Raw genomic sequence first — 71,157 nt, forward strand, 5'->3', positions numbered from 1 at the left:
CCAATTTTCATGAATGTAGCGTTAATTAACACCTTTTGTAACACAAATCATTTTTAGCTGAGCTTGCAGGTGTAGCAAACCCTATTAGCATCAAGGGCCAGATCCTTAACTGGTGTAAATCAGTAGGCCCCATTGGTTAAAGAGGTGGCATGGCTCATTGGGGTAGGGGACTGGATTGGGACTCAGGAGACCCAGGCTGGCTGACCTTAGACAAGTCACTTTCTATCTCTCTTCCTTGGTTTGTCTTGTCTATTTCAACTGTGAACTGTCTGGGGCAGGGCTTGTCTTTTACTATGTACAGTGCCTAGCACAATGGGACCACTAGGTACTACAGTCCTGCAAATAATAATAATATTGGCCTTAGTGGAGCTCTGCCCATTGGCACCCGCTGAGGATCTGGCCCCAGCTGTCTTTTCCTAATAGAAGTTCTTTGCCCATCAAATTATCGCCATGAATTAATGTTGAAAGGAGTGTGGGTGTGCGGGGGGGAGACTTCAGGTTTTAGACTCGCCAGTTGCTGCTACAGGTCTCCCGCTCGCCTTTCAGGTTTCTTCAGGAAGATGCTGACCCCACTGGAAGGTGCTGTTGGCACCATCGTGGAAATCTTCCACAAATATTCGTACAGCGAGCCTCATCATGACAGGCTCTCCAAGGGGAACTGAAATGCCTGATTCAGAAAGAACTTGGGAACTGGCTGCAGGTGAGTCAGCCCAAGATGGGTTAGCTTGTCCTGTCCAGGGAGGAATGGATGAACATTTCAGGGGGCAGGTTCTGGGTCAATGGGCCGGATTCTGCTCTAATTACACTGGTGTGGCCCACTTGAAGGCAACTTCGTTCAGAGTCCATAGCTTCAGTGCAGCTAGACTCTATTCCCAGACATTCTTAAGTTAAAAGCAACTCTATTTTATTATTTCGCCTCTGTCTGCTGCCTCCCATCTTTATTGCATTAAAATCCTGACACAGGATGAGATGCTGAACTCCCTGTGAGTCTGGAATAACCCCACTGATGTCAGCAATGCAGCTGAGACCAGAGTTTGGCCCCCGGTCCTCGGGCAGTCTTGGGAAAAGGGTGCTCCAGTAAAGATTGCTGGGTCCTGTCTCAGTGTTTGCACCTCTTTTAATTTTAGGATGCTATTGGTCCTGATTCTGCTGTCAGGTACACCGGTGCAAATTAGGAGTAGCTTCAGTAAAGTCAATGGAGTTACAAGAGTGTAAGATTGGAACCAGCCATGCAACAGCTGGTGTCTTTGGGACAGTAACAGTCCCATGGCTTTTACTTGTAGACATCAGCATCAGCCCAAGAGGATTTGGGGGAAATCTTCAGGTTTAGGAGCTTGTTGCATTATTTTCATTTCCAGAGCCGGTCAAAATTTTCCATATGAAACATTTTTTTAACCGAAAAAGGCCTTTTAAAAAAACAAAAACAAATTTTTCTTTTCAAAAATGGTTAATGATGCACAAACTTTACATATTTTGCAAACAAGTGATGCTTTTTTAAAAAAATGGAAAACGTGATAACGATGCTCTTGACAATTTTAGTTGATGGCAAAATTAAAGACCAAACTGACACGCAAACCTCCAAATGTCACTATGTTTCACGGGGCTAGTTTTGCATTTTTCAGTCTGGGCTAATCAGCCCTCTTCCTAGAAAGAGTCTGCTGCAATTAGTGCCATTTTCCCCCTTCCCACACTTTCTCAACAGAATCCAAATGACCCATATCAACTCCAAGGCATATTTGATGACTTGGACATAAATAAGGATCAGGAGGTTAACTTTAAGGAGTGTATGATACTGATAACCACATTGATCATTTGTTCCCATGAGAAATTCCACGACAAATAGAAGCACCATCCCCATCCTCCAATGTAACAAGGGAAAGATCTTATAATTTGTAAAGAAGATGAATTGACTAGCACAGATTTCTGTCCACTGTGTTACAGTGAGATGTGAATTATCTGCTTATATGACACATGTAATGACATGGGATAATCATATGAGATAATAAGGCTTCATTAAAGCTCTCAGTTTGTTGTTATTATTTGCACTGCAGTAATGCCTAGAGACGCCAATCAGGATCACGGCTTGGGCATGTCACAGTAATTGACGGTCCTTGTTCCCCTGACTCTGCGAGCTGATTTTCATGATTAGACCCTGTGACGTTATTGACATAAGTTGGGACCGTATCGATCATTGTTGCGACCAAGGTCCTGAAGTGGCACCAAATCTTGTGTAAAGAGGGTCAGATAAGGTGTCTAAGACAAGGTTATGCTTTGCTGGTTATGATTATGCTGTCTGTCTGTGTGTATCATTTTTGTAGTTGAAGTTATGAATATTGGCTCTATACTGTCTGTATTTCAAACTCGTGCTATGCTTCTGGGTGACACCCCAGACATGTTCGTGTCAGCTCTGTCTGGCCTGTTTGATGGCCCATTAAGGACCCTCAGTGATACAACTGACCCACTGAGAGAAGGCAGACAGGCCTGGGGACTCAGCCAGGTGTGCAGGGACCTGCCTAGGGACAGAACTCTGAGGTGTTTCCAGGCCACGGGATGGGCAGCTTGTCCTTGGAACAAAGAAAGCAGAGACCACATGGCAAGAGACTATAAAAAGCTGCGGCAGCTCCTCCATCTTGTCTTCAGTCCTGCTTCTGACCTCCGGAGGGACTTGGCTACAAACGGAAGCTCTGCACAAAGGACTGAATGGCCCCTCCCAGCTGGGGATGTTCTCCAGAGACTTGATTAGAACCTGCAGTTTATTCCATCACTGCTGCAAGCCTGAACCAAGAACGTTGCCATCACTGTGTGTCATTGATTCCACTGAACCCATTCTAGCTCTCGTCTCTATCTTTTCCCTTTTATGAATAAACCTTTAGATTTTAGATTCTAAAGGATTGGCAACAGCGTGATTTGTGGGTAAGATCTGATTTGTATATTGACCTGGGTCTGGGGCTTGGTCCTTTGGGATCGAGAGAACCTTTTTTCTTTTACTGGGGTGTTGGTTTTCATCACCATTTGTCCCCATAACGAGTGGCACTGGTGGGGATACTGGGAAACTGGAGTGTCTGAGGGAATTGCTTGTGTGACTTGAGGTTAGCCAGTGGGGTAAAAGCAAAGTCCTCTCTGTCTGGCTGGGTTGGTTTGCCTTGGTGTGCACAGAAACCCCAGCCTTGGGCTGTAACTGCCCTGCTTTGAGCAATGTGTCCTGAACTGGGACTCTCGGTTGTGTCTCACCAGAACCAGCATCTTAACAGACCCGTAGCAACACGCAGAGTCCTGGGGAAATCAGTGGGGTGCAGGGGCTGCCCGTGCAGATCAGCTTGCAGAGAAGCTGAATTTGAGACAAGGAATACACGGTTTCCTTGCACTGCATTTCATAGATTCGTGGATGTTGAGGCCAAAAGGGACTAAATAAAGGCCAGTGATTTTGGTGCCTAAATGGGAGTTGAGCTTCTTTGAAAAAAAATCTACCCCAGAGTGAACTGGTCCCAATTCACCCAGTATTCAACAACTCCTGAATCCCAGTCTAGTGTCTTGACTGCAAGACACTCTTTCCTCATCAATATATAGCGATACACACGGAGAGCGTATTCAGTGCTTGGAGGAAAGTCTCTCTATGAATATATCTTTGTGCTGTGTATGGCTGATGGTGTGCAAACATGCCTGGTTAGACCGGTCGCAAACAGAAAGGCAGAAAAATTCCAGTGAGGAGTGGGAGAGAGCAATTGGAACCGTCCCCTTTCAAACCAGAACATGGCCAGCTACGGCCAGTTGAGGCTTGCTAAGAATGCTGCCCCTCCAGTAAATCTGCGGCTTCCCCACCTTCAGAACACAAAGTGACAAGCGCAATTTCCTGAGCACAGCCAGAAATGCTGCAGCTGGTAGCTAGCTGACAAACCTGTTGAGAACTGGGCCCCCTGCCAGCTGTTGCAGGCGTCCCATTTGTTTCGGTTGTGAAATTAGCTAGCATTCTTTGGATTCAGAAGACCATTTTGCACTTCTCCAGAGCCTTGGAGCTCAATGCCCCTTACAAACAGTAATAAATTCAGCCTTATGGACTCCCCTCTATGCAGTGTTTGGCGTAGCTGTGTTGGTCCCAGGATATTAGAGAGCCAAGATTGGGGAGGAGATCTCTTTTATTGGACCAGCTTTTGTTGGGGAGAGAGACGTGAAGAAGAGCTCTGTGTAAGCTCAGAAGCGTGTCTCTCTCTCCCCAGCAGAAGCTGGTCCAGTAAAAGATCTGGCATCCCCCACTGTGTCTCTCTAAACTCCCTTCTGACATTTGGGCAATTGAATTCAAGGACGAAAGCTCCACTTGGGTTGCCTATTCTATAACCGTTTTCTGCAGGGGTTCTTGGACCTTCTGCTACAGCAACGGGTGCTGGCCTCCGTCAGAGACAGGCTCCTGGGTGGGAAGGACCCACTGGGCCAATCCAGTCTGGCTATTCCTATGGTCCTCCATAAGGAAGCCTTATTGTCCCTATTTTACCAGTCCAAGGCCCAGAGAGATGCAAAGTGTTGGTTGCCCCCCGAGAGATGCCGATCTCTCTCAATTCCCAGTGCCCCAGTGGGAACTGAGCGGGCTTGGCATTTTTTGCAGGATCATGCCATAAAAAAGCCTGGTTTTATGAAGGGGTGGGCACCCACAACTGCAGCTTGAACCCCTGGGAGTCAGCCTCTCTCAAGCCAGTGTTTCCAAAAGTGGCTTCTGGTTTTGCATGCCTTGGGTTTTGGACATTCCACTTGAGACCCCTTCAGCGTGATTTATGGGAGTGCCAGTTGAAGTCAAGGGGAGCTCCAGGTGCTCTGAAAATCAGGCCCTAGGAGCTAGATTTTCAAAAGAGCTCGGGGCTGAGATTAGCTAATGGTCAGCACCCACAATCAGGGCCAGCTAGGAGCCCCCGGCACAGATCAGGACTCCATCGCGCTAGGAGCTGTACAAACAGAACAAGAGGCCAAAAACAGAATCACCCATCATTAGAGGCCTCTTAAATATTTTGGCCTGAGTGACTTGCTTAAGGCAGCAGAGTTCGGAATAGAACCCAAGTCTGCTGACTTAACTACAAGTCAACCCTTCCTCCTCCCCTACTGAGAGGGAGAATCATACGTGGGATCAAGCCCCCTTAACGAGATCTTGTGAAACAAACAGCACTGGGCTGGGTGCATGTACCGCCGCCCTCCGGATGTGTTGAGGGGACCGTTTCCTTTCCGGCACAGAGATCAGAATTAAACCTCGTGGACAGGATGTGGCAATAAATCAGAAAAACCAGCCAGTCATTGCCGGCTTGCAGCAAATGAACGAGAATGCACTAATGTTACGCCTGAGGGTGAAAAGAAATAGGGTGGTTATATGGTGTAACAGGGAGCAAATGCCACCATTTATTGTAATGACACTTTACTAACACAGATAATTTGTGGATGGCATTTACGAGGTCAAACGCTCTGAAAACGGAATAATCAGGCAGCAAACAGCCTTATAGCTACAGAATGGAAATCCGGGAAACTGCAGCGAAGGAATATATAGCATTAGTGCAAACCACGGCATGGTGATCCTGGACAATGTAGGGCCAGATTCACAGCTGATGTAAACCAGCATAACGACGCTGATTTACATCCACTGAGCATGAATCTGTGAAGAAGGCTGGTCTTATGGATGAGGCACCTGGCTGCCAGCTCAGGGGTCGTGGGGTCTTTTCCTGGCTCTGCTGCAGACTCTCTATGACCGTGGGCATGTCTCTTTCTCTCATCTGTAAAAAAGGGGACACTGCCCCTTCCACCCTTTGGACTGCGAGCACTTTGAGGCAGGGGCTGTCGCACTCTGGATCTGCGCCCAGCATAATGGGGCCCCAAACTCAGGCTAGGTGCTGCCAGGTGATGACATTCAAAATCACAATCTTTATTCGAGTCCTCAGCAAAGGGGCGTTGAGAGTCACTCCAGCTGCGATCCATCGCAGTCCCTCTTCTTTCTTAGAGCTGCTTTGTGCTTCTCCACCGCTGCAGTGTGGCCTTAGCGACCGTCTACTGGCCCTGGGAGGCTCACCGTCCTACAGGGAGATCCCTGATGGTGTCAGACCACCATAGCAGCTCAGACATCCTCAGGCTGCTCAGGAATGGCTTGGCTCAGACCCAGCCCAGGAGGCAGGAGAGGGCTTGCAGACATTATTTCTTTTTGCATGCCGTGATTGACAGCAGCTATGATCATGAAGCTGATTTTACAGAAATGGAAAAGTAAACTCAATGCACAGAATAGGGCAACAACTCTCTGACTTAGCAGCCCAGGAAAGGATCACCTGCCAGGAGGTCCATGACTTACGGTGACACTGGTCACTTTCCATCACTGCAGAGAGGGGATGATGGCTGGGAAGTTAGCAAATTGCACTTACCCCAGATACTAATGCAATTAAAGGTGTTACAGTGAAACAAGCCGAGGTGCAGCTCCGTTTAGTGGTCAACATACTGCATAGCTCCATTTAGCAGAGCCCTTGCAATTATCATTCCAAGGCGGGTGAAAATAAAAACACTTGTGAAAGCCAAGTTAATCCACAGTGAAAACATTTTGAAATAAGGCCACCAGAAAATCTTGCTTTGCTTTTGACCTGAGATCCCTCCAGGGTAGTGTCACGGTCTCGTCTCTGCATACAGTGGAGTGTTGACAGCTTGAAAAATCACACTGAGCAAGGAAACTCCTTTTGGAAAGTAAAAGTAAACTTTTCAACTCCTCCTGGCTGCTGAGGATTGGAAATGCAGTTCGGGTCAGGGAGAAATCACCGGTAAATTAGAATTATTATTGGCTGTTGTAAATCAGCAACGCTCCATTGAAGTCAATGGGGCTAGGCCAATTTGAAAAAGGCTAAGAATAATATGGGCCAATCACCATTTGGGCATCGGGCCCATGTTATTATTTATATACAGTAAAATCTAGGGGCCGCAACTGACACCTTGCGAGGTGCTGCCATGCACATAAGAGAATCCCTGCCCCAAAGAGCTTATAAACTAAACAGACAAATCCACCCAACTGTGGAAGAAAGGCCGAATGGTTATCCTCATGTCCCAGATGGGGAAACTGAGCCACAGAGAGAGCAAAGGACTTACCCAGAGCTGGAACTGGGCCCTGGACCTTCTGGATATTACCCCAGTGTCTTAATGACAAGACCGTCCATCCTGGATGGACAGCAGCCCACACACCAACAAAGGGGGCTAAATCTAGAGGGGATGTGTAAGTTGCTGCCAGTTCGATCCCTTGCTCTTACTTAGGGCCTGGTACAAAGCCAACTGAAGTCAATGGAAAGACCCACCTCAATGGATCTGACCTTCGGGCTCCTTTGGACTGAATCTTTCAGGTGTAAGGGAGTCACAGTGTGTGACCCCTCCATGTCAGGTCCCCTCAGAAGAGGATGCAAGTTGCTGCAGTTTGAACTTCTTTGCATCAGGGCCCTCTGAACCCCTTAAGCAACGTGAGGGGATATACAGAGAACTGACCAGAATCAGTGCAGCAGGAAACATTTAATCATCAGGCAGTGCAGAGCACGTACAGAAATCCTCCCAGCCCAAGGGCTCCTGACGCCTCTTGGATTGTTTTAGGCTTGCTGTTTTTTTTCGGTGGGTCAGGTAAATCTAGTTTTAATAAGTTTGGTCTCAACTTTTAATCTCTCACAGAAGAAACCTAGAGGCTAAGAAATAAATCGGCTGCCGAGCGAAGGTATTTACAGCCCCAGTAACTAGCACACAGGCAATGGGTGCCCATTATTCATTTCAAGATGCTGAGTACCCAGCAGGTGTGAATGACTTCCGTGCAAGCTGTAGGATACACAGCAGAGCAAACCCCACAACTCTTACTGGCAGACAAGCACACCTGCATAATGGTATGTCTTCAACTCCAGGCTGCCCTGCGGGCTTTAACTCGAGCTGCTAACCTGAGGTATAAGCTGAGTTGCTGAGTCTTCACTGCCATTTTAACTCAAGTTACGCACACACTTTGTGTGTGTGTGCAGGGTAGACGTACCCTAAGACGACTGGGCAAAGGCTCCATCGCGGGGTGGGATGGAGGAATTTGCTGCATCATGGTCATTTCTTTTCCTAGTCAGAGATTTCTGTTACCTCCTTCCCCAACAGAAATGAAATGCTATCTCCAAAGACCGGGACAGCAACAAAGACCAACAGCTCTGCTCCAATGAGTTTATGGTCATGATCGCTAGAGTGACTGTGGCTAGCCATGAAGGCATCCTCCAGGAAGAAAACCTCTGAGCCCCGAGAACTCCCCAAACCCCAGGAGCGGTTTCCTTTTGCTGCCTTAGAACGACAGAGCATGGTGTGAGGAGCGAAGCGGAATGGGACGAGAAAACATAGGTGTGGGTGATGTGAGCTGCGGGGGGAGATAATAAGCAGCCCCTTGACAATTCTCTCAGCCTCTTCATGGCAATTTCTACTAGGGCAACTCCGTCCACCTTCCAGTTCTTCTGAAATTTCTAGATTTCCCCATGTTATAACCACAGAATACGAGACATTTGCCTTTATCCTCCCTGTGCTTTCCCTGCTGCTCTGTCTCTGGGGCCGGGGTCCGTATATGAGAGGAGACTCAAGGAGCTTGCTTGCTCAGCCTAGGGGCACAGAGGGTGGTGGTGGGGATCTGATTGCTCTCTGTAAATATAGAAACACCAGGGAGGCAGAAGAGCTAGTTAAGCCTAAGGCAGTTCAGGATAAACCTGCCATGAAAAATGCAGGCTTGCGCATTGCTGTGGCCTACATCCCTGGAACCACATTGGCTTATAAACATGGTCCAGCCTGATGGCTGATGCTCAGTGCAGCGAAGGATGGGGTGGGGGGGCTCTGAGCCAGCTCTCCACCTCCCAGCTCCTGGGACCATCAAGGGCTGAAGCAGCTCCCGATGTAACTATAGCCATCCCAGGGACGTCCGTGCCCACTAAGGACTGGGCAGAACGCCATGCCCACCTTTGTCCCCCTCCAACTTGCCCCTGTATAGAAGGGAGGGGCAGGTGATGCACACTGGCCACGAGGGTATTGCACAGCATCCAAAGGCCCACCTAGATCAGAAGATGCCCCTTTAGAGCAGCTTTCTCTCTTCTTTGTTGGATCTTAAGCAGCGTTTCAAGATGACCGGTTCTTCCTTCTCTCCGTTCCTCCCTCCTTCCATCCACCCAGTCGCCCCTCCATCTGTCTATCCCACGGTTGCGTTTTTGACTCACCCTTTACCACTATATCTAAGCACCATGAAGACACTTTTGAACCCAGGTGCCTCTCATCCCTGGGCCCTCCACTTTCTATGCGGCCTCACGGCTCCGCTTGGCTGGGAGGTGATGAAAACCGACTTCCTGGAGGTGCAGGGGGATGCACAGTCTGTTCCAAAAACCCTGGTGGGTCCGGGAAGGAACCCAGGGAATGAGCGAAGGGAGGCTGAGGGAAGGCTGCAGGACAATGCATTTTAATGGAGACAGAAGAGACACTGAAGCCACTTGACAATTCCCCGGCTTGATCACACCACGCTGGGCACATCCAGCCTGGCTAGAAAATGCTCCCTGGACAGTGCCGACGCTGGCCTCAGCCCCAGTCAGTGAGGGAGTTGGGGGGAGCTAGAGCTTCCCAAGGGCTGATATCGTGGGGATGATGGCTGCTGTAGGACACCCTAAGACAGGCCAACCCAGCCGTGTCATTAGCAAGAATAAATGCACACCTGGAGCCCAGACGAGGAGCCACAGACTGTCCCACCCTTCTCCAGTCGCTCCAGATACTCTGGGCATCTTCCTCCCCAGCCTAGAGACAGAGACAAGATTCCCCAGTGATGGGGGTCAGCCTGGTCCAGTGGGAGGGGCAGTAAAGTAAGACTCAGGGGAACTGAGTCCTGTTCCAAACTCTGCCAGTGACCTGGCGGGCCACCTTGGGCAGTCACGTCCCCTCAGTTTGCCCTCTCCCCCCCTTTGTCTAGCTAGACTGTTAGCTCTTTAGAGCAGGGTCTGTCTCTCGCTGTGCGTCTGTGCAGCGTCTGGCACCATGGGGCCCTGAGCTCTGCTGGGCATCTAAGTGTTACTGAAATCTAAAGAACGAACACTTGCAGGTGAAGACCCAGGCATGCACCTCTCTGTATTCACAAGCGTTTCCACTAACACCCCATGCTGTTTTGAAAACTGAATAATATGGTTCCAAGAAATTGCAGGGGCCCAAACTCGACCCATTACTTAGACCTGCTCTCACCATCCAACAGCCCCCCAGCCATCTAAGGGTGCTCTTTGATGCCTTCTGAAAGAGAGAGAACACAGGCCGCATCAATTGTTGCAACATTTAGTCACAAGCAGGAAGTGGTGGCGGCAGAAGGGGTGGGGGACACAGCTCTGGATTCTCTGAACAACAACACTGCCCGGTGTGCCAAGCCCAAAGCATCTGAAGTTGCGGGAAAAGCCACAGGAATTCCATTTAAGGAACTGCACGAAACCCTTAGGCAACGCCTGGGTGCGTAACGGCGCTGTACTGCAATCAGGTGAGATAGAAGGATTTCGCAAGCGGGGGATGGAGCACAGTGCTGGACAGACTATAAAAGGGGACGCCCTCCTGCCCCTCCTCATTCCACCTTCTTTCTTGCTCTTGGTTCTTTCTTGCTCTTCGCTTGCACAAAATGAGCCAGGTGAGTCCAAGTGTAACAGGTTCCCTGAATTTCGTGTCTCACGTTAATGTTCTCTTTGGAAGTGTGCAGCTTAAGGGGAATGACGAGGACTTTTCCTACGTATAGGCTGAGTCTTAGCAGCCCATTTCTTCCTGCCTTATCTGTGAGTATGACTCCTAAATGCAGCTAACCGGTGCAATCTCTGGAAGCACTTTCAGACCTCGCTTGGCTGCTCCATGTCCTGTTGATGAAGGCCTGGCTCACTGGTAACGCTGTCTTGCCGGTTGAGTTTGCATGCATCTAATTTTGGATGCATCTTGGCAACGAGCTATTTCGGGAGCCTCAGTTTTTGACCGCCCAGCGGGAGGCATTTTAAGAGCAGGGCGGCTGCTCAAGCACTGCCTGAAAATCAGGTCCATTAAGGTTTCTTCCAGTTGGGCTTCTCTAAAATTCAGCCCAATCGTTTCCCTTTCAGGTTAGCCAGACGCTGATCAAGGGGGAATTTTCTGAGCTGGAAAAAGCAATTGAGACAATCATCAACATTTTCCACCAATATTCGGTACGCGTCGGGCACTGGGACACCCTGACCAAGAAAGAGCTGAGGCAGCTGATTGACAGGCACTTGGTGAACTTCCTGAAGGTGAGTGAAGTCAGTGCAGCTTAACTTGTACTCTGCAGGCAGTAGAATCATGGGCCAGATCTTCCACTGAGGATCTGGCCCATGTTCTGCAAAGCTGAATGTGCCCAGAGACTGAATTTAACTAGATCAGGGTGGGGACAATTTTCCAGCACTTCTTGGTCTGTAGAAATGGAATGGGGCTCAGATCCTTTCACCTCCTCTCTCTATTCACCCCAAATTCCAGGCCTTTTACTTTCATTCATTGACTGCAGTTTTGCAAAGGAATCTGGCGAGATCCGGGACATGTGCCATAGGGTCTAAAGCTGTTGAATTTAGGAACGTCAAAAGCAGAGTGTTTTGCTCTGGTTTATGTTTTTACAGCAGCTGTCTCACAACAGGAAAATGGGTGCAGGTTTGCTGCAGAGAGTCTCTCTCGGCTTGTAAAGCCCTCCTCACTGCGGTTTCTGAACATCTTGGAAGGGCTTTTTGGGAACTATAGCGCGCCAGTAAACATTTGATGCCAGCCTGGCAGTAGATAATCACTCTTGTGCTCTGTACTGTGTTTACTTCTGCTGTCTCCTTCCCCTCCCGCAGTGTATTCCAAACTCCTTTTCTACACACCGATCTCGAAAGTCCTGTTCAGGATGATGACACTGATCACGTGCTCTATGTTGGAGCAGCCCTCCTGGCCCATGACCCTTGGCCAGCTGCCATTTCCTCCCTCTCTGCAATATAGCCTAGTGGGCAGGGCACTGGACAGGGTTCAGGTGACCTCGGTTCGCCTCCTAGCTCTGCTGGTGACCTTGGGCAACTCCCTGCTTGCTCTGTGCCTCAGTTTCCCCCGAGGAAAATGACACTGGCCTCCTTTGTAAAGCACTCCAAAATCTAAAGATAATAAGAGTGAGGCTATTATTTGATTTTTCTCCCCTGAGAACCAAGCAGGGCCATTCTAGTCTGTAATCAGGAGTGAGCCCATCAGGGGAAGGGCAAGAGGCACTCAGTGTTTAAGGACCCAGTTAGCTGGTGGGGTGGGAGATGAAAAGTGGGCGCTACAAACCTGAATGCTGAATACAAACGCCCAGCTCTGCTGCCATGGTTTGAAGCTGTAGACCGCAGTGTACTTTACCTAAAGGGTAGGGAGCATTATCCCCGAGGGGGGACCGAAGGGGTGAGCAGGCAGGAATAGGCTCCCACTCCTGTAACCTAGTAACCGGGCTGCATGGTCACCGAAGGAAGTCTGGCCCTCAGAGCAGGCGCATGGCCAGCCTGGCCTAGCCCAGCGGGCCCTCTCATTCATGCCCCGGTCTCTGAGGCGAGTGCAGGCGGGTGCTGGTGGGGCTGTCGGGTGGAGAGCTTCCTGCCTCGTCCTCGCGCCTCATGCGGCGAGGAGCCAGAGGCAACTAACGCCACTTCCCTCCTCCCCCGTTTCCCTGCAGACACGGAAGGACCATTCGGCCATCGACAGCCTGTTCAGTGAGCTGGACAGAAACAAAGACCAGCAGCTCAGCTTTGGGGAGTTCATGGTCCTGATCACCCGGGTGACCATCGCCACCCATGAGCACATCCACCAGGAAGAGGGGGGCCAGCAGCAACAACAGCATCAGCACTAAGCTCAGGCTGCTGAAGCCTGAGGCCGGGGCCACGCGCATCGAGACAGGAGCTGAGCGCGGCTGAGACTCCCCCCGGGTGGGGTCTGACGATCCGGCCATGAGACAATAAAGATTTGCTGTAAAGTTCTCAGAGTTTGTTTGCCTTTGATTTGTGTTTGCCCGGGAGGCTGGCACCATGTGCCAGTTGGTGCCCCCTGGCAGGGCTCTCAGAGTTATTCTGTTTTTCTAAAATACTCTGGTCCAGCATGTTGGGTCTTCTGCTTTCTGGGGTGGGGGAGGGAGTTTCTGCTTTCAAAATCCCGGAAGCAGAGGAAACCGAGAGACATTTGGGGGCGGGGGTGGGGGGGGAGTGCATCTATCTGTCTGTAGAAGACAGAGTGCGTGAAGAAAGAGGTGCATTTCAACAAAAGACGTAAGATAATGAAACATATTCAGATGGATCCCGTTTTCATCCTACATCTCATGCAAGGTGGTCACTCAGATATCCACCACCAGGGGTCCATGGGCAGAACATCTCCTGTATTGATGGCAAAATATGTAATAATCAAAACATATAATATATCCATGACAAGGTGTAGCAATGGAAAAAACGTGTGTCTATGCAAAGGAATATAATGGGCAAAACATATAAGGGCAGATCCCAGCTGCTGTAAAATGTCCTAGCTTCATTGATTTCAGCTGGGGATCTGTCCTATGTACATCTATGAAAAGGAATATCGTGGGCAAAACATACACAGCATGTCCATGATGGGGAATAACACGTGGAAACCATCGCACATGTCCACTGCAAGGTATAAGAATGGACAAGGTGTGTAATGTATCCAAACCAAGAATCTAATGGCATACAGTGAAATTCTGGCCCCACTGAACTCCATTGACTTCAAGGGGCGAGGATCCACACAGAGTATACCCACAATGAGAAATGTAATAAGCAAAATATCTCCAGGCTAAGGTGTAATAATGGGGAAACCTTGCACCCATGAAAAGGAATCTCCCTGGGCAAACCTCAGCTATTTAGGTCTTAATCCCTGCTGAATGGCTGGGAATCCACTCCGCTCTGCCAGCAGTCCCTCTCCCCGCCATACCGAGCCTGTGCAGTAGCCCTTTGTCTGGCGGAAGGGGTCATGATCGTTAAGGTTTATACTCAGTGTGGATTTCTTGGGACACGCTCGCCCTGCGGACCGCAGCAAACAGAAAGGGCAGCTCTGGGGTCTCCCTCTGTTGCCTGGATGTGGGGTGCTTGCCCACTCCCCCGGTCCCACGGCAGACCAAAATTACATTGTGGCTACTGGCAATACGTGTTACACAGGTTTAATGACTCCAGAGAGTCACACATATCCCAGAAAGCCCAAGTGTCATAGTCAATGGCCAGTGTGTAGTTACTGCCTGTCTAAAAAGTCCCCTGCACTTTTGCTGGGGTACATTATTCGCCTTTGCTTCCTGTCCTAATCCTGCGGGTAACATTTCTGCGGCGGGTGCGTTTGACCTCGGGGGTGGCTGCACGGCAGGGGTAGGCGGAGTGATTCCTGGCTATTGTCCATGGAGACAGAAGGGGAACTGGAGATGGAAGAGGCTCGGCGGCCTCTTTATAATTCACTGTGAGTGAAATTCACCCCGAGGGGTAAGAGGGTGCACAGCCCTCGTGTTTGCTCTCTGCATAGGAGTGAATTTCACGCAGGCTTCCCCAAACACCCCATGCTGGAGGCCGTTGCATTCACACAGAGCATTAGGCTCCAGCAGCTGCTTCGTAATACCAGCAACAGCCCCAGAAACTCAGGACTCATTCTCCTCTCAGCCACACTGGTGCTGCCTAAGAAACGGCAACTCCCCAGCCATGTCACTAACAAACGGTGACAGCCCCAGCTCAAATCTGCGCCTGGTTTGCTCTGAATATGTGATTGATCAACAGCCATTTCATCTGCCTGGAGAGCAACGCTGCTGACTTACGGGGCTGCCCACGCTTCCCTTGGTAGCAGCACACAAATTCATTAGACAAGTGCTTTAATTACATGATTACTGTTTATTATGCTAGCGCCTAAGGCTCAGAAATCAGGAGCCTAAATACCTTTCTGGATCTGGCCCTAAACGCTCTAGCTACAATTCATGCTGCTGGGCACTCACTCTATTGACCTGTAGTACGAGACAGTCCCTGCCCCAGAGAACTCACGCTCTAATAACACAAGACAGATAAAGGATGGACTATTATCTCCTTTGTCCTCATGGGGAACTGAGGCACAGAGAGGTCAATTGACTTGCCCGAGGTCCCACTTGGAGTCTGCGGTGGAGCTAGGATTGAACTCAGATCTCCTGACCCTCAGCCCAGTGCCTTCCGTCCAAGAACTGCCTCCAGTCCCAAAAGCGAACAGAATGTTAGGAACTAATAGGAAAGGGATAAATAATAAAACAGAAAATATCATAATGCCACTATCTGAATCCATGGGACGCCCAGACCGTGAATACTGCCTGCAGTTCTGGTCGCCCCCTCTCAAAAAAGCTATGTTAGAATTGGAAAAGGTACAGAGAAGGGCAACAAAAATGACCAGGGGTATGGAAGGAGCTTCCATACGAAGGGAGGTGAGAAAGACTGGGACTGTTCACCTTAGAAAAGAGATGACTAAGGGGGCATATGAGAGAGGATTATGATATCATGACTGGGGTGGAGAACATGAGTAAGGAAGTGTTATTCACCCCTTCACAAATTAGGGGTCACCCAATGAAATTAATAGGCAGCAGGTTTAAAGCAAACAAAAAGAAGCATTTCTTCACACAACCCACAGTCAATCATAGAATCACAGAATATCAGGTTTGGAAGGGACCTCAGGAGGCATCTAGCCCAACCCCCTGCTCAAAGCAGGACCAATCCCCAACTAAATCATCCCAGCCAGGGCTTTGTCAAGCCTGACCTTAAAAACCTCTAACGAAGGAGATTCCACCACCTCCCTAGGTAACGCATTCCAGTGTTTCACCACCCTCCTAGTGAAAAAGTTTTTCCTAATATCCAACCTAAATCTCCCCCACTGTAACTTGAGATCATTACTATGGACCTGTCAACCTGTGGAACTCATTGCCAGGGGATGTTGTAAAGGCCAAAAAGTATAACAAGGTTCAAAAGAGAAGTAGATAAGTTCATGGAAGATAGATCCATCAACGGTTATTAGCCAAGATGGTCAGGGACGCAACCCTAAGCACCAGGTGTCCCTAAACCTCTGAGTGTCAGAAGCTGGAACTTGACAACAAAGGACGGATCAATCAAAATTGCCCTGTTCTATTCATTCCTTCTGAAGCATCTGGAACTAGCCACTGACAGCAGACAGGATACTGGGCCAGCTGGACAACTGATCTGACCCAGTCTGACCATTCTGATGTTCTTCATTTTAATGTAATAAAACGCTAAAGGGAAACTATTAAAAAAAGAAACAGGTGAAAAAAGTTTTGTGGGAACACATAACTCCATAGTGGCAAGTCCTGCTGTCTTTATAAGGATTAAAGACTATTAATTACTATGATTGTTATTTGCATTATTGAATCATCAAACCATAGAAATGTAGCGCTGGAAGGGACCTCAAGAAGTCACCTAGTCCATCCTCCCATGCCAAGGCAGGATTCAATATACCCTAGACCATCCCTGACAGGTGTTTAGCTAACTTGTTCTTAAAAACTTCCAGGGATGGGGATTTCACTACCTCCCGAGGTTCCCTGTTCCGGTGCTTAGCTAACCTTACTGTTGAAAAGTTTTTCCTAACATCTAACCTGCATTACTCTTGCTGAAAATTAAGCTGATTTCTTCTTGTCCTACCCTCACTGGCCTCTTGAAAACAACCATTTATATACTGGAAGAGTGTTATCATGACCACCTCAAGCTCCTCTTCTCTAGTCTAAGCGTGCCCCGTTCTTTTGGCCTTTCCTCATAGGTCATGTTTTCTAGACCTCTGACACAGTTTCGTTGCTCACGTCTGGACTTTCCAGTTTGTTCATGTCTTTCTTCAACTGTGGTGCCCCAGACTAGACACAGCACCAGCTGAGGCCTCACCAGTGGTGAGCAAAGCACAACAATTACCTCCTGGGTCTTATGACACTCTTGTTAATACAGCCCAGCGTGGCATTTGTCTTTTTTGCAATAGCACCATTCTGTTGACTCATATCCAATTTGTGATTCACCATAATCCCCCAGATCCTTTTCTGCAGTACTGCTGCCTAGACGGTTCTCCCCCATTTGGAATCGGTGCATTTGATTTTTCCTTCCTAAGTGAAGTACTTCACACTTATTTTTATTCACGTCAGACCAATTCTCCAATTTAGCAGGATTGTTTTGAATTCTAACCCTGTCCCCCAAAGTGCTTGCAACGCCTCCCAGCTTCATGTCATCTACAGATTTATAAGTATACTCTCCACACCATCATCCAAGTCATTAATGAGGATATTGACAAGGGACCTCCCTTGATATGTCCTCCTCATTTTACAATGAACCATTCTGGAAGTACCAAATCAAGATCCAGGCCTCATTGAGAATTTCACAAATAGGTACAGAAACATTCTCCCTTCCCCAAAGAACTTATGTATATCGACATAGTCCTTCATCCTAACTCTAGTGACACCTGTGTAGCAGCACTGATTTACACTGGCTGAGGATCTGGCCCATGCTCTTTACAGCGCAGCCCGGGGATAGAAGAATGTTGCAGTTGTCTTAAGCATTCACCTGTGGAACTAACAAAAATATTGTTCCCTTAGTAGAGGCTAGTCTTTAAAACACGATGAAAACAGAAGGAGAAATCACAGGCACGCTGTTAAAGTGAGTTGTCTATTAGAGGTAAAGGTCTTTAGGTTTCATTGATCCATGTCCCATCATCTGGTATTAAGCAAAACTCCCCATTCAAATACACACATATTAGTCTGTACCACAGTGTGTGCATTCCATGGATATAGCACTCACAGCCCTCCAAAGGGTGGAAAATTCCCTTATCACAGTGGTCACTGTTGGGGGAATTCCAAAAAGGATTGGACTGTTATCTGGATAATGAGAATATTCAGTGTTATAACAGTAAGGGATAAAAAGTAATCAAGAGCATTGAAAGGGAAACACACCCTCATGCTTCAGAGCATAAACCAACTTCTAAATAATGGGGTCAGGAAGAAAACCTCCCTAGGGGTAGGTTAACCCATTACTGCAACATTTCTTGCACCTTTCCCTGAAGCAACTGGTGCTGGCCACTGACAAAGACAGGATATTGGGCTAGATGGACCCACTGGTCCGGCATTTTCTAGATTCTGCTGATTTTGGGTGCATCCAGTTTTCGGATCCCAAAGCGAGACATTAGGCCTGGGACTGCGTTCCTCCAGTTATAACTGAAGTCAGCGGGAGCTACAGGTGCTCAGCCCCCTAAAAATCAGGTCCTAGAGAATAGGCATCCCAAATCACTTGCTGGTTTTTAAAATACCTGGCTGGAAATGCCTAGGTGCTACAGGTGTAGCTATGTATCCATGAAAGGACCTCTCTCGGTTAGCTCTCCCCTTTAGAAATATATTCTGGCCACGACCATGCAAATCTTTGGCATTTAAAAAGCTCAGAACAGTTACAATTTCCCAAGGCTGAGCGAGATGCTGCAACTGACCAGCTTTCTGACAATTCCTGTTAAGAAACTTGCCAGAAATGTAGCAGAAGCAACAACTCTGAAGCAAAGTCTCAGATTGCCATACAACGGCCACTCGCTAACCTCACTCTTGTGAAACAGGTTGCTCCAGCTTTCTGCAGAGTGGGTTTTGACATTCGAGGTAGGCTGGATGTGATTATCCCTACCGAGAGCTGGATGTGATTGCTTGTAGCCTTTGAGGAAAATTCCAGCATGGTCGGGATTTGAAAGAATCCTGTAACATTCTGGGGCTTTTGTTCTCAGCTTCCATTGCTTTCTAAAACCACATCTGAAGAACAATAAGGCCAGCTCTTTATTTCACTTTGGAAAGATTTGAATGGCTTTACCCCACTCAGGACCCTGCTTCACCTGCTTTGAGTGTCTGCATGATTTCAGAATAAAAATAAGCTTAGGGTTAATTTAATTAATAGCATATGATATAAACTCAGCAGCTCACCTGCAAGGCAGGGACTGAGATCCTGCAAAGGTTTAGACACATGTGCAGGCCCACTGAACTCAATAGATCTACTCACCTGCTTTGAGTTAAGCATCTGCATAAATTAAGTCTTTGCAGAATAGGGGGTCTAAGTCATTCTGACTGGGATTTTCAAAGAAGCCTAACAGAATTAATGGGGTTTGGACACCTAAATCCCACAGGTTCCTGTGCAACTTCCACCCAGGTGGTGCAATGTCCCCTGTGCAGATAACATGTGCACCATGTAAGTACCGGTGAGGTGCATAAGTCTTGTAACTGGCTCTCTGCACCCTAAGAGCCAAACTCTGGTCAGGTAACTTGCCTGTGAGTTAGGAGTCCCTGCAGAAACCAGGCTGTAAAGCCACCCTCATCCCCACATGCCATCGAGTGGGAGCAGAGCTCTTGCTGCAGCATAGGGCAGTAATCCAGGCTCTGGGCCAGATTCTCAGCTGATGCACATGGATGGAGGCCCATTGACTTCAGTGGAATTTCGTGGTTTGCGGTAGCTGAGGATCTGGCCTTGCTTGTTTCAACCCTCATTTCCCTCGCCCATCTCCGCCGACAAGTCACTCGTTCAGAGAACTCGAGAAGGGCTCCCACGATTTTTTAATTCCTGTTCTAAGAACAGTTGCACTCGTACTGCACACCCTCAAAACGCCCCTGCGTGGCAGCCTCCCATGGTCAGGAAAAAAAGTTTTGACAAAATGCATTGCCCTCCTGCGGCGTAATTCTGTCGGTACGTCGAAAGGTCGTCGCTTATTTTAAGGGCACCAAGATGAAAGGGACAGGAACAAGGACAAATTCTCCACATCTCTGTTCCCCCTCCACAGCAATGTCATGGACGGTGCTTTGGGGCAGCAGAAGACTGAAGTGCAAGATAAAACCCTCACTAGAGGCAGGAATCCTGTTGCTAACGGGACCCACGGCATGTCCATTTCTTTGGCAATAGCCAGAATGCTGCAGACTTCTCATTCAGGCCCGAACTCTGAATGTGAGCTCTGGCCGTGCTTACCATGCAATGTGTATGTTTAGCTATGTAATGTGATGTGCTTTTATTTCCTAGGGCCTGCGCCTTTAAATCTTGGAGGGCTCCTCAGAGACAGACAGCACCTGGGGTTCAGTTCAGCGCAGCCTCCTGCAGACTCACCCATTTCATGCTCTTGCATGGAGATGTTACCTTTGCTCTTTATCTCTTCCTTGTGCCCTTAATCTAACCTGAAAGGTTGGCTGGGTGGAAAGTTTGTGCCTTTTCTTTTAATGTGGAAAATCCCAGCCCTGGTAGAAAGCATTTGCTATGAGCAGCCTATATCGTGAGTGTGTTTAGGTTGTATACGATGGACCTAGCTTCACCTTGAGTAGGAGAGATTACTCCAAATCAAGCACACCACAAAGAATGCCAACAGGGCAAAATATCTCCACCTCCATCCGTCAGCCTGGGGTAAATGCCATCTCCTCCTAACCACAGCCGGCTGCAGCCCTGGCTGCAGGCACAGACGTGTGTGCTGCTCTCCGTGAGCTTGGGGTTAGCTTCACTCCTGAGTTTAGGTGGTGCCCGACTCTCATGCTTGGAAATCACTGTCACCCTTTCATCTGCCGGCTGTTTGTGCTTGTGGCTGGCCAGTGCTCTTTTCGTCTGCAGGTCTAGAGAGTAAAAAACCAACCTTCTTTGATCTTTTATTCTGGGAATAATCAAACCTGAACTAGACTCCCCTAAGAATCTCTGCTTTGCAGCAAAAGAGAAAAAGCCACTGCAGCTCAGTGGTTAATGAGATAACAGCTGCTTTCCAGCTCCTGGCAGTGCAATGGCTTAGCCTGCTTCGGAGAAGAGCTACCTAAATACCCTTCTCGGTAATGTGAATTGCCTGGCTTTTATTAATCCCAGTCAAAACCTTAAATACCACAAGCCCAGTTGCATACCCTGCAGGGATGGGATGGAAAAAGCCGCTCTCAGCAAAGCCCTGGTAAAGCAAAGCCACTCCCCTGTTTAGGAAGCAAACAGCTGAGAGCTGAGTTTTTATCCTGCCCTGCTGCATGGCTCTTAAGAAGATCCACCTGCTGCCAGCCAAGCAGCATGTACTGGTCTTTGACACATCAGCTCAAGTGGGCAGTTCCATAGCACTTGGGGGATGGCCAGGTGGCTTCCCTGCTTTGGATTGATGCGGGGGGGAAGAGGTTTCCTATCATGTCCCTGAGTGTTTTCGGCTCTGGCTTCGCAGTGGGGTTAGCTGCGGCCTGCTCCCCCTGCCGGGTCGGCCAGCTCAGGTTCAAGGCGCTGGAGTGAAGCCATGTTGGGGTGTGGATGGGAGTCAGGTGAGGGGCGACACTCAAGTGAACACTGCGAAGAGAAGCCCACTGGGGGGTCAGGGTTTCCAAAGAGCTCAGCCCCCATGGTGATGAACCCTTTGGCAAATCCTGGCCCTGGCGTGAGGCATTTCTGCCCCTCACGCGGGGCAGAGAGGGCAGCGTGAGGCCTATACACCACCGAGGCCCTGCAGTTGGGGCGTCCAGCGCCTTCTCCTGCCCTGGCCCGACGAGGCTCTTCCCCCACGGTGTGGACTGGGGAGCAACCAGAAAGGAGAAGTTTCTGGAGGCTGATGCAATCGGACGTTTGCTGATGGAACTAGACGGTTGCATCCCTGGGGACGCCCGGCGATGGAGCTGCGTTGTGTCGTCCCGAGCTGTTAGACCGACATGCTAAGGAAAGAGACAATCACGCCGCCTCCTGGCCCACCAGAGGCAGGAGGGGCCCCGCTGAATCAGAGCTGCTCCTGGGGCTAGATCAGCGGTTCTCCATCCCGGATCCCGCTCCCAACCCAGGAAAGGCAAGGTGGGGATAGACTGACCCCAGTGCAGTTCAAGGCCAGCTGGGCACCAGGGGCATTCACCTCCTGGGCTGGACAGTCTTTCCGCCCCGTCTCATTTGGGGGGGTTGGGAGTGGGCAGCATTTGTGTCTGCGGGGGTGGGAGGGCAGAGGAGCTGTGCCAAGGGGAGGAGGGGAGATGCCATGGGAGGGGCTCGGTCCTGCACCCTTTGCTCAGTGTAACTCGCTCTGAGGTTTGCAGGTTGGCCGTTTTCTCCCGGGCTGGGCCAGAGAGGTGTTCCCAGCGCTGCTGGGGCACTGGGCAGTGTGTACAGGGATTATGTCTCCTGCTCTGTTCCCCCTGGGGGCTGTCCAAACAAGAGGTCTCATTAAAACCCTAGCATCCACGTTCTGGTGGCGCAGCATTCCTCAGTGGGGCCCAGGACCCAGGAGAGGCAAGGAGGGGCCTGCCGAATCTAGAAGGGTGAGGAACGCTGCATGACTGGTTTGAAATAACTGCCTCCCGAATTAGACGTGGGTTGTGCAAAGGTGAATCTTTCCAGGACTGCAGGCCAGCTTCGTTTAATTGCTTATGGAGCTCCACCTGCCTCAGACTAGCTGCGCCCTCACAGTCCTTAATGAACCTAGCCTCACAACCTCCCCAGGGGGCTGGGAAGCATTAGCTCCATTTCACAGGAAACTGAGGCACAGCGAGATTGAGTGATTTGCCTGTGGCAGGTCTGGGAATAGAACCCGGTGTCCATAGTCCCAGGCCAACACCTTACCCACAAGACCACCCCCCGCCTTTAGCCTGGGCTTTGGCAGGCATGCCAGTGCCTTTATGTTGTCAAGTCTGAAGCGCAGGGTCGATGTGCAGCAAAATCCACTCACACTAGCGTAAGGATAGCTAAGCGCTGGAGTACGTGACCAAGGGGCCGAATGCCCATCACTGGAGGTTTTTCAGGATGGGTTGGACAATCCCCTGTCAGGGCTGGTGTAGGTTTACTTGGCCCTGCCTCAGTGCCAGGGGCCAGACTAGCAAACCTCTCGCGGTCCCTCCCAGCCCCACATGGCGACGATTCTGTAACGGCAGACAGCCGACTTTGCCACCTTGAAAACAACAAGACAATGGAGCTACCAGTCCGCGTGACCGTGTATGGCGGGGTAGAGGTCACGCGACGCCGACCCGCACCAGTCTGCAAAGGCGGACGATTACTCCTCAGGGTGGTGGGGACCCAGAACTCCTCCAGGCTAGACGGCTTGTAGGGAGCGCCTCTAAAGCTTTGGGCCTGGATTTCATAGGTGCTGGGCACCCACTGCTCCGACTGCCGGGTGCTGAGCGCCTCTGAAAAGTCAGGCCTCTACAGATTAGGTTCAGAGAAGCAACAAAATGCTCCATGCTTTGGAACCTTTCCCTTCCCCACCCCAGCCATGTGCCCTCCCTTACAGCTCTGCTTCGCTTCAGCAGGCCCGGGGGGGTTAATTCTTTGGGCAGGAGCAGAGACGCATAGCATAGCGGCCTGTTACCTTCACCTCCTCTGGGGCTAGAATCCCCCTTTTGGATGGTGGCCATGGGGTCATCTCCGATGCTTGGTTGGCCCCTGGAAGAAGATACCTCAGTACTGGAGGGTGGGGGAAGACAACGCAGCAGATAAGGTAGGTAGGGGTATGTGTGTGTGTTGGGGGGGAGGAAAAGGGAGAAGGGGGAGGGGCATCAGGGTCATATTGGGGCCCTCCCCAGAGGATGCACACACCGTCAGATGTACATGCACCCTCTCGTTCAAATACAAATGATCAAGCTCCGTGTCAGAATCCCTGGGTCAGTCCTGTGGCTTCTCTTCTGCAGGAGGTTGGAACGGATAGTTCCACCAGGCTGGGAGTCGAGGGGGCCTGATCCTCAGCTGGTATAAATAGATGTAGCCCCACGGATGTCTCTGGAGCTCTGCTGGTAGGGGGTTAGACTCGATGACCCTTGTGGTCCCTTCTAGCCCTGTGATTCTATGATTTCCCCCCTGGCCTTAAGAATCCATCAAAACACACCTGCCCAGAGGGCCCAACCTTGCAGTGATCAGGCTGGCTTATCCAAGCTCCTGGAAGCGAGAGAGCGAGAGAGCGAGCGTGTTCTGGGACGCATGAGTGTTGCAATGGGGAGTGGCAAATACCGTGCTAGAAACAGAAGGAGCCTTCCAGGGAAGCATATCGTGGACTGTGCTGGCACTTAGGAGCATTATTAAACAAGGGTATTAAACAATCCGCTTGTGAGCCTCTCGGGGCTCAAAGGGTGCCAAGGAGCAGGCAGCGCGGATTTCTCAGGAACAAATCATCCCGCGCCAACCCACGTTTGCTCCTTTGACAGGGCGACGGGCCTAGTGGACGGGGGGAAACTGTAGACGTGGATTTCTGTCAGGCTTTTGACACTGTCCGACATGGCATAAGATGAATAAACTTCACGGGAGTCAAAGGAGGTGCACAGGTGTCAGAGGAGCACCTGGCCCTGCGGGGACACCTGGAGCCCAGGGGCTGACGAGTCCCAGGGGAAAGGCCGGCCAGCTGCATGCATCCATCTCCTGAGGTAACATTCAGATTTCAGCCCATCCCAAACTCCTCTTCATGTAGCCTCCACCCCATCACCATCACTGGTCTGGCCACTTCGGGGCTTCCGATCTGAGGTGCATAGCGCTCCAGGGACCCAAATCTGCTACCTGGTTCCAGCCACTGGGGGCGGGGGGGATTAGCTTTGGCCCAAGGCACTGCTTGGCTCCTGGGGTCAGTTAGAGCAGCCTCAAGGCGGTTCTAATTTGTGCTCTGGTTCTCACAGGCCCCTATGAGCCGTGGAAACAGGGAGTAACCGTAGTGCAGCGCTCTCCGGCCACAGCCCTGATCCCATCCCCACGCCAGCGGCAGTGAGCAGGGTTGGCTGCTGAGGCCCCCTGCACAAGGGAGCTTCCAGCCACTTTGAGGCTCCTTTTTCCTGCCGCAGTGACTTACAGGGGGTGTAACTGAGAATCAGGCCCTAGTAATGTCTTGTCACTGTTCTTGCTTCCTTCGGTGCAGAGTAGAAAAGGGCTCAGGGCCCCACCCGGCCTAAGTGGCAACAGAGCAACACACGTCCCTTAGCGAGAAGCTGATGAAATTAGCAGATGACAAAAATAGACACCAGGAGATGAGTCTTTTACACACTGCGCAATTATCCTGTGAAGTTCATTGCCACAGGGGACTGTCGAGGAATGTTGCCTTGCCCCATTCGGAAATGGATCCAATGTTCACCAGAATCAGGAGACCAGCATCTGCTAGAATAAAAAAATATGGGTCACCAGCCCTCATGCTTCAGGGCATGAACAGAGATCCAGGTAGGGTCAGGAAGGCGCTCCCCTCCTTCACTCCATGCTATGGGACTGCACAGCTGTGGAGGGAAGGGCGGTTCTTTGGTTAAGGTCACAGATCTGGGCCTCAGAATGTCTGGTTTCTACAGCTGGCTCTGGTTTTCTGTGCTGCTGCTGAGCAAGTCGCTTTAATGGCTCCCTGCCTCAGTTTCCCCACCTATAAAATGGGGCTAATAACGGTGCCCTGGCTTGCATGGGTGTCATAAAGCCTCGGTTGTCAGTCAGGGGCTGCGGAGCTTGGATGCAAACATGGATTCAGATTTTTCCCAACCTTCAGTGGTGTTTGGATCAGGTCAATAAATTGCAGAGATCCCAGGCCCACTTCACCACTGCCTGATAAGGTTTCACTCCCGCTTTCCATGGGTGCAAATGACTGCACGAGGTGCTGGGCTACAGAGAGTCAGACCCGCCATCACCTCACCCTGCCTAGGGCAACGGAGGGCCCAATCCTGCAGGGTGCTGAGTGCCTTCAAGTCCCGCAGTGTGCTCAGCCCTGGGCAGAACTGGGCCGGAAGCTCCTCGTGTGGTTCTGTGCGGTCCCTTCAAGGGGTGAAATGGGGTAGAAAAGGGTGCAAAGCATGGCCTTTCACAGCTTGAGTCTCATCTCACTTACACGGGTGCAAATCAGGCCTGCTACATCCCCAGTGCAGGCAAAGGGCCAAATTCTACTCTCATTTACATCATTGTAAATCCAGAATAACCCCACTGACTTAAGCAGAGTGACTCTGGAGTGACACCAGTGTCACTGGGTGCAGGTGCTGGCCCCGGATCTATCTATCCCCAGACACCCCCTCTATCTATCTATCTGTCTGTCTGTCCTCTCTCTTTCTCCCCATTCTGCCTTTATTATTACTGTGTGAAGTGCTGCTTTTAATGCATTATCCAGTTGCCACTGAAAAGAACATGAATGCAAGTGGGGAAAACATGACTGGAAACACAGCTGCTGTTTCAGGCTAGGCCCCAGCCCTGACTCAGAGTCCAGGCTCATTTCCCAGTACTGTAGCATGAACGGGACGTGACTGACACAGGACAGACCCGTGGTGGGTGGTGGCAGCCTGTAGCAAAAGGCACCTTTCTGTAAGTTTCTGCTGCCGCCTGGTGGTAAGATACAGGGTGGCGGTGCTTGTCAGAGGGCCTCTGTCAATAGCTTTGACACGGGGCCTGATGTGCTCAGCGCAGTGTGACTTATAAGGGAAACGCTAAAGCTCCTCTCTTGTGTCGGTCCTTTGATCAGGGCCCAGAGGTCTTCTCCTGAGCCCTTTTGGCCTCCCTTACACAAGAGCCCAATGTACGGTGACCAGAGAGCAAGCGTGAAAAATTGGGACGGGGGAGGGGGAAACAGGGTCCTATGTAAGACAAACCCCCTAATATTGGGATGGTCCCTATCATATCGGGATGTCTGGTCACCCTAGCCCAGTGGAGCCCTCTCTGTTCTTGAGCAGGAAGGACCAGGTCCAGCCAATGGAGGAGTTGTCCTGCATCCAGGAACCCTCGGGTGCTAACACTCACGGTGTCACCTATGTTAAGCCCTTCCTAGCTGCCGGTGTTGAGGAAAGGGGTGTGTGGCCAGGGCACCCCTGCACCTCAGCGATCTCTGGCTGCGTTAGTGGGCAGTGAGTGCAGTTTAGAGCAGCCCTCAGACTGCTGTGTTCTGTACCAAGGGACTGGCCTGGGGCTGAGCGGGTGGGATCAGGGGGCGGCTTAAAGCTTCCTCCCTCTCCTGCCTTGTCTGGGCCACCCGTCTCAACCCAGCTCAGAGCTAGAGCTAGATTTGTGACCGTATTCCTGCAAACCTGTAAAATGGGGATTCCCCGGAAGGGGGAAGCGATGGGAACCTTAATTAATGAAGGTCCGAGCCCCCACTCGGCGGCGTTACCTTGACCGAAATGGATGAATCGTGCCGAAGCATCTGAAATCTTTGAAAGTGCAATTGGGTAAAAGTGACTGTATCTGGGAGTGTTTCTAAAGATCCATTGCACTAAAAGGCCGATGAAGATTCATAGACCATTATAATTTCTTTGTTTCCTGATGCCTACTGAATCTCCTGGTATTTTGTTACACCCCTCATTAATGCCTTTAACAAGCAGGCAAAATAACAGACATTTTTTTCCTCTTTTTGAAGGAGGAATTTTTCTCATATAAGCTGATTAAATCCTTCCCAAATACCCCCTGTTTTTTCAAGGATAAATATAGCTCCTTGCACTGAATGGCATTTAATTGTTTCTGTTCCAGCCAGAAAACCCCCGTCTGAGCTCCGTTCCATGACATCATGGTCCACGCCCACGCCAAAGCCGGTGTTTCCAGCCGTGTGCACGTCCCGGCTCTCACCCTCCTCTCTTGAATCACAACGCACCATTTCCTGGCCAAGGGACTTTTTCCTTCCAGTGCTGTTTCAACATCTCTTTTCTCCCTCATGTCCACAGCCAATAAAAAGAGACACATCCCTCTGTGCCTGCAGAATGAAGACTCGGGGAGTTCGAGCCAGACCCAGGTAAACACTAGATGCTTTTTCGCTGTTCCCTTGCTCTTTGTTTTGCTTTGGCATTTCCACCCCACCCTTTCTGTCCTGGCTCAAGCAGGCCTCAGGGTTGCTGTCACAAGGGATAGAGCCGTTCAGGCTGCACCAGTGAAGGACTCGTGTGGTATATCCGTGTAATAACCCACGCCAGAGGGAGGGCTCTGTCCCCTCTAGTGGCCGGTTCATGTAAGAGCCAGCAGTTGCTATCCCTTTCGCCAAAGCTGCAGTGTCTCATGCTTTGAACTCTGTAGGTCACTAGGGCTCATTCCCTGCTGTCCGCCTAAGTACAGCTGGTTACATTTGCACCAGTTACTGAGTCCTCTGTCTACCTTGCTGAGAGTCAGAAAGTGGTTGAAGAACATGGAGGAGGCCCAACTTTTCTGGGGACTTGAGCCCGTAGGAGTCAGGGTCATCTCCCCTCTGCAGACTCCTCTGGCTGCCTATTTACTCTGGGATGCAGGATTTTATCTGGGGTGTTGCAAACGCCCCAGAATACAGGCTCACGCCCTGTAAGCGTCCGACTGCTGGCCGGGTCTCGAGGTGAGAACTCTGCTCTGGAGGACTGGACCTGGTGTTTGAACCAAGGGGTAGAACTGGGCCAGAATTTTTCAACAACCTTTTTTGGGGGTCACAAAATGCCGTTTGGTCGACACGGAAGCTGTTTCCAATCAGGGGCTGTTTCCCTGGATCTCCCGACCAGAAAAAGGGTTGAAAAGAAAAGTGTCAAAGTTGCTGAGATGTTTTGTTCTGGCATTTTCAAAATGAAAATTTCCACTTTGCTGATTCAAAATGACTTTTTGTTTCAAAATTGGCACTCATTCCAGGGCCCGGCCCTCCAGGTCTGATCCATGGAGGACAGGCCTCTCTTACAGCCCTAGCACCTAGGGAACCTTAGCTCCTGCCTTTAGTTCTGGAGCTCACCGGTTCAATCCCTGTGGAGCTGGTGTGGCGCTGACTGGCTAGGAAGGAGGGTGCAATGGTTAGAGGGGAAGCCTAGGACTCAGGAGACCCTAGTCCGGCTCCCTGCTCTGGCACAGATTTCCTGCCTGACCCGGGGCAAGTCACTTAGTCTTTCTGGGCCTCACTTCTTCTTCTGGGCAATGGGGCTGACAGCCCGGCCCCGCCTCGCAACAGGGTGGGGAGGATAAACGCATTACAAATAGCAGGGTGCTGCCATGCCATGTAACGATGGCCCAATAAGGGCCTAGAGTGGGTGGGGAGCGCCTGAGTCACCAGCAAGAAGGAATGAACTAAGGCAGGGATGGGAGGATGAGCCAGAGAATCGGGAAGTTGGGTCTGTGGGGTTAGGCGCTGCCCTGATTCCAAACATGCAGCTCAACCTGATACTTATAGAGAGAGAGAGAGAGAGAAAACTTGAAGTCAGATTAGAGAATCCGCCCTTTCCCCTCCACAGGTACTAGAGAAATTGTGCATTTGTTTCAACAGTGTAATTCCATATCGAGATCCCCATCGGAGAGGACAGCCATCAGCTCTGGTGTCTGTCCTCTCCAAAAACTGGCCCTCTAAACTTTGCAGAACTCCTGGTCACATTCACGAGAGCTGATTGCACAGGCTCCTTGCCAAGGGTTTATTTCTATGGCTGTGATTGGAGCTGTTTTCAAGCTGTCGACACTATTGAAAGTTTCTCTTTTGTTGTGAACATTTTCACAAGTCAGAATTGCTTTAGGAATGTTTATTGATCACAAGCCAGGTTTTGGGTACATTTCAGTAACGATTTGCTTCAAAGTGCCATGAAAAATGTTGCCCCAAAAATAGAAAATAAATCTACTCCGAACCCTGCTGAACACAAACAACGTTGACGTTTTGCAAATGTTCCCCAAATTGTTTTTCTAATGTTTTTGACTGGCTGTTGAAAGCGAGGCAGAGGCTCCGAAATCAGGGAGGTGTCGCAACATGGAGCTGAGAACCCCTAAATACCTTTATAAAGCAGGGCCCAAGGGCAGGGACTGGGTTTTCCTATGACCAGCTCCTAGTACAGCAGGTTCCTGATGACAGCTGGAGCCTTTGGGTGCTACCATAATACCATTAATAACTAGCATTCCAAACTATGTCCTGGTGCATTCTCAGCATCCTGCCAAACCAGACTGAAACACACGAGGGGGGAAATCCCACCCTGATGGAGGTGGGCATGTGGGCTGGTTGTTTAACCACAGGAAGGCTGTTGGGTTGATAGAGTTGTTTTCTTCTCTAGCCCTAGGAATATACCTAGGTGCTGTTGCCATTAATGTTTGTCATGTCTTATGTCTTTGGATGCCCATAGGTACCTCTGGTCCATACAGCAAATCACAAACATCAGCATTATTATCACTAGCTATAATCTCACTTGCATCGGCTTGGGAACTCGGGGGTGGGGGGAATTCTCCCACTGGGCAGATGGTCCATGCATCACTCAAGCTCTGTTTTGAGGGTGGAAGTGAAGCCTGGGCCTTGAGCTGGCTGTCCGTGCACACCCGAATTCTAGGTTACAATCAGGGGCGAAACACAAGAGGGGGAAAATCCATCCCTGGTGTAACTTCACTGATGTCCATCCAGCCACGCCACCAACAATGTCGCTCTGTATTTTGGACTTCATCGTTTGTCAGTTTCTTTCACTGCATTAATGTTGCTTCTTGAAGCCCTAGAAATTTTTTTCTCCTGGTGTAAAGTGCAGATTTGTTTCCAGGTCACTGTTATGCTTCTTGCTTGGAGATTTTAACTGACGGCCTCACAGGATGTTCAGGCTGGCTGCGTTCCTCTGTGCTCTGTGCGCTGTCTCGTGGGGTGAGTCTGGGGTTTATCTTACTCACAATGCTTTCCGTTACTTGGCATGGGCAGGCAGAGCGTTGGGGTTGGAGCCAGCAGAAGTGGGTTCTGTTCTTGTCTCTACCAGTTTCTCGGTGTTTGACCGAGACCAAGTCACTTCAGTGCCCTCAGTTTCTCCTCACCTAAAGCAGGAATAGTAATGTAGCAATGCAGCTCTGTTCAGCCTGGTACGTGGCACAGAGTTATACAAAGGAGAAGCCGCCCAGAATGTAGCAATTAGGAAGGATAGTAGGGGTGTCTTAAACACTTTGGAAGTGACAGTCACTGAAATGTCAGTTACTGACAGCGGGGTTTTATGTCAGGGAACTGGAGGGAGCAAAGGTGCATGGGGACATCCGAGACGTTCAGAGAGCACTGCGGGCACAGAGGCTGATGGCGGCTGCATCCCTTTGGTTCATCTTTCTCTCTCTCCCCCCAGGGTTCTTCTGCCTTCACATTGTCACCCCAGGCAAGTGGGGCGGCCGACCCGCCAACTGCTCATCGCCTCTCAAGTCAGTGCAGCCTGGGTACGTCATTGTGCTCCACACGGCCGGCGGCAGCTGCAAAACGCGTGCGGAATGCAACCAGCAGATGACGAATATCCAGGATTACCACATGAACAACAAGGGCTGGTGCAACATTGCCTACAAGTAAGAGGCAAAGGCACATTCTTTGGCCTGATCCAGCAGAAACGCGGGCGTGCGCACTCGCATCAAGCCGTTACTCACGTGCATGAAGGCATGCACATACGTCAAACCTTTGCAGGGTCAGGGTCTAAGATAGCACCGATTAGCACATGCTCAGGCTTGGAGCTAATGCACATAACCAGCTTTATGCAGTAGCTTTTGCTTTTCACTCAAGCTGATTCTGGTCAAGAGATGAGGAAAAAGCATGAGAAATCTGGATAATGTAGGCCAATGTTTTCAAATGTGGAACCCTAGAATTAGGCACCAAAATCCATGTTTAGGCAGATACATAAGCTACTGTGGGCTCCCAACTTTGGAAATGTTGGTCGTATTTTTTTTAACTAATCAGCATGAATCTATAACAAATGATTCGACTCATTTAATGTTTTTGTTATTTAAAAAAAGCATTGGATCTACCCTCAAGAATAAAGATCCCCCACCAGCACCCAGAAAACACTCGCAAAGAAAATGAATGTTTCACCTGCAGAGCTGGTGAATGCAAACAAACAAACAAATTAGTGGGAATTTTCCAAAAAAACGTATTTTTATTGACATTTCAGAATTTTAAAATAATATCAAAATACATCAATCGACAACAAAATTCCAAGCAACTCTAGGGTGGGTAGAAAATCCCCACGCATTTCTATGAAAATATTTTGGTGACGTTACAAAAAAAAATTATGTTTCTCTTCATAGAATGTTCAGAAACTTGTTCAGAAACTTTCGCCCAGTTCTGCTTTTCAGATCCTAACCTGCAAATCTGCCTTTGCTGTGGCTTTAAGCTGCGATCCTCCAAAGCTGCTTTTGCTCTTTGGATACTAATGATAGCAGGGTGATGGGTGGAGGTATAAAGGTAGAATTCTGGTTAAAATGAATGGCAATTAGATGTCTGGATCTCTAGGCAGCCTTAAGGTGAAAACCTCAGCCGTGTATGGATGGCAAATTTTGGATTAGAAACATTTCCTTTCCCATCCCTGCAGCTTCCTGATTGGTGAGGATGGGAAGGTGTATGAAGGCAGAGGCTGGCATACAGAAGGTGCTCACACTTACGGTTTCAACGATATCTCTCTAGGCATTGCCTTTATAGGCGACTTTACAGGTAAGCGCCTTTCTTGGCTACCGTTTTCCCAGGGCTCAGAGATTCGGAAATAGGGTCACTCCAGAAGTTGGATGCTCCCGGTGGCTGTGGAGATTTTGTTCAATTAATCTGGGCATTTTACGGCCATATTCAATCGGAATTGATACAGGGCGTAGAGCTTTTGATCTGAGATTTCCGAGCCATAGGTCAAGTTCAGCCCCATGCTGGGAGACAGCATCAGGCCTAACGCAGGAGAAGTGGCCTCCACCCATGGTGCTAGGTGCTGTACAAACACAAAGCGCTAAAGCCCAGCTCATGTGCAGCCACAAGCCAAAAGGGACAGGACATCGCCGGGGTGGGGGCAGCTTTCTTAAAGGCTCCCAGGATGTCTGCTTACTTGGTCCTTTCCATTAGCCTGGCACCTGTCCTGCGTTCCAGACCTCCTCCCCACGACCCATGCATAGCCCTCTGAATCGCTTGTGGGGGGTGGGATGGACGAGCTGGCTGGGTGATTACACTCCTTATGAACCCAAGGGGACGCGCTGCAGCCTCGCCCAGGCCTCCACAGTCCGTCCTCCCCATCTCTCTCCTGAGCACCTGCTCCGAAAAAGTTACATTGATTCATGGGGCCTGTCCCATGTCAGCCCCCAGGAGGTGAAGCCGGGCAGGTTCTCTGAGCCAAATCCCTTCCTGGTCTCTTTCAGGAAGGTCTCCCAACGCTGCGGCCTGGAAAGCTTTGAAGCACCTGCTCCACTTCGCCGTTGAGAATGGCTACTTGTCTTCTAACTACCTCCTCATGGCCCACGGGGACGTCAGCAACACCCTTTCTCCCGGGCAGCCCATCCGCAAAACCCTCAAGAAGTGGCCGCATTATAAACACTGAGCGCCACCAGCCTGGTGAATGACGCGCGCAGCTCTTGAAAGCCGAGGATGCTGGCCGAGGGATCCGGCTCTGCTCATGTGCTTAGTATATAGAGAGATATATTTTGACTCTTAAATGTTGCGGGTTGGATTCTCAGCCCTAGTTCTGTCTGCTGGGCAATGCACGGGGGAAGCAATCTGGCTGCATCTAGCCAGTTGAGGGTTCCCCCGTTGAAATTCTGAGCTGGTCTCAGACCAACAGAGCAAATTCTTGTGCCGATTGCCCAAACACCTACAACCCATGATTTCAATGGGTTTTAGGCACCTTGTTGCTTTTGAAAATTCTCCTAGCTACCTAAATACTTTAAAAAATCTGGCCCTTAGAGACCATAGTGAGCTGTGGTTAATTAGAGCAGCCCCTAGACTGCTCTAATTTATGTCAAGGCTGGGTCTGGGGCAGCATGAGAATTCAAGGGAGAACTGGCTCCTGACTGTCCTCTCCACCTTGCGCCAGGCATATCTTGCTGCAGGGGAGAATGTGGCCCATAGCAATAATATTTTTTATCATATTTGGGTGAAATTCAGTCCTGGGCAGAGGGTTTATGACTCATTTAAGGCTCACTTAAACCCTGTGGCCCGAAGACCAGTGGTGAGGCAGGATCAGGCACTGAGTGTTTCCAGCTTCCCTCGTCTGTTTAATTACAAAGCTGAGAAATCAGCAAAACAAACTTGGCGTAATTAAGGACGCGGTCTAGCCAGGAAAAACCATGTGACAGACAAGCTCCTCTTGCTTTACACCTCAGCTGATGAGCTCACAGAAATTTGTGAACGGTTAATTAATCCTACACTCTTGCTGGGGTGTAGGTCTACTTTACAGAGGAGTAAACTCAGGGTCACTGACTTTCTTAAGATTACACAGCAAACAAATGAAAGAGGCAAGAATAGAACCAGGGAGTCCTAACTCCCCGTCAGTTCTCTAACCCCTACTCTGCACTTTCCTCCCAGAGCTAGGACTAGAACCCAGGAGTCCTGACTATCAGCCCCGCCCCCTCCTCTAATCTCTAGATTCCACTGAAATTCAGCGCTGTGCATTTTCTTATCAGATCCACTGGGCTAGAAGTGTGGACTCAGGGATGGAAGCATTGCTGAGCTGAGGTCATTGTGTGCTCTGTCTGGGATGGGGCAGGTACAATATACTTGCAGCCCACAAAAGGGAGCCCAGAGCCAAGCCTATAAAGACTTGTAAATAAAGGGACAGAGTCTGTGTTCGAACCACGTGCTCAGCTTGTGTAGCTCCGATTTTCTGCTCCGGCAGCGCCTGCTTTAGCCTCACTCCCCTGCAAAGGTTTCACAGGAGAACGAACCTCGGAGTTAGGAACTGACTAGTCAACCACACACCTCAGTTGGAACCGGAAGGACGCAATCAGGCAGCAGCAGAGACAGAAGAAAAAAAAAAAAAAGCAAATACAGGACAGGGCTGAGTTAAACGTAAACTACTAAAAAAGTAAGGGAAAGCAGCATTTTAAAAGCATCTTCTGCATCGTAAAGTTTCAAAGCTGTTTTAAGTCAATGTTCAGTTGCAAACTTTGGAAAGAGCAGCCAGAAGGTTTTGTTCAGAGTGACGAACAAGCTCCATGCCTGAGGTGTTCAGAACTCTGAGGTTCTCCCGTATTTGGGTCTGAAGTTAATCCGTGTCTCCTCGTTCTGCTGGCCCCCAACGCTGCTGCTGAAGTCAGCAGCCTCTTGTCATCACCGGCCTCCAGAAGTCCATCCCCGTCAATGCCTGATCACGTCTCTGCTCCCTGGACGAATTCTTCAGCTCCAATGAAATGCGCCTGAATTCTGGCGGGGCGGCGAGGAGAGAGGGAGGAGGGGGTGGAATCCAAACCTGGATCTGAAGTTTGCAAAAAGCCTGCCTGTGTCCACAGTAAACCAACTGCCCAGACAGAAACACCTGCAAGATCTGGAGTAGTCCCCTCCCTCCCGGCCAACATTTTCTCACCTATTCAGTTCCCTCCCATTTCAGGGGTTTTGGGCATTGCAGGAACCGTGGTCTCTCCTGTTCTCTGCCTGTGGGGCCCACAGTTTAGTTTCCTGGGGACTGAAATTATAGCAATGCAGGGCTGGATGGAACCTTGCAAAGTCATCAAATCCAGCCCCTGCACCGAGGCAGGGCCAAGTCAACCTAGACCATCCCTGACAGGGGTTTGTCCAACCTGGTCTTAAAAACCTCCAGTGGTGTGTTGAGCCACCTGAAATTTGGGCGTAATAGTGGGTATCTGGGTGAAATAGAACGGTCTGTGATATACAGGAGGGCAAGACTTAGGGTGACCAGATAGCAACTGTGAAAAAACAGGACGGGGGATGAGGGGTAATAGGTGCCTATAAAAGAAAAGGTCCCAAAAAACGGGACTGTCCCTATAAAAACGGGACATCCGGTCACCCTAAGATAATCTGGCCTTAAATTCCATGAAACTATGAACAAATATAACAATAATAAGAAAAAATAAAATTAAAAATGAAGCCACCAGCCACATTGGATTAGTCGGTCAACAAACCAAAAATCCCATGATTCACCCAGCTGCAGGTTCGACGGCTCAGTAAGTTTAACTTTGGTGTGATAGCGGCACTAAAAGCTCGTGCCCACAAGCAAAGAGCAGAGGGAGGCAAATCGGCGCGGATCTGCCTGCACAGGTGACCAGCACTGCCAACCCCCCTGTGGTCAAAAATCATGAGTCGGGCTCTAAAAAAATCTCAAGATTGGCTTAATAAATCGCGAGATTTAAGAACGACTAATAAAACCTTGGGTGATTTATAGTCATTTTCCGGTTCTTGAGCCATAGGTTCCATTTGTGCTCTGCAGCCGTGACGACGGGAAGCTTACTTTTTAAACAAATTAAAAGCTGAGATTCTTTTGTCATTACTTGACTCCAGGATGTGGGTGTGACCGTTCTGTGCCTCTGAGTCACTTTGTTACCCCTGCTCCAGCAAGAGGGAGTTTTTCCTGTGGTGACTGAGTGTCAGCTCCAGCCCTCTCCTGTGGCTCGGCCAGCCCGCACTTCACCTTGGAGGTTAACAAAAGCTGCATCCCAGTCCCCGCGTCCCTTGAGTCCTTCCCCTGCGATATCCAGCCCCTGACTCTGGCTACTCACAGAAATTCCAACTTCTCTGCCCCAAACTGTCTCCCAGTTTGCCAGTTTTTACCTTAAACCCCTGCTCCATAAAACACACAGCCCTTGTGAGCACTTCTAATAAACCAAGAGGAGGTTTATTAAAGTCAGAATAAGGCTATAACCAGAACTAAGAGAGAGTGGCAGACACACATGGTTACAGTACGAAAGAAAACATAAAGATGCACACCCGCCTGCCTCCATGTTTATCAGCAGTTGCCTTTCCCAGCTACCAAAGAAGATTTCCTCCCGAAAGTTCAGTCTTTTGTGGCTGATTTCAGAAAAGCCAGGGTCCACGCGTACACGAACCACCCTCTGCTCCTCCAGGGGGTTTGCCAGTGAGTGGATGCAGCCCTGGCAGGGCCCTTCCCAACACCTATTACACTGAAAACAACCGTTTGTCTCTGATCACGGAGAGGTCGAACCCCTGTCTTCTTGTCAAGTTTCTTTTTCACCTTTAAGTGCTTTCAGCTGTTTGTGGATGTCTCTGATTGTCTCCCATTCAAAGGGTCAGTCTTGCGCAAGGCTAAACAATTCTGTCTTACAGTGCATCACCAGGCAGACAGGACGAGGCGACAAGCCCGCCTTGCCCGGATGGGCCAGGTGATTAATCATTTCTTTTTTCCTCCAAGTCCAGAAAGCGCACTACCAATGTAGTTGCATTCTGCCTTCAATATTACCCGTGCCGACATCTCGGAATGATTATGAACAAGTTACGCACTTTTTGGAAACACCTCACTGTTACTCGCTAGGGAAAAATATCCTGCAAGGCGTGTGTTTGGTGGAACGTGTGTGCCAGGTCTGAGGCGAGGGGGGTCCCTTTGCCAGAGGGTTTCTGTGTCACAGTGGGACTGTAGGTAAAACCCCAAAGAGCTTGGAATAAGCCTGCAAGGGTTGGTGACGCTGCCTGCCCACAAGTGTGCCTGCTGTTGCTCGTTCTGTGGTTAATGTAGAAGCACATTGTGAGCTTCAGATGGAAGTCTGAACATATGCTGGATTTCGGTCTCTTAGGGCAGTGGTTCTCAACCAGGGGTCCAGGGCCCCCTGAGGGGCTGTGAGCAGGTTTTAATGTGGCTGGCATTAGACTTGCTAGGGCCCAGGGGAGAAAGCCATGGGACTGCAGCCCGGGGCCCCGAGCCCCACCGCCTGGGACTGAAGCTAAGCCCCGAGCAGCTTAGCTTTGTGGTACCTGCTATGGCAGTGGTGGGCAAGCTGCGGCCCGCGCCGACAGGGTAATCCCCTGGCGGGCCGCCAGTTTGTTCACATTTGCACGGCGAACGGCGGTCATTGGAAGCTGCAGGCGGCCGTGCAAATGTAAACAAACTGTCTGGCGGCCCGCCAGCGGATTACCCTGATGGGCCACATGTGGGCCGCAGGTTGCCCACCACTGCCCTATGGTGTGGGGTCCTGGGCAATTACCCTGCTTACTACCCCTTAACACCGGCCCTGGCTTTTAGATGCAGAAAAACAGTCGTGGGACAACTGGGCCGTGGAGTTTTTATAGCGTGTATGGGGGGGGGGGTGAGAGGGGAGGGGGGGCGCTCATCAAGAAAAAGGTTGAGGACCCCTGGCTTAGGGAACCAACGGGCAAAAGAACACCCCAGTTCAAAGAAGACATCATTCGCCCTTGTGCTGAGGGCCAGAACAATGTCAAAGCACCACTGAAGTCCCTATGGGATTAAGGGGTATTTAAATTATGCATCAGAACGGTGTGTATGTACTAGGAGGAATTTCACCCTTTGAGCCCAAGGGCTTTTCTACAGAAGGAAGCTAAGCTGGAATAAGGGAGGATGTCAATTTAAAGCACAATAGCTTTTCTGGAACAGCTCCCCACCTCAACACTTTCAGTGCAGAATAAAGTGCCTTTTTCTGGTTTAGCTTAATCCACAAAACATCTCAAATCACTAGCTTCTCTCCCGCTACACACCGTCCTTAACCCCTTTGCCCCACGCGCTATCTGAAACACCTTGCCCCACGTCTAATCAGGAGGGAGGGGGCCGTCGCGAAGTGTAGCAATTCAGAGAGATGCAGCTGGAGAGCAGGTTTGGCCAGGAGAAAAAATCACCTTCCTCCTACTCGGGAAGGGAAGCTGCACTGTGTTTGCACAGACGGAGCTGCTGTCGCCGTCCCTGTCTGCTGCTCTTGGCTGGTGTGTACTGGTGCCCTGGGTAAGTCTCTCTGGGCTTCTCTCTCTTGAAACGAGCTTCTAATTCCTGGTGTAACTCACAGCTGCTTCTTTCCAGCAGAGGGGACAGCCAGGTCGAGTGCACAGAGCCTAGGGCTACTTGGCAGGACTCCTGAGTTCGTTTCCTAGCTCTGACACCTACTGATTGTGCTGCCTTGAGTAAGTCACTTCACCTCTCAGTGCTTCGGTTTCCCAGCCTGTAAAATGGGGAAAATAATACCTTCCTGACCGGGATGTTGTGAGAGGGGATTAGTTAAACCCGTGCGAGTGGTTTGAAGATACTAAGGGAATTAGACGCCTTTTAACCCCAGTGGAAGCGCTGGCGAGGGGAGATAAAGATCAAAGGACAACAAAGTATAAGTGTTGGAAGAGCAACATGGGCTGCAGCCTTGCACAATTTTTAGCATACAGAATGTTTAAGCTTCACTCACGTTCATAGCCTGCCTTTTCCTCTGGGGTATTGCATAATGCAGAGGCAACAGGCACATGAAATATCAAGCCATGAACGGAGCTGGGCATCCCGCTCTCTGGGCCTGTGATGGGTGAGGGGGGTGCTTCTCAAATCCATCAGTTCTGCTAGCTGCTTCAGAGAAGAAGATAGGGTCTGGTCTGACAGCCTGGCCGGACAGGGCGATTCTGTGTGGGTTAAGGGACCCCCCTGCAGCCCCAGCACTGATGCAAAGTGGGAAGGGCCTGAGATAGAATTGGTGGGGAACTTTCTGACGACACTTTTTCCAGAAAGGTTTCTCGGATACAATTTCTGACAAAAATGTCAGTTCCTCCCGTTTGCGGGAAAGGGGGCGGTTTTGATGAATCTCCTGATATGAAAACATTTTGAAAAAAAATTGAACTTATTGAGTATCTTGTTTTGACCTTTTTTAAATAAAAAAAAATCAACTTTTCAGTTGGAAATGTCTTTTCCTTCTGAAATTTTAGTTAGTTTATAGATTTTTTTTTAAAAAGGGAAAACCAGTATAAACAGTCAATTTCAAAACAAAATTGAAACGTTTCAGTCGATCCAGTCTGAATGTTTTCCCCAGAATATTGGTCCATGAGTCTTTTTTTGCGATTTCATCTTTCAGTCCGGATTTGGGATGGGAATATTTTTTTGAAATCTCGAAAATTCTCATGGGAGGGGAAAACCATTTTGTGTTCTGTCGTCTGCACGCAGCCCTTGAATAGAGAACATGCATTTCCTAAGTCTGGTCACTCCTCTCTGGATCCGTTTTATTTCCACTTATCTTGCTCAATGCCGCAGAAGAGAGAGTCTTTTCATTTATAGCGTATCATGAAGATATTTCCAGCATTATTTTCCATCCTGTTTCTTTTGTTTGCTCCTCTGACCTCCACTGCCCATTGAGCAAAACCCACAATGACTCTCAAGAGCCAGCCCCCAAACGTCGGTTCATAAGGGTTGAATCATGATCCCTTCCTCCCCCCTGTTTTTGTCAGGATCTGCACCATCACCCTGGAATGTCTGCCCTCATCAAGGCCATCGCAGATATGATTGACAGCTACCAGGGAAATGCCAAAAAGGGCTGCGAATCAGAGAGGATCCGGAGGTGTGAGTTTAAGAAGCTGCTCCAGCAGGAGCCGTCTCCTGCCAAGGTAACTTTCCCCCTGCTGCTGGGGAAATACGCATGGGACGGGAGGAATGCAGTGCGGACATTTGCAACCATCATCCAAGTCTCTGGTTGTGTTGGCATCACAAAGGATGGAATTTGCCGCCCTATGGGGGGGTCCGCATGAGGCCTACATTCCCCTCAATTCCTAGTGTAAACTGGGATTAGAATTCAGGAATTTTAAGGGATTAAGGGGCATTTCAGCAGAATTTAGGCCTTGTGCTGGCCCCTCCCCTTCATGTGTGACTGTTTCTTTGATGGGAACCTTCACACATGACTCCTTTCCACCAGCTGTTGACCATGGCTTGGCACGTTGCAAGTCACCGCCCTTTGCCTCAGTTTCCCCCACCTGTAAAAGGGGAGAGTTACCCTTCCCCACCTCACAAGAGGGTTGTGGGGCTCAATTATAGTGTGGAATCCTCAGCAGAGCAGAGCAGAGCTAGAAAAGTGCAGTGAATTAATTGGAATCATTCTGCGTTTTCTATCTAGGCACTTGCAAAGACCCCATTACTGTAATGCATGAGTGGCTCATAGACAGTCATGGATTGATCCTCACAATGCTAACATGAGGTCAGGAAGTAGGAGCATAAGAATTGCCAGTTTGGATCAGGCTCCACGTGCATCCAACCCAGTATCCCTCTCTGACAGTGGCTAGCACCAGCTGCTGCAGAGGCAGGTGTAAGAACAGTGCAATAAGCAGAAGTTGGACAATCTGTCCCCACATAGCGCTCATCCTGGTCTTTAATAGTTAGAGATTGATTTTAAGCCCTGATCCAGGAGGTTTAATATCCTGGCCAAGATTTTGGCTGTCAGTAATTATGATAACTCTGGAGATTCTTGACAAGCACAGAAATGTCCAATCCCTTTTTGAATCTTGGTAAGTTTTTGGTCTCAATGGCTTCCTGTGGCAGTGAGTTCCACAGTTTAATCACTTCCAGTATGGAAAAGTAGTTCATTTTTTCAGTTTTGAGTTTCCCACCTTTTTGCTTCCTTCAACGTCCCCTTGTTCTCATGTTCTGAGACAGGGAAAACAGAAACTTCTGATCTGCCTTCTCAAGTGATCTGAGCAAATCTCTTGAATCGCACTCCCATGAATGAAATACAAGACCAGCTGTGTTATACTGTATGTCTAGTGACACTTATCTGGATAACGTAGCATCCTGCTGTGAGCTGCCCAAGTCCCAACCTACATTAAATTCGCTTTAAGAAGCTTTGACATTGAAATCAGCACAATACCATCTCCCAAGTGGGATTCCGCTTTCCAGTGGAGTCACAGAAGCTGACACAGAAGGAAGGAGCATGTGCTTTGCCATTTCACACTTTGAAAAGTGAACAGACCCTCATGTGCTTTTTCATTTATTTCAGATATCATCCAGCAATAAATATGAACACACTACGAGCTTGCCAGATTCGGATGCTGAGCTGATGATCAAGAAAGAACTCATCACTGCCAATCCCTGTGTGTACTGAAGCTTGGATAGTGGTCACGGTCGCGTTGCATATACGACAAGGTAAAACAAACACCTCAAATAGTACCTGGCCTAAGGGTGGTGACTATGAAGAGAAGTCTTTTCAATTGCTCTGTTGTATTTCGTTGCTCAGAGGAGGCCAGATCCTTAGCTGGTGTAAATTGGCATAGTCCTCTGCCACAAATGTTAATTTGCACAAAGGTGCAGCACCTGGGTCCCACACGGTGTGCTGGGTCCTCAACGTGCCAACGGGGTGACTGAGGCTCCTGTTCCTTTCAGCACCAGGGACCAGGAAGTGGGATGGACAGACCTGAGACTTACCAGCAAGGAGGGGTAAGGGCCAGGGTCGGGGAGGCAGGGAGTCCTGAGAGGGAATGGTGGTGGGGGATTCCTGTAAGGGCTCAGGCTCCTGGGAGGAGTGGGTGTAGGGGCTCATGGGCCAGGCAGGTGGTGGGGGTATGCTTGAGAGGACAGTCAGGCTCTGGGTGAGGGGGAATGGACATTTTTTCTGAGACTGGATGGGGTGAATTAATGGAAAAGGATACTCCCAAGAGACAAGCAAAAAATTGGAATTTCCATCCCTAGGACTACATTTCCCATGATGCACTTTCAGCCCTGTGGCTCCCATGCTGTACCGTACCACTAGATGGCGTTGCATCACAAGAGATGTAGTCCATCCAGGGATCCCGCTCTATCGGAGTGAATGGGGGTAACAGAGATCCAAACACCAGCTCCCACGAGGGGATCTGCCACCATAGGAAAATGCAGTTGAACGGTCAACTGATGTGAAACAAAATGTTTTGGGTCATTTCAGCAACAAAATATTTGAATTTGGGTGGAGCCAGCCCAAAATGAAATACTAGATTTTGGTTTTCCTGATGGATGAAATTTCCCCTAGGAAATTAGAAAACTGCCTTTTCTGTTGAAAACTCATCCAGAAATTTCATAAATTAAGTTGTCATGGGATAAGAGGGAAGATCCTTTCATGGACTGAGAACTGGCTAAAAGACAGGGAACAAAGGGTAGGAATAAACGGTAAATGTTCAGAATGGAGAGGGGTAACTAGTGGTTGTCCCCAAGGGTCGGTCCTGGGACCAATCCTATTCAACCTATTCATAAATGATCTGGAGAAAGGGGTAAACAGCGAGGTGGCAAAGTTTGCAGACGATACTAAACTGCTCAAGATAGTTAAGACCAAAGCAGACTATGAAGAACTTCAAAATGATCTCACAAAACTAAGTAACAAAATGGCAAATGAAATTTAATGTGGATAAATGTAAAGGAATGCACATTGGAAAAAATAACCCCAACTATACATATGATATGATGGGGGCTGATTTAGCTACAACTGATCAGGAGAAAGATCTTGGAGTCATCGTGGATAGTTCTTTGAAGACGTCCACGCAGTGTGCAGCGGCAGTCAAAAAAGCAAACGGGATGTTAGGAATCATTAAAAAAGGGATAGAGAATAAGACAGAGAATATCTTATTGCCCTTCTATAAATCCATGGTACGCCCACATCCTGAATACTGAGATGTGGTCTCCTCATCTCAAAAAAGATACACTGGCATTAGAAAAGGTTCAGAAAAGGGCAACTAAAATGATTAGGGATTTGGAACGGGTCCCATATGAGGAGAGATTAAAGAGGCTAGGACTTTTCAGTTTGGAAAAGAGGAGACTAAGGGGGGATATGATAGAGGTATATATAATCGTGAGTGGTTTGGAGAAAGTGAATAAGGAAAAGTTATTTACTTGTTTCCATAATAGAAGAACTAGGGGCCACCAAATGAAATGAATGGGCAGCAGGTTTAAAACAAATAAAAGGAAAGTTCTTCACTCAGCGCCCAGTCAATCTGTGGAACTCCTTGCCTGAGGAGGTTGTGAAGTCTAGGACTATAACAGGGTTTAAAAGAGAACTGGATAAATTCATGGAGGTTAAGTCCATTAATGGCTATTAGCCAGGCTGGGTAAGGAATGGTGTCCCGAGCCTCTGTTTATCAGAGGGTGGAAATGGATGGCAGGAGAGAGATCACTGGATCATTACCTGTTAGGTTCACTCTCTCTAGGGCACCTGGCATTGGCCACTGTCAGCAGACAGGACACTGGGCTGGATGGACCTTTGTCTGACCCAGTCTGGCCGTTCTTATGTTCTTAAGGAAAATTCCCTATTAGCACTAGCATTCAGTATTTGGTATTCTCCCATTTTAAAAGCGCCTGTTGTCAAGTAAAGGAGCAGAAACAATACCATGGGATATAAATGACCAATCACAGGCCACAAGTAATAAATAATAGATGAGTGATCATGAACAGTTATAGGCCAAAAATAGTTAATTCAGCCAGAACCCAGGATCAGGGTTTGGGATTGGGTTAGGAACAAAGAGAAGGCTGAATCTGCAATGAAGGTGACTCACTGTGAAATATTTGGCTGGCAGAGAGCTAATAATGTCAGCAGAGACTCACAGGCTCCTGTGAAGGGATGCAAAGCATTGACGTAGCAAATATGAGCCCTGGCCCGTTTGTGCAAAAGTGTGATTGGCTGTTCCACCGTTGCAGGGTCCTGCCTTAACTGGAAGTCAGAGGAAAGGTTCCCGTTGACTTCAGGGGGCTAGGGATCAGCCCAGCTGTGCATCACAAAATCTTTATCTCTGTTGTGTGTGTCTCCTACAGCACACCCAAACTCTGGAGGGAACAAAGAACAAAGGCACCAGCAATTCATGAGCACGATGTGATCTCAGGTCCTGGTATTTTGGGGTCTTTCTGCAGAAGCCAAGCTTTGAAGTTCCTACCCTTTTCCACTCAGAAGATGCCATCTGTGGTGCACAAACTGATTCTTGTCTGGTTCCTTCAGAATGGGAAACACCTGCCTTCAGATCAACCGCAGCAGCAAAGATCCAAAGCCTCCCCGCCCATTCTGCGCCTCCACTTCCATGAGGCAAAACTTACGTTGGGTCTCTGACTTCGTTATGACGTTGCATGAATGTTGACGGGTAACTCTGTTAATGTGCACGGCTGCTGGCGTGCAGAGCTACAGCAGGTTGAGCTAGATCCTCAGTCATAAACACCGCTGCAAAAGACCATTGCACCGCGACGTCTGGTGTGTCCGGCTTCTGAGACAGGTCCGTGATCGATACAGTTTTCTTAGGGAGAGGGCAAAAATATCTCAGCAGCAGAGGCCAGAATTCTCCATAAATGTAGGCGACTCTTTGAGCCATACAGAAAGTTGGACAATAGAAGGCTATACCTAATCCCCTCGCTAACTTCTTGCCCACCTGGGTGGGACAGGGAGGAGCAGCCCAGCAGTGGCTGCTTTCCTCCCATGTCTTGACTCAGAATGCAGGTAGGTCATGCCAAGGGCGAAGGGCGCATAGCTGCATGACTGGCTCACAATTTAGCGTGCAAGGGACCAAAAATTCTCTGCAACTAAACATCCATTTTTTTCCTGCCTGTAATTTTATAGCATCCCTGGTGATGAGAGACCGGGATGGATCGCTTATTTTAATGGCCTTGGCATTTAAACTGGCTGGATCCTACACATTTCACCTAGATGTAGGTGAAATCCTGGCTCCCCTGGAATCAGAGGCAAAATTCCCATTGAGTTCAATAGGGCCAGGATTCCAGCTCCATCTTGTGTTTTGTAACCATACTTAGTCATGTCATCAAATGACAATGGGTAAAATTTTCAAAAGCTACCTAAGCACTCCCAGTAGGAGCGACGGGACTTTTGAAAATCCTGCTAGGTGCCGATCTGCATCTTTAGGTGCCTAAATACCTTAACAAATCTGGCTGCTAGGGTCAAATTTCCAAAAGCCCCTATGCGATTTAGAAGGTCAAGTCCCATTTTCAAAAGTGACTTACGCGCTTGTGAGACTAAGTCTCATTCAAAGTCAATGCTGTTTTAGGTTTCAGAGGAGCAGCCGGGTTAGTCTGTATTCGCAACAAGAACAGGAGGACTTGTGGCACCTTAGAGACTAACCAATTTATTTGAGCTACAGCTCACTTCATCGGATGCATTCACTGGAAAATACAGTGGGGAGATTTATATACACAGAGAACATGAAACAATGGGTGTTACCATACAGACTGTAACCAGAGTGATCACTTAAGGTGAGCTATTACCAGCAGGAGAGCGGGGGGTGGGAGAGGGAACCGTTTGTAGTGATAATCAAGGTGGGCTATTTCCAGCAGTTGACAAGAACGTCTGAGGAACAGTGAGGGGTGGGGAATAAACAAGGGGAAATAGTTTTACTTTGTGTAATGACCCATCCACTCCCAGTCTCTATTTAAGCCTAAGTTAATTGTATCCAGTTTGCAAATTAATTCCAATTCAGCAGTCTCTCGTTGGAGTCTGTTTTTGAAGTTTTTTTGTTGAAGAATTGCAACTTTTAGGTCTGTAATCGAGTGACCAGAGAGACTGAAGTGTTCTCCGACTGGTTTTTGAATGTTAGAATGCTATTTTAGACTCCTAAGCGGCCACTTTTGACAACAGGGTTTCGGTTTATAAATCACTTAGACGCTTTTGAAAATTTCATGCCATGCCCACATCCAGAAGGCAAATAAATATCCACCTTCCATGAGCACACATTTTTACCTCCATAATAAGGCATATTCCTGTTGTAAAAACTCCCACTAGTGACTTCAGCATAAACACTAGTGTTGCTGGCTACCCAAACAAAATACCTTCCCTCCCGCCCTCCCCACGAGGTGGCTGAAAATAACAAGTGAAAATAAAATAAGCCACGACACGAGAAGTAAATCCTTCCATTCTACTCTGCGCTGATTAGGCCTCAGCTGGAGTATTGTGACCAGTTCTGGGTGCCACATTTCAGGAAGGATGTGGACAAATTGGAGAGTCCAGAGGAGAGCAACAAAAATGATTAAAGGTCTAGAAAACGTGACCTATGAGAGAAGATTGACAAAATTGGATTTGTTTAGTCTGGAGAAGAGAAGACTGAGAGGGGACGTGGTAACAGTTTTCAAGTACGTGAAAGGTTGTTAGAAGGAGGAGGGAGAAGAATTGTTCTTCTTTACGTTGGAGGATAAGACAAGAAGCAATGGGCTTAAATTGCCGCAAGAGAAGTTTAGGTTGGACCTTAGGAAAAACTTCCTAACTGTCAGGGTGGTGAAGCACTGGAATAAATTGCCAAGGGAGGTGGTGGCATCTCCATCATTGGAGATTTTTAAGAGCAGGTTGGACAAACACTTGTCAGGGATAATACTTAGTCCTGCCATGAGTGCAGGGGACTGGACTAGATGACCTTTCGAGGTCCCGTCTGTTATACCAATAAAATAAAAACCAGCCGGATCTTATTAAAGGGGAAAAGGAAAAATGCCACATTTATTGTGAATACGGAAAGAATCCTAGTAAGCAGTTAGTTATAGCTATAACATTCCATTCAATCTCATATTTATTCACACATTCATACACACACACACACACACACAGGTTCTGCAAGGTTGTTATCATAGTTACCAGCCTTAGAGTTGCTTATGCCAAGCCGCTGGCCAGGTGGCCTGGACATGAGGAGGGCGCAGGGCCTTGTCAGATGCTCATCTGATGCTCCTGGAAGTTGGTTTGCAGAATCAGACCCCAAAGTTCTCACTTTCCAGAGTCCATTTTTATAGGAATTTCTTCCTCTGTCAGTCTATGGGAATTGCTTCATCGTGCTGTTGCTGAATCAATCAGCAGATGGCACATTCCTGATGGCTCCCTGCTGCCAGATGTTATCTTGTTCTTTGGGTCTCCCATTCCTGAGGCTGTTGGGTGGATTCCAGTCTGCCCCCCGGGGGTCCTCTGGTTATTTCCACTTGACGCCTTCTTCAGCCGATGGACACTAGATTCTTAGGCTGGCACCTCCCTGATCATTCAGTTATTATCCACACCAAGCATCCATCCACATACATCCTCTATCTCTATTTTAATCACAACTGTTAACAAAGCGAGATGAATACAACAAAAGGGCGGGGAGTCTCTGGGTGCTGTTTCTGTTATTACAGAGTGTTGCTTTGAGTCACTGTCTGTGTGAGTAGTAGTTGTTGTTGTTACAAAGAATTGCTTTGAGAACAGACTCTGTCTCAGAATGTACTAACACAATTAGCAGCTTGCAAGTTTCACACAGAGAGGGAGAGAAACAGCACCAAAAACCAAGAGACCTCTTAATTAGTAATATCCTGGAATTTAAACTATGGGGAATCAAACTCATTTGTGATTTTAATACAGAACTTCTTTAATATGATCCAACACTTCCAGTCCTATGATTCTATGAATGTATCGGTTTCCACAGTAGTATTGGTATATACATATCTCGACAAAGTGCCTCTATGAAACAGGATGAAATCCTTCCACGTATTTTATTGGCTTATTGCTGTATCGAATGTTTTTTCTCTACGGGGAGATCGGGCCATTATTAGTGAGGTCATGCACTCAGCTCGACGGCATTTCTCTGTCTGTCTGTAATGTGATAACTTTTGAATGTCACATTTGCTCGATGCCACAATTTCAGGGAATGTTCTAGACATCAATGAACAGAACCCTATTGATCTGGGGGGAAACCAGAAAGTGGAAAAATGGGGGGACAAATGGTGCCCTGGCCTTCTGTTTAGCAAGCTCCAAGCACCTCTGCAATTGCCTATAGATCAACCAGTGCATGGAATAGAGGGGGATGGCTGGGGGCGCACAGGAAGACTGATCGGGGTGGGACGGAGGGATGCAAGGACCCCCTGGTGCATGCAATGAGCTCTGTCGACAGAAGCAAGAGACCCTCTGGTTTTTTCAAAGAAGTTTTTGGTGCCCTGTTATCACTACGTGTATTTAATCAATATGAAGCTAGCAGCAAAATGTTAGAAAAAGATACACTTCAGCCCCGTCTGATGTGTTTCTTGGGAAGGGCTAACCTTGAAACGACTTTATGACCAGGAGCAGGGCTGGCTCTCAGAAGTCCCACTGAGGTGGTGTTTGTAGGATTGGGCCCTTAAATTGCTACAGGGCTAAGAGTTAATAACCAAAGCCGCAGTATGATTATATTTTATTGCAATAGTGTCTAGGAGCCCTGGTCACGGACCAGGATCTCGTTGTCCTAGGTGCTGTACAAACACAGAACGGCCCCAAGACGCTGGCACTCCTGCCTCATTTCCTCCCCTCCTGGCCCCACACCTGCAGAGGTTGGCGCACAGGGAACCAGAACTGTCTTGTGCAGCACGCGCAGGGGGGTTCGCGGGATCGTTCTTCAGGGGCGAGATGATCACAGAGGAGCTGTGACGTATGATTAAGCACACAGGTAGGAGGCTGATAGCTCCAGAGTGTCGTGTTGGCCCGGGGCACTTGTGGTTTGTCTTTGTTTCCTCCATGTTGGTGCACCCCAGCAATCTTGAGGCTGCGTGACACAAACCCTATATTTTGTTTTGAGCAGAAGCAGAGTAATTGCAGAGGGTTTTCCTCCCAGCCACAGTGGGCTCGTCCCTGCGGCTGGCCTGCGCCAGCGGACTCAGGCTTGCGGAGTTCAGGCTAAGCTAAGGGGCTGTTTAATAGCGGCGCAGATGCTCCAGCTTGATCCCAGACAGCTGCAGCATAGTTAAACATCATTCTCTGTGCAACACCCAGTCCTGCTGGGCTTCTGGCAGGTCTCCCAGAGGTAGCTTTCCTTGCTGATCCGTCCCATCTTCCACTCCTGGTGGGCATTCTGCTTCTCACCTGTTTGAGACGCTTGCTCATCCAGCGTGGTCTGAATTCTATATTTGGGTGGGGGGCAGCTCCAGGCAGACCAGCTGGGCCGTGCATTGGGGGCAAATTTCATGCCTGCCCGAGGCTTGCAGTTTAGGGGGGTAATGCTCCTCCTGCCCCTCCAAACTATGCCCATGTCTGCAACCCTTCCCTACGAATTTTTCCCCTGGCTTGGTCTTACATAATGCATGCAGCAAACATTCCATAGAGTCGAAACACTAAGTACATTTTTATATTTCTGTTACCGATTTTAACAACATTAACACAGGTGAGCCCGACTGATTGCAGATATGTATTTGTCAGTGTTCCACTGAGGCATGAAGACCTTGGCTTGAGCTGGCACCTGGCTGGATAGCATCACATCTACCAATATGACCTAACCACTGCATCTGATCTCCTCTCTGGCACGGACATTGCTGTCATGGCTTTTAATAAAGACGTTGTTGGTTTAAATTAGAAGAGCAAAATACACAACAATGTGTGGCTGTGTGCCTTCAGGAAATATGCACATTGTTGTTAGAGCAAATCCCAACATGGCTTGAAAGGCTGGTTTGTTTGCAATGAGAGCGTGATGTCTGATGTTTATTCCCAGGGCATGTTTGGTATGAAGCCCAAATAAGCATTTGTAAATGAGCTCTAAGGACAAAAGTCACCTTGGTGAAATTCACCTGTATACAGACACTGCTAAAATCCCACATACCTCTTTTTAGCTCTCTCCCATAGCGCTTGAGTGGTGCCTCTCCATGGGGGTGAATTTCACTCTTAGTTGTGTTTTGAGTGATGACAATTCTTGTTACAATAAACAGTATGCAGCCATAGTGATTCACTCTCAGTCATTAATAAAAGATATGGACATGCTGCCAACTCTGACAATTTTATTACAAGTCCCATGATATTTGGTGCTTTCCTTAAAGCCCCAGCTCCCGGAGTCATGTCATTTAATGAGAATCTCAGCTTTGGTTTAACAGCCCCGCTCCCCACCCCGGACATTTCTAGCACTCGTGGTGTCAGAGAAAATCTTCGGTGGTCTGAATACGCCCTATGGGTTCAGAAACCAGAACGCAAAGGGAAACAACCCAAAATGTATGATCTGAAAACCCCCCAACTCCTGACTTTTAGGACAGTCACTTCCTACTCATGGTTTCCAAAGGCTCGGAGATGGCTGTGCTACGTGATCCTCTTGCCCCTGATTGAGATCTTTCGCTGTGTAGGAGAGCAGAGTTTCAACTTATCCTCTTCCCCGTCTCTGAGGCCAGATTACAATATACGTGTTCATGTCAGGCTGCTCTCAGCTCACAGCATCTGGTAATTAAAAACCTGCTTTCTGAGCTTGTTGATTGCCTTCTCTCTTCATACCCAGCATCGCTGCTACCTCTGCCAGCTCGCCATTGGGCAACTAGCTGAGCTGGAATGTGAGTGGAATATGCAGAATAAAGGATTTGGGTTACTCCGCTGATAGTGCAGCCATCCTTGTCGTACATGACTGGGCCCTGTTCTATCCCCCTCCCAGTCATTTAAAGGACAAGCCAGATACTTCAGCAAGTTGGCCCCGATCCTGCAGCCCACGCCTATGAAGCAAAGGCCTTATGTCCACGCTGAGCTTTAGGCATGTCCTTGATTCCTCTGTGCTTTGCTGGATAAGGACAGATATATAAGCATTTCATGCTTTGCTGAATTGATGCCATAATGGTGGTCTGTCTGCCTGGTTATCTTTGCCTATTTGCTTGCAAATCTGACCTACATGAATGACAGGTTTCAGAGTGGTAGCTGTGTTAGTCTGTATCAGCAAAACCAACGAGGGGTCCTTGTGGCACCTTAGAGACAAATGTATTTGGGCATAAGCTTTCGTGGGTTAGAACCCACTTCATCAGATGCATGGAGTGGAAATACAGGAGCAGGTATACACGAAATAGGTAAATTGGTAAAGCAACCCCCATCCTTTCGTGTATTTATACCTGCTCCTGTGTTTCCACTCCATGCATCTGATGAAGTGGGTTCTAGCCCACGAAAGCTTATGCCCAAATACATTTGTTAGTCTCTAAGGTGCCACAAGGACTCCTCGTTATTTCTACATGAATGAGGATCAAAGGTATAAACTCACCCCTGCACAGAGGACTGGGCCTAGCCAGCACTTAAATTCTACCTAAACTCCTTGGCCCCTGCCACTTCAGCTAACATAGTAATTCTGCTAGCAGTGAGTAAAAGGCTGTAATGCTCTATATGGACCTGAGTCAAAGCCCATTGACATCAGTGTAAAGTCTTTGCAGTGATTTCAGTGGTCAGGTCACTCCGGAATGGGCTGCACATTCTTAATGGGATACGAGGGGAGTGGGAGGCTTCCGTTGTCACCGGAACTGAGACTCACTTTTGACTCATCTAGAGTGAAATTCGGAGCTAGCACAGGTCTATGCTCCACTTCCGTGAAGGGACCATATTTTCACAATGAAAAACCAGGAGATTTTTTTAGGAGCATCTTTTAGGCTACACAAAATACTTATACCTATGAAAAATGTACCCTTCTGGCCTCACTAGGACTAGCAGCGATCACAGCTGTGATACTTGCATTATTCTTAGAGTGGAGAATTTTTTTCCAGCCGTTTAGGGTTTATCACAAATCACCGAACAACTGTCAGCAGCATTCGATTTGAGCAAGAAGGGCAGCAGCTCTGGTTGTATCTCTGCTCATTTGACTTTTCCCTTTGAACGCCCTTCATCACACCAAACACTTGCCTGGCTGTTTGAGCCTGACAGACCCCGAGAAAGTTCTGTGCGTTGTAGCAATGTGGATCACGTGTTGAGTGCAGAGCACTTTTGAATGCCAAGCACTTGAAAATCTGGCCCTGAGAATTTTTGAAATCTAGACCTTCCTTGAAGTAGGTGTAATGCTTGTTATACGGTTAATGTCATATGTGACCATCTACAGTGTATGGATGCTAAATAGTATACAAGAAACTAACGTGAGGAAACACAAGGACCATGGAACTCTCATGAACTTCAGATTTTAATGTCTCACAGGCACCACTGGAGACTAAAGCAGGAAATGGATGGATCAGATTATTACAGCATAAAGATACAATTCACGTTTCTCCCATGTTTTCATAACTGCCTCAGAGATACAAGAGCAGTTGGAGAAGAGAAGAGACAACTTGCAATTTACGACAGTTACAAGGTCATGCAAAGCTTTACAAATTCAAGGTATGATCATGAGAACAAGCAGTGAATTGGCATGTTTCTGCTCAGCATTTTCCCTTCCAGCTGGTCTGTACTCGGCTACTTCAGCTTCTGGGATGGCACTGGGCAGCAATGCTTCTGCTGCTGCTGCTGTTCCTGCTGGCAGGGCTTCTGTGGTTTCCCGTGGCAAGACGACCCTCCGCTCCCGTGGCAAGACGACCCTCCTCCGCTCCCATGGCAGTGGTCTTCTTTGTGGCAGTGGTCTTGTTTGTGGCAGTGGTCTTGTTTGTGGCAGTGGTCTTGTTTGTGGCACTGGTCTTTCTCCTGACGGGAGCACATCTTTCTGCACCTTGGGTAACCCTGAAAGAAAGAGACAAACCATTGGTAGCTGCAAACACCAGGGAATCTGCCTGCCATCCCCATTTTTTCTAATGCACCAGCTGTTGGTTCCTGAACGCTGAGTACTTGAGCACTAATCATTAACCCTGCCTGTGGCGACCTGCAAGGTCGCCCCCCAGCAATCCTTGCCACTCCCACCGTACTTTCTGCTTCTGGTCTCCAGCAGGATTTCTCCCGCTGTGTGCCCCTGCTCCTGGCCAGATACCGGGAGAAGCTGCACACTCTGCACTGGTTCCCCTGCTGCACCCTATGCAATCCTACCGGAAGGGGCACGGAAAGGTGTTGGGATACCTCTGAGGAAGACTTAGGCTGAGCATGGGTCACTTTTCAGCAGGGAACCACAACTGAACACACCCTAGCGACATAAAACTTTGGCAAGTGAATTTAGCATCAGCAAAAAGGCCCATGGAGACTATCAGAACTCGATTACAGATCCTCATTGCCCAAAGACAGACTATTCTATTTTGTTACAGATCCCAGGCACATAAGCAGTGGAGCCCATATTCAGGAAACCATCCCGCTCCAAGACAGCGCGTAGGTTTGTGCTCCAATTTTAGCACACATCCAAGCCTCCCCGGCAATCAATGGGAGTTAAGCATGTGCTCAGGTTTTTCCTGAATCAGGACTTAAATTAGTTCTTTATCTAACTGAACTCAATGGTGACACTTCCAACAAATTCCGCGGCACAGGATTGAGTCCCAGAGGGAAGAAATTTGGCATCTCCAGACTTACCCTGAATGCAAAGAAGAACTCGTGAAGAGAAGTGAAGATGAGTGAATGAGGATCGTTGGGACAGGAGCCCTTTTATATGTTCCCAAGACCTCTTACCAGACATGAATCTCCTCTCTGGCATGGTGAGCTATTCATTAATAGCCAAAGACTACTCTAATTCCCCTTCATTTGCATTGTGTGCATGACTCATTCTCACTTCAGAATGGTATCTCTTCTTTGCATCTTTTGGTGTTCTTGTGCTACATAAGAGTTTAATTACTGGCTTCTCCTGCACTTAAATGAGATGGGAAAAACGTGGGTGGCCTAGATTTCTCAAGGTCTCAGTGGGGTGGGGCTCTGTTTTGCTAAAGCTGGGCATAGTTCTGGATCCCTGTCCTCTGGCTCTGGCCCACGGTGGGATTAAAAGTCAATGGATCTTGTGATCCTAAATTTCCTAAATCACTTAGGGTATGTCTACACTAGAGCTGGGTGCGAGCCTCCCAGACTAGGGCTAGGTCCGCTAAAAATAATAGTGCGGACAATGCAGTTGGGGCGGCAGCTTGGGCTGACCATCCAAGCTCAGTCCCAGGGGATCGGGTGGCTTGAAAGCCTGAGCTGGAGCTGGGCCCTCAATGTCTACCTAACCTCTGGGCCAGTTTACATGGAATTTAGATGCCTAAAGATTCAGACAGACATCTAGTGGGATTCACAAAAGAGCCTGAATAGGTTAAGCGTCTAACTCCCATAGAAAGCTTTCCTAAGCCCCATTAGTCTCCTATTTGCATCTTCAGCACCAAGTCTGGTTCATTGTCATTGGTGAGGTTGTCTCAGGAAGGTGGATGAAACATGCAGTTCTGAAGAGGAAAGAAAAGCCCAGTTATTTCCCCCAGGAATGCTTTGTGAGAACATCCCATTTATCTAAGGTTTCAAAATGCGGAAGAAAAGAAGCAACAAAAAGTTTTCATGAATCATTTTTTTTGCCCAATATTTAGCTCTCGATCTTGAGTCAGCAAACTACTTAAGGACATGCTTAACTTGAAGCATGTGAGTGGTCCCTACCCCCAGGGGGCCATTATTGGTTGTTTGGGAGTGTTTGGGCATCCAACATATAGTCACAAAGGTGTTTGTGAGTCCCACACATTTTCATGCATTTTAGCACAATTTTCTGAACATTCACATTGGAAACGGCATCATTTGGTCTTTATTATTCATCAGTCTCCTCTTCAGAAATGTTCAGTCATCCACTCAAGGAGCAGACACAATACCATGTGACTGATGGCCGGCCAAACATCCTAATAATAGACTAGCATGGAGTTGAAGCAAATGGTCTGGGAATGACCCTTGGGTTGAATTTTGACCATGTGAACATATGAACAGTAAATACATCAGTGGAAATCTGGCCTGGATTGAAACCAATGCATGAACAGAATGAATGGCAAAATTTGCAATGAATAAAGATGTAACCTGAACGTAACCCAACCTCTGGTGCGTGCACGCATTGGGGAGTTGGTCAGATCCCTCGCTCTGGTTTTGGCCCCATCTCTTAGTGAGGATCTCTCATGGGAAGATGCATCTTGACTTTATAAAGGTACATTCATACTATTTAACATAACTTTATATGAACAGAGTGGGCTGAAAAATAGCAGGCTTTCTAATGATAAATTGAAGTAGGAAATAGTTCCGCTCGTGGAGATGGAATAGGGCAGAGAAAAATGTGGAGTATTTCCCTGCTTCTAATAATAATTCCTAGCTCTTATATAGCATTTTCCATCAGTAGCTCTCCAAACACTTTACAAATGTAGGACAGCATCATTGTCCCCATTTGACAGATGGGGAAACTGAGGCAGTGGAAGGGGGGTGACTTGCCTGTGGCAAGACCTGGGGCAGAGCCACAAACTGAACCCAGTCCAGTGTCCTATTCAATAGGCCACACTGTCTTCATGAGCTAAGGGACCGAAGGCTTTTATTTATCCACAAATATGCTCTAATATGGGCAGTCGCTGTGCCAGCCTTCCCCAGCTTCACCTCCCTCACTCCTCTGACCCACAACAACCACACTTCAGTCTGGCAGGGGCTCATGTTGCGCTATGACTTCAGCTTTTCTGCTAGGCTCTGTTTATTATGAATGATTATTATTTGCATCGTGGTAACGTCTAGGAGCTCCAGGCATGGATCCAGGCCCCGGGGCGCGAGGTGCTGTACAAACGCAGAGCAAACAGATGGTCCCGGCCCCACGGAACTCACAGTCCCAGCAGGATTTATTCGATTGTTTCCTACCCCCTGAAGCCCACTCCCACCCACTTTCTCTGTTTCATCTGCCTGTTGCAGCCTGTCCGCCATGTAGCTTGTGAGCTGTCCGGGGCAGGGACGGTCTTTGGTACAGCTCTGTTTAGTGCCTAATGCAATGGAGCCCCAAGCCTCCACTGTGGTTTCCAGGTGCTGCTGTAATAGAAACAATATGAAATAGTAAAAACTCCACTGTGCTGATTCCCAGTCCACAGGGCGATTGCACCTCTCTGTTGATAATACCAGAAAGGAGGTCAAATATGCTGGTGACTGAGTCGGTGTGGAAACTCCTCCACCATGCAGTGGGCACGGACCAAGAGTTTCATTCTTCCTGGGCTTGGAGCCAAGCATTTGTTAAGATGTTCAGCATGCATTTGGTCTCACGACTCTATCATCTCAGCAGGCAATCACCTCCGTAAGGGCCGGATACTGAAATCATTGGGCTGAGTGTCACCTCAGCCTTTCATTACAGCTCAGTAACTCCTGCCCAATCTCCTTTAGCCGGTTCTGGCTGTGATAGCAAACAGATGACACACGGACGGCTGCGGGCAGGTGGGAAACGAGGAATGAATCAGTTCATTGGTGCCATCTTCAGCAGAAATGCTGCTTTGACCTGCTTGAGACAAATGCTTGTTTCGTAGCCTGGGCGAAAGGTGTCAAGCTGGCAGATATTATGGACCCCCTCAATAGCTTTTGCATCAAATTTAGGTTAGCTGTGTCTTTGTGAGGCAGGGATTATGTTCTAGCTCCAGGTGGAAGGGTTACTGAGCTCCTTTCGGGAACTAAAATCAGTGGGGAGTAATTACTGCAGAGCGGGGACAGGTACCCAGTTCCTAAGAAGTGTTGTCCTCTGGGGGAAATTGCACAGACTGGGTTCAAGAAACCCAGGAGACAAAGAAAGAGTTTGGGGTATAAAGGGTCGGCCTGAGCTGGCTGAATGACTCATTTTGATCCAAAAACGGACATGAGATTGTAACCAAGAGGGCAAAATCCATCTGGAAGGGTTTGAAGGACTGGATCCCCTTTGAGTTTGAAGATTAGATGTGAAGAACTCCATCTACTTAGCTTACCAAAGGAAAGGTTCAGGGCTGGCTTGATCACAATCTATATGTATCTACCTGGGGAACAAATCTTTAAGAATGGGCTCTTCAATCTAGCAGGAAAAGGTCAGAGATGATCCAATAGCTCTAAGTTGAAGCTAGACACATGCATATGGGACACAAGGGGTAAATTTTTAATACAGAGGGTAAATAACCATTGTACCGAGGGTCGTGGTGGATTCTCCATCACCGATGATTTTAAAATCAAGACTGGATGTTCTTCTCAAAGCTCTGCTCCAGGGATTATTTTGGGACAGTTCTCTGGCCTGTGTTATACAGGAGGGCTGACGAGATGATCACAGTGGTCCCATCTGGTCTTGGAATCCATGAACCTGCCAGGGGCTCCTGGTGGAAGTCGGTGAACCTGGTAAGCTAGCGTGTGCGGAGGCGGCTTACTGTTTTCTGAGAGGGGGTTTTTCAGTAATGCTTTTGTCCTAAAATAAATGTCCTGTGCTCTGAGAGCCCTGGCTGGCTGCCGGGAACCTGTTGCCGTTCCTGAGAGAGCAAAGCGCAGGTGCTGGAGGAAAGTCAGACCTGCTGGGATAATCACAACGAATTGCAAGGGCACTGCTGTCCTAAACCACTGGCAGGACGTTCTCTCTGAGGCCATGTCTACACTGCAATTAGACAGCCACAGCTGCCCCAGGCCAGCTGACCTGGGCGTGCGGGGGCTCTGGCTAAGGGGCTGTTTGACTGCTGTGTAGACATTTGCAGAGTCCCAGAGCCCAGGCTCCAGCCAGAGCCCAAATACCACAATTACACAGCCCCTTTGCCCATGCCGCGTGAGCCCTAGTCAGCCAGCACAGGCCAGCTGCAGGGGTATAACTGCAGTGTAGACGTACCCCGAGCTCTGGAACTTGTCCTACTGCTTGGTCTGAGTTCGCTGAGCACCCAGGCACCCTGCAGAATGCTCCAGTTCAGCTGGGTTTTTGGGGAGGGTGGAGAGCACGGCTCCCGCAGTGACGGAAGGGTGCACAGGAATGGTTTGTGGGTGTCTGGCAAAGCTATTTTGTGAATGTTGATGCTCCTGGGGTTTTGCTGGAGTATTAGCTATGCATCACAGCGCCTTTATTACTATCTGTGTTGACATAAATAGGCCTGGGTAGATCCCCATTGACAAACTTGCGGTCAAATGCTGAAGTCCTTCTTTAGGCTTTAAAAAAAAAAAAAATCACAGCCCACTTGACGGGGCGCTCTGCCCGAGGGAAGATTCCGTATGTACATAGGATGAGTTTTTGCTAATTGATGGCACAGACAATGAGCGTGCAGGGGAATGGGTGGAAGGGAAGGATTCCCTTCGGGCTACCTGTGTCTTCGCTCTGGGTGCTGGGAGAGATATGGAAGCTCTGCCAAATGCTGCCTTCCTGCCCTTCCTCCGGGATGCGGTAGCAGTGGGAAACGGATAGAGAGGGGGTGAGCAGGTGGAGCTATGGCACCACGCTACGCAGCGGCGGATTAATGATTTGGCCGCCCCTAGGCCCTGAAATAACTGCTGCCCCCTTTCTTTGGTACAGCGTCGTTTCTGAACTGAGAACCGCTTAATTTCTTCCTTCCCGTCAGGGCCGGCCCTGGGTCTTTTGCCGCCCTAAGCACTGAGAGCACGACTGCCCAAGCAAAACAACAACAACAAATAAAAGAGGTGGCCGGAAGGCTGCCCCGGAAACGTGCGGCCCCCAGCACGTGCCTGCTTTGCGGGGGCCTGGAGCTGGCCCTGCTGCCGGTCGTACTATTAAGGCTTAGGATTGTCGCGAGTACGTTTACTAAAGGGCATTGCGCCGCCCGTGGTGGTTTCGATACGCGCTGCGACTGGGAGAATCGCGGCGTCACCGGTGCTTCAGTTGGGTGCAGAGTTAAAACACGAACAGACGACCCCGCGGGCGGCCGTCGGGCCGGGGGGGCTCGGGCGCACGACCCCGCGGGCGGCCGTCGGGCCGGGGGGGCTCGGGCGCACGACCCCGCGGGCGGCCGTCGGGCCGGGGGGGCTCGGGCGCACGACCCCGCGGGCGGCCGTCGGGCCGGGGGGGCTCGGGCGCACGACCCCGCGGGCGGCCGACGGGCCGGGGCGCTTGTGCAAAAATGCCACGATTACAAAAAAGCTGCTTTTATAAATTCGCTGCCCTAGGCCGAGGCCTCGTTGGCCTAGGCGCTCATACGCCATTGACGCTACGTGCCAGCCCGTACAGCGAGGCACCTGTCCCCTATAATGGGCTGTAGAAGATTATTCCTCGTCCTTCCCCAGGGCAACGGGGTGCTGCTGCAAAGCTAATCCTCAGACGGGCGTCTCGAAGGTACAGCGCCCTGGGAGCGCCCTGCCTCACCCCCTGACTCTTGCTTGGGGCTGGGCCTACAGCCACAATCTAGCCCTGTCCAAGTGCAATTTTCACAGCAGCTTTTGGGGCCCAGCGACTGAAAGCTCACATGGCAGCCTGGGATGATGATTGCAGAGGGTGTGGCTGACTCGGAGAGCAGGCAGTGCCAGGCCACTGAGGAATCTCGTCACCCCGAGTGGAATTTGGCCACTTCACTGGAGTTAACAGCCCAAGACTTGCGAAAACTCTTCTGGAATCTTTAACGAGCACAGGTGGTCAGGAGAGCTCGTGTGAAAGCTAGCTCTGCCAGCCTCCTGACCACCGTCCGGGGCAGGGAAATCAGCGCTGTACTCCCCCCCGGGACAAAAGAGCACCCTCTTCTGAAGCCCGCACCCACCCACCACCAACGGGGAAGTTAACAGCTTTTTAAAAAGCACAACCCCAGTACGGTTTCCTTGATAGCAACCTTTTTCCATCCTGATCAGCTCACCCAGTTTAAACTGAGATGCGTTTGGGTGCAAGGTTTGGATTAGGCCCATTGTTACTATTTCTGTGCCCAATTTTAGTGCCAATTTGTACCCGTTTTAAGGGTTTCTTATGCTTCAGTTGAGCAAGAAGTAATGCTCTTTGTTTCCTAGAGGAAGTACTTTGCGTTTTTGCATTGTTGATTGCATAGATAGCGAGCAGAGCTGGTTGAAAAACAGAATTCCCACCTCCCAGGAAATTCCAAGATTTTGAAATTTCATTTGGCCCCAAATATTTTGTCTTCCTCATCCTAACATTTTGTTGCAGTAAGGTCAAACTGTGTTAGAATTGATAACATACCAGCAGATGGAAACGTGGATAATTTCCCATAGAAAATTTCACCAAACCATTATGTGCCCGCAAAAAGTTTTGCTTTAATCGAACCAGCATTTTCTGATGCAAAAACATCCCGTTGGACAACTTTTGATCTGCTATAACATGAGCATTGTTCAAAACACACAAACTCTTCCAAAAACCTCACCAAACAACGGGTGGTGAAGGCTCTGGGTAAGCAACTTAGACAACAAAGATGTGACAGGAGTTTCTGTATGAGTTTTGGCTGGCTGAGCTCTCGTTAAACTGATCATTTTAATGTTGCTGAAATTTAAGTGTGTTGAAGCCCCTCCAGCCTTGGATAGGCATCTCATTAGTTATTTACACTGAAATTACTAAAAATACATAAACATTGATGGCTAGAGGATAAAGGTCTGTTACAGCTGCTATCTAGCAGATGGAGGTAGGAAGGGTGGTCTAACAGCTAGAGTACTGATTTGGAATTAAGGCCATCAGAGTTCAGTTACTGGCTCTACAACAGACTTCCTAAATGACCTTGGGCAAGTCCCTTAGTCTAGTCTGTGACTCAGTTCCCCACTGATGAAATGGACAAAAGTCCACTGATGAGTGCAACATGGATGGATGGACAGAGGCTCCTTTAGCTCAAGTTGTAAAAGCAAGTGCTCTCAATTTGGGAGGTCCCTGGTTCAAATCTTTTGGGTGACCAGACACTAGTTGCTATACAAACCTCAGGAGAAGTTTTGCATTTCTTTTCTCAAGCAAGAATTTGGCCCACTGTCCCCATCTTTACTGTCTGTAAATGAGGTGGGTCTGATTTTTCCTCTGTAAAAACCCCTTGTGTGAGGTATCAAGGCCTACGTTTGAATATCAGACACAGATTTCTACCACTTAGTTAAAGTAGCTGCCACATTAGCTGCCAGCTGCAGTAGGTTGTTATCCTCCAGTTGACTAGCCGCTACAGAGAGGCACCTCACTCACTTTACCAGTGCGCTAAGCTGCTCAGACCAATGTCAATCAAGAGTAATTCCACAGAACTGAAGGAAGCTCATGAAAGCTTATGCTCAAATAAATTTGTTAGTCTCTAAGGTGCCACAAGTCCTCCTGTTCTTTTTTCTAGGGAGAAGGGAATCTGGCTATTTCATCCCAGCTGTACATTGTACCATTTTTCTACTCCTGAAATAAACAATTGGGCAAGTGGGGAAAACAAAACCAAACCCTATTGCACTGTTAAAAGAATTCAGTGTCCAAAACCTTTTTGTACCCTAAAGACCTCTTAGATTTCCAATGGAGAGCAGCTTTGCAAAGCTGCAGTGCTGACCCTGGAGGTCTCAGCTGCTAGCAGCTAAATAGCTAAGATCCTCAGTGGGCAGCAATGGAAATCAATACAGCTGCACTGATTTACACCAGCTGAGAAATTGGCTTGGGAGCTAGAATGGCCACAGGCTCTCAGTCAAGCCCCAGCTATCCAGGAATAGCCTCCTACCCTACAGGATTTCAGGCTCTGGACTTGCTATTTGGGAGCTAAGGGGCAGAACCTGTGTAGCTAGAGAGAAATATCACAGGAGGCCGGGAATCTGATCCTTCCCTCCCCCACAAAAAACAAAGCCAAAAAAACCTCTCTTGGATGGTTTCAATTCAATGTTCTCAGGTTTCCTGTGCAACTAAAATGCCCCAAACCCATTATCAGTATGTTGCCAAATCCCTACCTTTCAAAAGCATGGGGCTAGCTTAAAAGAAGGCATATAATTTAAAGAGACATTCAACTGGGGGAGGGGGGGGATTTTTAGTCCCCTTCCACTTGAGGGCTAGAGGAGCCCTTTGTTTTTTAAAATGAAAGCTGAGAGCCTTATGTCATCCTATGACACAAGAAGCTAGGACTTTAAGAAAGACACTAAACATTACAAATCTTGCTGTAAAAATCACAAGAGCTGGGAACAGTGCATTATGGAGCCTGCCTTCATTTGTCTTAAATCCTCAGACAGACGCACAAGCTAGCAATAAAGCCAAACAGCCACTTGCCTCTCTCTCTCTAAAGCTGTCTAGTTTCTCTATAAGATTTCCAGCAGAAGGGCCCAACCCCTTTTTAAGGTTTTGAGCTTAATAAGGTCAGCTGCTTCTGATTGCTTCTCAGCTGGAGGCGTTAATGCTGAATACCTCAACCGGCATTTAACTCCTACACCCCACCAGCATTATCTGTCTTAGATGGGGTGCTGGCACTGGAATGGGATAGGGCCCATGGGAGCTAGGTGCTTAAATCCCTCTGCAGATTGGGGTCTATGATTCCAAAAGAGCTGCATTCTCCCTCTTTTGCCTGTGACAGGGTTTCTCATTTTGTCCCTGGAATACTTTGCCAAATCTGTGTAATATCAAATTGCGATAGAAGGTTTTAACATCAACATGTGCTCTCAAGCTGGGGGGTTAGGGCCCTAGACTAGTACTGGGGAGAGCAGTGATCTATTCCATATTTGCGTTGGCCCTCCTGTGCAACCTCAGCTAAGTTGCTTAGAGTAAAGCTCTAAAAAGCACCTCAGTCCTGCTGATTTTCAATGAGGCTTTTTGGTGCCCCGGTCACTTCTGAAAATGGGGCTGCGGGCTGGTACATCGCTTGAGGCATTTTGCAAATCTGACCCTTCATGCCCTGAACCCTTCAGTGAAATGAGAATAAAGGCACTGCCCTAACTCACAGGTTAAATATGTCAAAGATTTCAAGAGGCTCAGATCCAACCAGCCAGGGGTCTGATAAGTGTCCAAGATTGATCGCCAAAAAGGTCTCCGCTCTTAATAACTAGCAACCAAGGCAAGAACTTGATGCATCTGGCAGTGATCACAGCCCAGAAATTACACCAGAAAAGCGAGTTTTCATGAACGGCATCAGGGGGAGGGATAGCTCAGTGGTTTTCGTATTGGCCTGCTAAACCCAGGGTTGTGAGTTTAATCCTTGAGGGGGCCATTTAGAGATCTGGGCCAAAAATTGGGGATTGGTCCTGCTTTGAGCAGGGGGTTGGACTAGATGACCTCCTGAGGTCCCTTCCAACCCTGATGTTCTATGATCATGCATCCAATGAAGTGAGCTTTAGCTCACGAAAGCTTATGCTCAAATAAATTGGTTAGTCTCTAAGGTGCCACAAGTACTCCTTTTCTTTTTGCGAATACAGACTAACACGGCTGCTACTCTGAAACATGAAGGGCGAGGAGATCCAGACTCTCCCCCGCACAAAACAAGCCAAGAGAAGCGAAGGAGGGGGCTCTTCATCTGATCCTCAGGCACCTGACGAAGCGATTCTTGTCTTAGTGCCAAGATTTCTATAAGATAGAAAATAAAAATGCAGGGCTGGGAAAGTATCAAATAATTACAGTGAAGCATAAACATTAATTTGTATATTTGTTCAATTAAGCAATGTCCACGGATGCCCCTTTGCTCCTCATCTGCAGGCTTCACCATCAGTAAAACAGATATTTAAATAAAAAAGGGCAATCCCTTTGTGATGGGAATGGCACTTGCTTAAAGCAACTAAACTATCCCTCCTGCTTCAGGGCGTAGGCCAGTTGCTAACTAATGAGAGTCAGGAAGGGTCTTTCTCTGAGGCCAGGTGTGACGCATGGCTAGAAAGGGTTCAACATCCTGCAAAATAAATAACTCACAGAAGACATGTGGGGAGAGAATGTTTGTGATTTTGTGTATTTACATATGTATGAGTAGGGTGGACAATGTAATCAGCAGTCCCTGTCGGTGGTGTATTCTGATCATTCAAAGGTCAAAAGAACATCCTGTCATGTAAATGAATTGTAAACACGGGATATCTCAGTATTCATCTCTCTTTGAAATGTATTGTGAATGGTGGAGGAACAAGCAAATGGCCTTATGTTAATTCGTATAGCTAAGTACTGGTGATGGACCTCCTTCAAAGTCTTCCTAATTACCTTTTGTTCCCTGAGGAATTCCAACTTGTCAAAAGACATGAAATTGTATAAAAGATCCTTGGGTCCTGATTCTGTCCCTGCCCAGATGGTTACCCCGCTTGGTTGAATTATAAGTTGTGAAAAAACATGTTAGATTCTTATGTAACTTTAACCTCTTTCACCTCCCTTGGGCTGGTCCTACATCCTGAACATGCATGATACTATGCAATAGGTTCCTGGAATGACCTGTAGCAGTCCTAGGACACTCAGGTGGTGATGAAGACATGAATGGCTGGTGGCACTGTGTGAGGACATCTTCCTGGGAAGCAGATTAATACAGAAGCAGTTGTTCCTCTGGCTCTCACTGGCAGCTGCTTTATCATGAAAAATTTCTTAGTCTTGCAGGGAAGGCATGGGGTCTCAGGAGACCTGGTTCAAATCTGCTGTCTCTGCCACAGACTCTGTGTCACCTTGGGCACATCAGTTAATCTCTCTGTGCCCCAGTTGCTCATCTCCAAAATCTTCCTTTCTCCCACCCCCTCTCTGTCTTGCCTATTTAAATGGTTAGCTCTTTCGGTCAGACACCGTCTCTCCCCACAGTTAACTGTAAGCATGTTGAAAATTTCCCATGAAAACTGTTTTTTGCTGGGAAATTGGTTTTTTGATCAAATAAGTTTTTTTTTTTCACAAAGAGTGTTTGCTTTCTGTGGAAAATATCAGCTTTCTTGGAAATATTTTAGGTTTTGGCCAAAAATGAGCATTTCAAATTGAAAATGCGGCTGCAGTGCCTCATGGGAGTTGTAGTTTCTGTGCATCTTGTTCCCCTTCTCCTTTATGGGCTGGGCTCTCTGGTCTGGCATACTTCCCATGATGCACTGTGACCATTCACTCTGCTATGGTGAACTGCCTCCCCTCAGTGAGACTGGAGACGGTGGGGCATCATGGGTGATGTAGTCCGACCAGGCAGACCAGCCTATGGAGGAGAATGGGAGTATGAGGCAACTGAACTACAACTCCCATGAGGCACTGTGGTAGCATTTCCAGCTTTCCTATGTGTGTTGAAGACCAGCAAGACGTTGGGGGGAAATTTAAAAGGAAATATATGTCTCTTTATCCAATCTTAAAATTTTATAACACTGTCCATCACCATTGTACCTGGGTGCCTTCTGTGTAAAATCAATAACCACATCCCTCATGGATGTCACAGAATCTCTGGCATGTCTTTGATTTTGGGATCAAAATTCTACTGTCTTTAATTGTATTAATTTTCTCTCTTGCTGGGTGGTAGTTGAAAGGTAGAAGATGGTTTCCAACCTACAGGCAAATAAAGAAGCCTTAACTTTGCTATGAGGTGACAAGAGAGTGAGGATTAAGGAAACACCAGGACAGGGGAACTCTTGTGAACTCTACATTTTAATGTCTCACATGTACAACTGGAGACCAAAGCAAGGAGTCGAGGGGTACAATTATCCCTGCGTCAAGGTACAAATCATATTTCTCACATGCGCTGATAACAACATCAGAGATACAAGGCCAACTGAGAAGAGAGAATTTGCAGTGGCCGATAGTGAAACAAGGGCATGCAAAGCTTTACAAATTCAAGGCAAGCTCAGGAGAGCACGCAGGGAGCTGGCAATGGGTTTGACATTCTGTGCGTTTTTGCCTCGATCCAAGCTGATCCCAGTTACTTCAGCTTCTGGCAGGGCACCTTGCAGATCTTCTGCTGCTGCTGTTGTTGGCAGTGCTGCTGTGGTTTCCCATGGCAGGAAGACCCTCCGCTGTGGCAAGAAGACCCTCCGCTGTGGCAAGAAGATCCACCACCGTGACAAGAAGATCCACCACCGTGACAAGATGAACCTCCACTACTATGGCAAGAAGACCCACCGCTGTGGCAAGAGGATCCTCCGCTCCCATGGCAAGAGGATCCACTGCTGTGGCAGTGGTCTTGTTTGTGGCAGTGGTCTTTCTCCTGGCGGGAGCACATCTTTCTGCAGCTTGGGTAACCCTGAAAGAAAGAGACAACCATCCCTCAGTGCGTGCGAAGACAAGAGGAACCATTATGGAAAGCCAGCTTCCTTCCAGCACGGAATATAGAAGAAGTTGCTTTCTGAAATGTTGACTGGAGAAGCCAGGAGGCTTTTCAGCCTGAAAATTCTGATCCCCAAGGAGGAGATGAGAAGTTATCTAGGAGGCTCCCATCTCATCCATCCCATCCCCTAGTAGAGAGATAAATAGATACTTCTAGTACTCCAAAGATAAGCTTCTCTCCCTTTCTCCTACAGCACCATAATGCTGTCTGCTCTCCCCTTTGGGCACCGCAATATTTAGCAGATTCCCCATAACGAGTGTCCCAGAATGAAAAGGCTGAAGTAATCAGCGAGAAGTTTGTGTGCACAATTAGAGTCCAGAGCCAGATTCAGTGCACCACATCCTCAGCTGGTGTCTATCAACACAGATCCATTAAAATGTATCCCCTTATATTTTTCCAGTTATTATTTGTATTCATTATTTGTCCTGTATTATTGCTGAGGTCCCCTGTCGTGGCCCAAAGCTCCATTGTGCTAGGTGCTGTGCAAGCATAGAAGACAAAGATGGTCCCTACTCTGAAGAGCATTGCAACCGAGGTCAAAGACAAGAGACGGGGAGTGGCTATACCAGATGAGGAGCATAAATTAACAATGCAAAAAAATATGGTCAGCATGAAGTTTTGCAGCTGAAACTGCAAATCACGTTATTTTCCATTAATAGACAAAGAGAATCGGGAGAATCGGACTTACCCTATTCACCAGCAGGAACGTGCGAAGAGAATTGAAGTGAAGTGAGTGAAGAGCTCTGGGGTGCCAGACCTTTTATACCATGTCTGATCTATCCTTCCGGAAATGAGACACAACCTGGCGATAGTGACTTGTTTGTTTATCATCTCAAGCCTGCACTAATTACCCAAAAGGTTGCATTGCCGGTTTGACTCATGGTTGTATCAGTAGATCAATATGTCTCCCGTATGCCATCCATGTTTCCGATTGGTGCATGAAAATGTTAATTCCGGCCACACCTGGTGTGACATACGGGCAGGTATGGGGAAAAACAGGTGTGATGTTCTTTGCCGGTTTGTAAAGTCTCACTGCTCTGGTTATTGATTCAAACCCCAGCATTTTTGGGGAGTTCAAACACTACTGTGATGGGCAGCAGCATAAAATGAAAACTAGGGAGAGAACGGGAGAGAGAGAGAAGCAATTTAAGAGTTTGCTTATATGAAAAAAAGAAACCAAGAAGTTGGTGTTATGTTATATCTGTGAGGGTCTAAATTTACGGGAGTGTAACAGAATGTTAAGTATGTAAGCAGGTTATTTTATTTCTATTGAATTTTGCTGTCTTATATAAATGGAACAAAAGGGATGTTATAATAAGTAGCTTCCCAAGAAAGGGTGTTTGAGTAGGTTAGTATGTTTAGGTATGGATGATATCTAGGAATTAAGGCCAAGCCAGTGCACCATTCAGGCATTATGTCTTCCTCTCAGTAGAGATTTCCCTCTCAGGAAACATGGCCTGAATGAAGAGTTCTCTAAGGCCCCGATTTAAAGGCATTTAAGCACTGACCAGAGTTGACCGGCGACAGAGCTTCCTGGTTGTCATTCTGGGAGTCTTTAGTCAGAAGGCATTGGCCTTTGTGAGACTCTCTTCCGTTCTCTCTCTTCCTCCTTCTATCACTGCTGCTTGTAGTAATGGTGGGGCTACAGGCACCAAGCAACAACTGTTTCTTGACATCAGGCTTGAAACGGGCTGGACTCCCTGGGATGTTACCTGATGTGCTGGATCGCCACTGAATCAGACTATTCTGACAGCCTGGGCCCCCTTTTACCTGGTCTTGCTGGGCTAGGTTCCCCAGCCTTCTCCAGACAAGCACACAGGCCGGGCCATGCCCAGCTGCACAGAGAAAGAGATCTGCTCTGGGAAGGCTCAGGTTATGGGGCTTGCCACAGCACCCAGATGTCCGACCCCACTTGGAGTACAAACCCAAAATCCTTTGAAATTCACTTCTCCCCTCAATGTGGAGGAGGGTATGCACAACTCCTCGCCCCTCACCCAGTGAGAAATCACATAAACTGGGATATATTATAAACCAGAAATAAATTTATGAACTAATAATAGGTGTATTTTAAGTAGTTAAGGAGGTAGCAGACAGAACAAGGCAGATTACTCAGAAAATAAAACGGAACACACAAACTAAGCTTAATATACTAAAGAAACTGGTTACATGTAAATTCTCACCCTGAATGTGGTTCTAATAATCTTCTTCACAGCCTGGGTCCAGTTCTTTCCCCCAGTTCAGTCTTAGTTGTTTCCAGCAGTCATCTTGGGTGGGGCAGCAGGGGAGAACTGACGACCAGGATTACCTCACTCCCCAGCCTTACACAGGATTTGCATAAGGCGGGAGTCCTTTGTTTCCCTAGTTTGACCCCCTTACAGTGGAAAGTTACAAGAAGTCCCAGGTAATGTTTTAGTATCAGGTGACAAGACCACCTGACTCTGTAGGATTACAGTGTCCATGAGGGCGGGGCAGTGTGGAGGCTCCGCAGGAACGCCAAGCTTTTCACAGTCCATTGTCCTCACTGATGGGCCATCCGCCCTCTCTGCCTTTTCCATTGTTCTACCTGAAGTCTTGGCAGAGGGTATCATCCAAAGTAGCATAACTGAAAGACAGATACATAGTCACTATTCCTAACTTCAGATACAGAAATGGTACAGGCAAACAGATTGGACAAGCACATTCAGTAAATCAGAACCTTTCCCATGATACCTCTCATGAGTCATCTGGCATAAAGTGTATCTCAGTTATGTCATATTCACACCATACGCATATTTTCGTAAAGAATATGCAATGACACATAACAAAGATGAATACTGGGTTGCTAATAAGGCCTTTAGTTGGAGTGATTCCCCAAGCAGGAATGGTTTGATGTGGATTTCCTTGATTTTTGCAGTTGTCTATAGTGTAGTCTTAGCCATTTTAAGAGTCAAATTGGCTTTGACAGTGGACTGGCCGTGGTACGGGGATGACGTGACATGACTGTTCCCCATTTCTAAGTCAACGGGCCAGGCTCCCTTGTCAGACGTCCTCTCCCAAGAGGCACCATTGTCCTGTGACTGCCATGACACACCGCTTCCTCTCCCCAACAGGGGAGACCGGTTCTATCATCGGAAAGGCTGCGAGTTTCTCACGGAGGTCGCGGAAGTTATGAATTCCGTGACTTTCCGCGACCTCCGTGAATTTCCTCAGCTGCAGCGGCCAGTGTGCTCCGGCGGCCCCGGGGCCAGCCACACCAGCTGCTGCTGGAGCTGCCCGCCAGCAAGCCACACGGGGGCAGCCGCACCAGCCACTGCTCAGAGGCATAAGAAGTGGGCCCCAGGGCTCCCCAGAGCAGCAGTACCTCGGCGGCCCCTAGAGAGGCGGGGCCTGGGGACAGCAAACATTTAGTCAGATGTCTTAATAGGAAAAGTCATGGACAGGTCAAGTTGTCTCCATTTTTGTTTATTGCCCGTGACCTGTCTCTGATGGTTAGTAAATATACCCATGACTAAATCTTAGCCTTAATCACTGGAGATATAATCTGATCAGGAAGCCAGGCTTCCCGAAGAGAATGGGTGCACAAGGCAGCCCAGAGGCAGCTCCCATGAATCACTGCAGCAGTGTTACAGAACAGAAATATATCGCTTTCAATATTTCAAAGAAACCTTCAAGCTTCCCATAGAAAAACCTCCCAATTCATGATCAACTCTACTTACGGCTATTCTCCCTTTAATAATCCCTTATAAACCAATTATAAATGGAACTTCATTAGAAACCAATGAAAATCTGGGCCTTAATTCCTAGATATCATCCATACCTAAACATACTAACCTACTCAAACACCCCCTCTTGGGATGCTACTTATTATAACGTCCCTTTTGTTCCATTTGTATAAAATAACAAAATTCAATAGAAATAATATAACGTGCTTACATACTTAACATTCTGTAACAGCTCCCAAAAGTCTAGTTCCTCACAGATGTAACATAACTTCAATTTTTTGGTTTCTTTTTTTGATATAAGCAAACTCTTAAATTGCTTCTCTCTCTCTCCCGTTCTCTCTCTAGTTTTCATTTTATGCTGCTGCCCATCACAGTAGTGTTTGAACTCCCCAAAAATGCTGGGTTTGAATCAATAACCAGAGCAGTGAGACTTTGCAAACCAGCAAAGAACATCACACCTGTTTTTCCCCATACCTGCCCGTATGTCACACCAGGTGTGGCCGGAATTAACATTTTCATGCACCAATCGGAAACATGGATGGCATACGGGAGACATATTGATCTACTGATACAACCATGAGTCAGACCGGCAATGCAACCTTTTGGGTAATTAGTGCAGGCTTGAGATGATAAACAAACAAGTCACTATCGCCAGGTTGTGTCTCATTTCCGGAAGGATAGATCAGACATGGTATAAAAGGTCTGGCACCCCAGAGCTCTTCACTCACTTCACTTCAATTCTCTTCACACGTTCCTGCTGGTGAATAGGGTAAGTCCGATTCTCCCGATTCTCTTTGTCTATTAATGGAAAATAACGTGATTTGCAGTTTCAGCTGCAAAACTTCATGCTGACCATATTTTTTGCATTGCTACTTTATGCTCCTCATCTGGTGTAGCCACTCCCCATCTCTTGTCTTTGACCTTGGTTGCAATGCTCTTCAGAGTAGGGACCATCTTTGTCTTCTCTGTTTATACAGCACCTAGCACAATGGAGCTTTGGGCCACGACAGGGGACCTCAGCAATAATACAGGACAAATAATAAATAAAGAAAATAACTGGAAAAATATAAGGGGATACATTTTAATGGATCTGTGCTGATAGACACCAGCTGAGGATGTGGTGCACTGAATCTGGCTCTGGACTCTAATTGTGCACACAAACTTCTCGCTGATTACTTCAGCCTTTTCATTCTGGGACACTCGTTATGGGGAATCTGCTAAATATTGCGGTGCCCAAAGGGGAGAGCAGACAGCATTATGGTGCTGTAGAATAAAGGGAGAGAAGCTTATCTTTGGAGTACTAGAAGTATCTATTTATCTCTCTACTAGGGGATGGGATGGATGAGATGGGAGCCTCCTAGATAACTTCTCATCTCCTCCTTGGGGATCAGAATTTTCAGGCTGAAAAGCCTCCTGGCTTCTCCAGTCAACATTTCAGAA

The 71,157-nt window shown here is 48.4% G+C and overlaps 2 protein-coding genes across 2 annotated transcripts; both read left to right on the top strand.

Annotated features, from left to right (window-relative positions):
- Positions 1-10,483: 10,483 nt before the first annotated feature.
- LOC102943517 (protein S100-A12) lies at positions 10,484-12,964 on the top strand. The gene is made up of 3 exons (XM_007067836.4): positions 10,484-10,630; positions 11,085-11,249; positions 12,665-12,964. The coding sequence occupies exons 1-3, from the start codon at positions 10,622-10,624 to the stop codon at positions 12,836-12,838; spliced, it is 348 nt and encodes a 115-aa protein (XP_007067898.1). The 5' UTR covers positions 10,484-10,621; the 3' UTR covers positions 12,839-12,964.
- A 14,449-nt stretch (positions 12,965-27,413) lies between these two features.
- Positions 27,414-35,997, top strand: LOC102943302 (peptidoglycan recognition protein 3). Its single transcript, XM_027830065.3, has 5 exons — positions 27,414-27,615; positions 30,326-30,423; positions 30,884-31,094; positions 32,111-32,229; positions 32,913-35,997. The coding sequence occupies exons 2-5, from the start codon at positions 30,375-30,377 to the stop codon at positions 33,089-33,091; spliced, it is 558 nt and encodes a 185-aa protein (XP_027685866.1). The 5' UTR covers positions 27,414-27,615; positions 30,326-30,374; the 3' UTR covers positions 33,092-35,997.
- Positions 35,998-71,157: the final 35,160 nt, after the last annotated feature.

This window comes from Chelonia mydas, chromosome 24, assembly GCF_015237465.2.
Source record: "Chelonia mydas isolate rCheMyd1 chromosome 24, rCheMyd1.pri.v2, whole genome shotgun sequence".
Taxonomy (NCBI): domain Eukaryota; kingdom Metazoa; phylum Chordata; order Testudines; family Cheloniidae; genus Chelonia; species Chelonia mydas.

Coding starts and splice junctions, on each gene's coding strand:
- LOC102943517 (XM_007067836.4), top strand. Junction 11,250..12,664: donor ACTTGGTGAACTTCCTGAAG/GTGAGTGAAGTC, acceptor GTTTCCCTGCAG/ACACGGAAGGACCATTCGGC.
- LOC102943302 (XM_027830065.3), top strand. CDS start 30,375: ATGTTCAGGCTGGCTGCGTTCCTCTGTGCTCTGTGCGCTGTCTCGTGG. Junction 30,424..30,883: donor TCTGTGCGCTGTCTCGTGGG/GTGAGTCTGGGG, acceptor CTCTCCCCCCAG/GGTTCTTCTGCCTTCACATT. Junction 32,230..32,912: donor CTTTATAGGCGACTTTACAG/GTAAGCGCCTTT, acceptor GGTCTCTTTCAG/GAAGGTCTCCCAACGCTGCG.